The sequence below is a fragment of the Lutjanus erythropterus genome, chromosome 8, assembly GCF_056507025.1.
Source record: "Lutjanus erythropterus isolate fLutEry1 chromosome 8, fLutEry1.hap2, whole genome shotgun sequence".
Lineage (NCBI taxonomy): Eukaryota > Metazoa > Chordata > Actinopteri > Lutjaniformes > Lutjanidae > Lutjanus > Lutjanus erythropterus.
Window position 1 is genome coordinate 2,552,589 of NC_139324.1, and position 69,014 is coordinate 2,621,602.

The 69,014-nt window shown below is 39.4% G+C and overlaps 2 protein-coding genes across 2 annotated transcripts in view; both read left to right on the forward strand.

Annotated features, from left to right (window-relative positions):
- The first annotated feature begins 905 nt into the window (after positions 1-905).
- calcrla (calcitonin receptor-like a) lies at positions 906-47,810 on the forward strand. Its single transcript, XM_084724239.1, has 13 exons — positions 906-1,090; positions 30,391-30,499; positions 31,900-32,053; positions 32,311-32,421; positions 33,618-33,730; positions 36,222-36,313; positions 36,418-36,544; positions 36,813-36,966; positions 38,526-38,586; positions 39,315-39,381; positions 43,538-43,756; positions 45,712-45,753; positions 47,549-47,810. The coding sequence occupies exons 2-13, from the start codon at positions 30,425-30,427 to the stop codon at positions 47,768-47,770; spliced, it is 1,437 nt and encodes a 478-aa protein (XP_084580365.1). The 5' UTR covers positions 906-1,090; positions 30,391-30,424; the 3' UTR covers positions 47,771-47,810.
- An 18,181-nt stretch (positions 47,811-65,991) lies between these two features.
- LOC146322298 (zinc finger BED domain-containing protein 4-like) overlaps positions 65,992-69,014 on the forward strand; it is a 13,617-nt gene continuing 10,594 nt past the window's right edge. The window contains exons 1-2 of the mRNA XM_084725192.1: positions 65,992-66,648; positions 66,806-67,089. Coding sequence (XP_084581318.1) covers positions 65,992-66,648; positions 66,806-67,089 — 941 coding nt within the window. The remainder of the gene's footprint in view (positions 66,649-66,805; positions 67,090-69,014) is intronic.

Here is a 69,014-nt window from a genome sequence, read left to right on the forward strand (position 1 = left end):
GTGTAACAAAATGAAAATTATGTTACAAGATGAAAACAATGTTACCATACCTAACAAGATGAAAATTACATAAAAGACATTAGAAGACAAAAACAGTGTAACAAGACAAAAACAAGACAAAAGATCTAACAGGGTGTAACAGGGCATAACAGGATGAAAATGACTTAAAAAATGTAACATGAAAAAATGACGGAAACAAGAAGAAAATGGCGAAAAAGACGTAACAAGACAAAAATGATGTAACAAGACGTTACAAGATGAGAACAAGGTAACAAGATGAAAGTGTCATAAAAGGTGTAACAAGACGAAAAGTAAGTAAGAAGATGAAAACAACGTAACAAGACAAAAACAAAACAAAAAATATAACAGGATGTAACAGGACAAAAATTACCTATAAAATGTAACATGTTGAAAACATCAGAAACAACATGTAACAAGACAAAAATGGCGTAAAAGACGTAACAAGATGAAAACAACATAAGACAAAAACAAGACAAAAAATGTCATAGGCTGAAAATGACTTGAAAAATGTAACAAGACAAAAATGATGTAACAAGAAAAAAATAAGAGATGGAGGCTTGATTGTGGAGAAAAGGTGAGGTTCAGTTAGCTTTGTACACAAACTGCCAGTATACATGTCCACCAGAGAGCAACTTTTTATTTTTGTATTTTGTGTTCAAAGCCTGTACTTTTTTTTTCAGTTTTACCTTAAGTTAAATCAGTTCTTCTACTTTTACCGGAGTCATTTTTACATAAGTATCTGTACTTCTATTTGAGTACAGAACGCGTGCACTTTCGCCACCTCTGGTGTTAAGAGTGTGGGAGTTTTAGTGGCAAACCATCCTGCACACAGAGCCCAGCTCCGTGCAGCTCCTCAGCTGTGGTGATGTAACAGGAAGTAGTGGGTTGCCTTCCAACGTCAACCTGACAGCCGCTTCAGCTTTGCTCATTGAGAGCCGGAGGTCCGCTGTGTTTGCTTCTCCGACTGCGCCGAAGCCGAGGACACTCAAGAAGACACTTTGGGGATTGCCTCGCCAGCGAATCCAGATTCGAAACCCCCTGTGCTGCTGCTTTTGGATTTCACTCTCTGGTAGGAGGACTGAGATCTGTCCGCTGCGTTAACGTCCGTGTTCTGTGGCCAAACTGAGCTGCAGTAAATGTCGGTAGAATGAATGTAGGCTTGACAATGCATCTTGTTCATCGGTGTGTGTTTATCGAGGTCATTTCAACTGTATCTGCGTGGATTACAGAGTCGAGGCATGTGCATTAACAGAATACGCTGGGATGCCCTCAATCCATTAGAAACGAAGGGAACACCAGTACGAACATCCGCAACTGGGTCCAGTTAATCTGTATCGTCCTTCTGCCAGGACTGGATGTGGAAAATATGGATGTGATAGAAGAATATTGTGAGACAGCAGTCTTTGGTGGGTTTTGGATACCATTAGGCCGTCGCGCGTCAACGTTTTTGCTATATGATTATAAATATACCCAAATACATAGTTTTTTTTTGACTCACCTTTATCAGGTATACGGGTCTTTTTTCCCACTGTACATCGAGTGATGTACTGAGAGTTTACTCAGCTGTAGCCTGTTGTATACTCATGCTTTACGGTAATGCGTAAAAGCTCTTTAAACTGAATAAAACACATTACGCAGCATTTTCCAATCGCGCAGATTAGATTAACATTGTTGATAGGCTATACAAACTCCAAGGATCAATTGTAACTTCGGCTTTCATGCATATTTGATTATATAGCCGCGGATCGCTGTTATAAAATCCTCCAGATATCCATTCTATAGATGAAATAATCAGCAGTAAAGTGTACAAAGAGATGAACCACACAGTAATTGAGCTCCATTCAGCGCTGAGGCTTTGATGTAAGCGGTGGTCACTGGTTGCTAAATCATCTGCATGGTTACATAAGCAGCAGATTTGGACATGCTGGAAGTTTGTGGGCAGGGCAGTAAAAAGGGAAAAAAAAAAGAATGGTGATGGTGAATGATGATGGTGATGGTGGTGGTGATGGTGCGTGGGAGGAGGAGGACGTGATAACGGCGGTGGTCACCAGTTGGCAGAGGATACTGTGCTGAAGGAAGATGCTCCGGAGTCATTGTGTAGGGAGGTGGCAGAGCAGAAGCCAAAGCAGACGATTGGTCGTTTGTGGACTTTGTCTGTCAGCATGTCAAATTTGATCTAATCCTTCTACAAGCTGTGCTGCAGATTTCTCATGGGTTTTATTTTATTTTATTTTTATTTTGCAATGATGAAGTGTTCCCAGATAGCCTGTTGTATTACCTGCAGTTTAGTTTAAGCCTTTTGTAAAATGATCAAATGATTTTGTAAAAAAGTCAACAGGTTCTTTGTGCTGTTTTGCACATGCAGCTGTGCATTTAGAGGTAGAATCAGTAGGATTTGTTCTAACTCTTTGTAAATGCGCCAGAAAGATAGTTTATTGTTGTGTCTCATTCCCAGGACAGTTTTTGAACAGTAAAATGTCTCAAGCACAGCAAAAATAATGAGAAAGTAAGGAGAGGGAAGGGTCTCTGCAGATACAGCCACCACCACACACTTCTGCTGGGTCACAAGTGATGATTGAAAGGGATTATGTTCATATCAGTCTATACATTTTTTTGTAGGAAAATGTTGTTTATTATGCCTTTAATGTTTGTTCTGAATCGCTGCACTTTAAAAAAAAAAATCAGTTTTCTTTTCCCCCCTACCATATCTGCTTCTGCAACAAAATGAAGAACGACACATTGGTTAAGTTTGGGGAACTAAAACCAGTTGGATCAGAAAACGTTGTGTTTGTTGAGAAATGTTGGAAAACAAAACAGAAACTTTTTGGCCCTGAACACATGACAGTTTAAAGGCCCTGTAAATATGGTTTACAAATTTAAATTTTTCTTATATGAAAGTGATAGTCTTCAGCTCCCCGCGACCCTTTGAAAATAAGCTGTTACAGAAAATGGATGGATGGATGAAAGTGACAGTTCACCCAAATATACATATTTCCCCCTGGCTTAAAGTGTCATTTATCCATCTAGATAGTTGGACAATTCTTGAGTTATCAGCTGTTGGGATGTTTGCCTTCTCTTGAATATTATTAACTGGATTAACTGGCATTTGGCTTGTGGCACACAAAGCACCAATAAGATGCATTTTGTGAAAAACCAGCATCTCATTCCAAAAATCATCACCTTGTCACTCAGGATAATCCACAGACCTTGTTGTGAGCAGTTTCACATAGCAACTATTGCCTTTCTGCAGTGGAACTGACCAAAACTACTTTAGAATTGACTAGAATTTTATTGTAGACAGAAAATACTTCACTGTGGTCGATTTCTCTGAGATACCTCTGCAACCCACACCAAAAAAATCAGGTGAATAACATGTCAGCCCAGGGAAAAAAGTATGTATTTTTGATTTTGGGGTGAACTGTCCCTTTAAAACCTATCAAAACGTGACAGGTTAAAGTCCCTGTAAAAATGGTTTTCAAGCTTACATTTTTTCCTGGTAATATTAAAGGTGCATTGTTTGATTAAAATTTCACTGAGAGCAACCTGGCCACACAGCAGACGGCCTCACATCTGTCATTACATGTTCATTCAGATATTGTTAAATTTTGATTGGTGCAAGAAAGTCCATGGCATCATCTCACTCTTCAAACCAGTGACAAATCAACAGGAACACTGAGGTAGAAATCTCTCATGTGAAATAAGTACAAAACACACTTCGCAGATTGCTTTGTGTTGGAGTAGATCAGTAGTTGCATGTGTGAATGTGTTCTGAGCAGTGAGAAAAGTGTTTTTTCTTCTATTTGAAAAGTTTTTAGAGGCTTGAAGAGATAAACTTGGTCTTGTATCAGGAGGTAAATATCAGGAGAGAAGTGAAGGAGGGCAGCAGGGAGAAACAGCATGTAAAGCCAGAAAATGATAAGAATAAGATGATCTACACATTGCAATATCTGTCATAAAAATCTTTTGTGCGTATGATCACAATTGACATCCAAGGTTACTGTCTAAATTTTTCATTGTGTAGAGGAAACCATGAAATACCCTGTTTTTTTTATATCATTACAATGATGCACAAAATTACATTTAATAAGAACAAGTGGTAAAAACATTCTCCAGATTCAAATCTTAATGACTATATGTAATTTTATATTTATTACAGACTTTGATAGTTAAAATTAAAATTCAGAAAGATTGATTATTTTAATATTGAAGATTTAAAAATGTCTGTACTTGCGAAAACGCCCTTATCCTGCTCTAACAAATATTAGAGGTAGTCTGGACAAAGTAAACAGAATTTCCTGGTCGCCTCCCCAAGGAGGTGTTCCAGGCACGTCCAGCTGGGAGGAGGCCACGGGGCAGACTGAAGACTAGGTGGAGGGATTATATCTCTGCCCTGGCCTGGGAACGCCTCGGGATCCACCAGTCAGAGCTGGCTAATGTAGCCGGGGAAAGGGATGTCTGGGGTCTCCTGCTGGAACTGTTACCTCCACAACCCGATTTCAGATAAGTGGTTGAAGATGGATGGATGGATGGACAAATTAGTTTTATGTAGTTTTTTTAAATTTGAATCATCGCACAACCCACCAGATTTATCTTAAAACTACTCTGCACTTTTACTTTTCTCTATATGCTATATGCAAAGTGAGCCATATGGCAAAAACCATCTATGTAACTTAACAGTAATGGTATGTATATCACGAATGGTATGTATATCAAGAATTGTTCAGTAAATAACTATACTGTGCTGCTCTGTATCAGTCAAATCTAGAAGGGAGCCCTTGATCTGAAAAACCTGCGAGTTTACTACGTGTTGTTTCTTGATTGAGGCAGATAGATTTGTGAGATTGTGCGAAAATTCAGCCGTATTGCTGTATAGCCTGCCTTGAATATATAAGACACTGAGGCAGAGGTCTACACATTTGGCTTCAGAACCAAATGTGGCTCTTTTGCCAGTGGCTCCCTGTGACTTTTTCAAAAATGTATGTAGAAATAAATAGTTGTTTTTTTTAAAAACATTTTTCATTGTGGGTCTAAAGTGATTTTTACATTCTTCAAATGTAAAAATGTATACACCAAAAAAATAAGTTGCTAACTGTCAGTCTCCATAAGCTAACTCTGGATGCCAAATCCAAAAAAGAAAAGTCTCTGGAGAAAAGAGAGAAAATAATAATTGTGGCTCCAGACAGACTTTTTGGCTCATTTGAGTGTAAAGGCACTAAGGGATAACTCCCACAGTGTTAACTAAATCTGTGCTGGTGGGCAATACTTTGATACTTTTTCAATACCACATGTTTAAAATGACACAATATCCCTTAATTGTAGTATCCAAAGTACTAATGTTATAAAAAGAAATTATCTAAGTGCTCATTCAAGACCTCAGTTCAGCTCATTCTGTATTGTCCTGCCTGAAATTTGGCTTGCAACAGTGGACTGTGTGCACGTTGTTAATTTAAAAAAAAAAAAAAAGGGGGGGGGGGCTATTTTGTGTGCCAAGACTTTTTTTTTTTTGCTATAGTGTCAAAAGAGGTAGTGTTTTATATAAAAATAATATTGTATCTATATTTAAAATCCTGGTATTGTGACAGTTATTTTCAATTTTCGACAATTTCTTCATTCTGTATTACACTTGGTAGTAATTTGTAAGCTGTCACAAATGTTCAGAAAGACCAGAAACTAAGCCTGTTGAAACTGGGTTTTTACTTCACTGTCCATGTATGTCAGCTATCAGGACACTTTGGACCCTGAACACGTCCAAGCTGCCAGTTGGCAGCACTGTCAGATGAGTCTGTGAGGCCCTTTTTTCTCTGACATCTTCCAATGGCCCAGGCTTACGCTAAATACACGAGCTCATTGTGCAGTGGGAAATGTCATGCAACCCATCGGATTTGAGCCTCAAACTATCACGTTGAGTGTTTACTGCCTGAGTCCAGAAAACAGCTATTTAAATGTGGGCGAGACAAAGGTCTTGGCAGCAAAGCTCCCAAAGCCCTTGCGATCTCCATGGCATGGTGGATCTGTTCCCTAAAACACTGGCATTTAGAGGGTTGTGCCAGTGGAATCTCGTTCACACTGTAGTGGATTCTGTCATACAGTAGCTCTGTGGTTCAATTTAGAACCATGGCTTTGCAGCAAAGGGGTGATTTTCTTTCTGCCTTCCATTTAGAACAGCCTGTCCTCACCAGTAAAATGTGCATTTTAGTCAAAATTGGAAGCAGCTCGTTCTTACTGACAAGTCCATTTATTGTTAGGCAGCACCTCCGAGTGGATGCAGTAAACATCGCAAGAGAAGTATAAGGAGTGAGAAAGTCCACATTTAGAGGAGGTACAGTGGATGGATGGCTCAAACAAACACAGGACTTTTCACCCAGGAGACCCGGTTTGAATCTTGTGTAGAAAAAAAAGTAGTCATGGAGTTACTGCCACCAACTGTTGCTCTCACGTTGCATGCGAACGTGGTAAGCAGTCCGACTGCCCAAATCACGTAACCTTGCAGGGCAGCTGGATTTGATTGTAAAGGACGTTCACTTAGGAGACTGGGGTTTGAAATTAATTGTTGTCCTAACTCTATCCAAACTGATTTTGTGCCTAAACCTAAGCAAACTGCAACCATTTTACAGTGTAAATTGCGTGTTTTGTGAGTTATGTTGTCATGGAAGAGATGTCACTTCCTTCATGTGACGTATGTAACGTAGTTATTTTAACCCAAACCATGATCATTTCCTAACTCTAACCAAGTAGTTTTGTTGCCTAAACCTTGCCAAGTAGCTTTTGTGCCTAAATCTAACCTAACTGCGACCATTTTACAACATAAATTATGTGTGTTACGTGCGTTATGTTGTCACTTTTGTCACACAACATACTTAATACAGTTATTTTAACCCAAACCATGATCTCTTCCAAAACCTAACCTGTGCCTAAATCTAACCAAACTGCGACAGTTTTAACACGTAAACCACATGTGTAATGTCAAGTGAGTTATGTCATATAACCTACATAAGCAGTTAAGGTCCGGTAAACCTGCTGCTACCAGCACTCTCCACCAGTATTACATGTTCTTTGTGGGGATAAATGAAAATGATCTATTCTGGTGTTTAGGTGTGAGGATGTGTTGATGTAGGAGCAGTTGTTGTGACACTGTGGCAGCATTGGACTGATTATGTGTGTGTGTTTAACTGATCCACCGTCCTAGAAACACTGCTGGCAACCAACTCTGATGAGAGCAAAGGCCGCCCGATTCACAGTCACAAGAGTAATGACGGCTCTCATGAAACTTCACCCCTCATAAATCATCGAGGCGCACTGGGCTTCTGCAGCCTTCTTCTTATTGATTTACCTCCTTGTCCTGGTGTGGACGCTCTACAGGCACTCACATGTATTTATTAAGGGGTGTGAGCGCCAATTTCATACTCTTCCAGCTTTTGCTGTCCTTCAAACTCATTCAAGTCAAACCTTCATTGTGTTCCAGCTGGGATCAAATCAGCAAGTATACATTATATGTTTTTTCCTGTCTGCTAACCCCAGGCTGCAGTTATCATATTACACAAAAGCACAGTGATGCACATATGCACTGGTGTCAAAGTGCTCCCTTCAGGTTCTGGATACAGTTTCGGGGATGTGAGACCTTTTGAGGTAATTTTTCCGCTCATACATTATGGAGGGTCATTTTTCTTCCTCTCCAGTTTAATTTCAGCACACAAGGTGCCTGGTGTGGCCTGTCATAGGCTGATGTCTTCAGAGGCAGCATCTGGGGAGCTGTGCTAGAGGACAGTGAAAAGAGGCTGTGCAGTTTCTAAGGGTGTTCCATGTTTGTGTGAGCTAAACAAAGCGTCAGTGACACAGGCTTCCTGATTTACTGTGTGGGAGGGGGCCTCTGACATACGGAATAGAGGAAATGGTCCCTGGGAAGGTCTGCATGTCTGTCTGTTTGTCTTCCAAAGGTGAACCTGCAGTACCCCTTTTTAATTCCTCTAACACAATTACATCAAAACACTCAATTGCTATTGAAAGGCTCCCTTTCCAGCCAACATACACTGCTCTGGACCTCTCTGCCACTCAATGTTATCTGCTGCTATGAACAAATGTCTGCTGCAGACATTCTGTTGGATCCCCAATTAGCTAACGTACTCTACTGTGAAAATATGACTGTTACTATTGTCAAACTCAGGCTGCCGTAAGCTGTGCCAAAAACTCTCCATATTATTGCAGTTAATTGGTTTCCAAGGTTAATAAAAAATCCCACATTACTTTTAAGGACCACAGTGTATTATTGTCCATACTCTTAATCAGTTCTCTTAATCAGTCACTCAATTTTGCAATTGCAACACTTAACACAAACTCAACCAATTCCTGTGAATTCTGCATGACCAGCACATGACTGCAACTTTTCCACAAATTTGACGTCATCCAGTGTCGTCCTTCCACAAATCATAGCAGTCCCCCGCACAAATGTCATACATGTATGTCTCAACGAACTGACTCAATGATTTATTACTTACTGTTTTTTTATATTTTTATTTTTTATTCTGTCACGGGTACTGAAAAGATTATGAAAAGGTTATGTAGAACACTCCAAACAACATGTGGTTTTATTTTCCCTAAAACAAGTTGACTTTGATTTTTAATGAATTTTACTAATAATAAAAATAATAATCAATTGTATTCTCAAAAATCCCTAAAATCATGCAACATGCATCACATTTGAACAAAAAAAAAAAGGCCTGTGAAATCCCGGAGGGACTGCTTTATTCTGGTCATTAATTTTAAACTGAAGGTTATTTTTGCAGATATGTGATGTGTGTACATCATATCTTATTGAATTTGTCTTTACTTGTGTTGTTGTTATACTCATTACAATATAAAATTGTCCAAGAAGGAAGAAGGCCCTCTATTAAGTTTTTAAAGTTAAGTCCAGTGGTCAGACATTCATGTGGATCAAAAAGTTTGGGACAGAATCATTCTGATACAATTTTTTAGAAATAATTCGGTTATAGTAATTATCGATTATTTGGGGTCTTTTAGTACACCACAACATAGTGAAAAATGTTGGTAACTGTCGTCTTTGACTCAACTCCCATGACACTGTACTTTGCCTCGTGGTAACCTGTTGGCTTCCAGCTGGCTACCTGAAGCTGGTGCTGAATGAAATCATGACAGGAACAAGAAAGTCATCAAGGCAGAAACTGCGATAAATGCAACGTACAAATCACTGGAGGTTTTAGACATTGACATAGCAGCTTACATCATCAATTTTAGTATGGCTAGCTCCAGAGCATTTTATTTAATATCTATTACTGGCCGTAGTAAATAAAAGGGCTACATAAATCACACATCTTGGAAGTAAGCCGTATTGTTTCATGAAGTTTTACTGCCACCTACTAGACTGGGATAACAGAGCAATAGACTGTGTATAAAATACAAAGAACATAATTTTTTTTGTTTATTGTGAACATTATGAGCAGCTCCCGCTGTAAAAAGCAAAGTCGTAAAACAGTCTTTTGAGATAGACAACACAGCCAGTTAAAAATTTACATTTTAAATTGTTTTTGTGTTATATCAAAGGCACACAGTATAAGTGTGATGGGCTCTGGGTGCTGCCAAAATGTGGTTATGCAATGTTCCATGTAGATGGCCCCCTCTGGCTACCAAGTTTTGTCCTAATACCGTGAACCCTCGCCAATTCAACATTGCAGTTTTACAAACATTCCATTTTTTTGCACCCTTCAGTCCATCGTTCTACAAAAACAGTGAACTGTACTCATCACTGGCTAACTACCTACTGAGAAGTTGGGGCTACTAAAGTAAGCCTACTAAGCCTAATAAAACGGCTAACGCTATGTATAAAAAAGAAGAACAAAAGAAACACAAAAGCCAGACTATTAAAAAAAATGGCAACGAAATGAGTGAATGGAAGCAGTTGTTTATTTGGCTGGAATATGAAACATCTAAGGATATAATGTACTGTGGTGTGTTCTGCAGATTCCTCAACTAGCTGAGAGGCCTAGCTAGGTTTTCATCATAAACAATGCCTTTAGGTAACATCACATTGCAATTCATGGTAAAAGTGGACAACGCGCAGCGTTAGCTTCTGTTTCTGCATTGTTTTTACATTTGGACCACCGAAAATGTAATTTTGCCACCAAATTTAGGGGCTGGGTGGCCTGTGGGGCCAGTGCTTAAAAAATATTAGCATCTATCCTTGCACTCATAGCCTGCTAACGTGCTGCTTTCCGTACACAGCCTATGTTGAGACAGTGTAATAGCCAGACAACAACCTGCTCCACATGACAAGAGCCACAGACTTTGAACAACCCGTCTTAGCTTTCCTGCTAATGGCTCAGTCTTCAAACATGATCACAGGTCTTGTTCAGCTTGATTCTGCTAGCTGTTATGTCAGTTTGCAGGCTGGTTAGCTAATTTGCTGAATAGAAAATCTGTTTCCCTTAAATCATAGCTACCCACAATTCCAGTTTGCCTTGTTATATTGGTAATGAAAAAGCCTGCTGCTGAAGATGAGGCACTTGTACTATGGCAGCTAGTTTATGTTGGCACCGGTGGCTGCTATCAACATTTTTCCCAATTCAGATTTTTCCAGTCGTTCTTGTACAGTATTTTAAGATCTGTGTCCTCTGTTTTCATAGTAGCTCACTCATGTAAGCAGTTGAATGTTTTTGTCACACAAGCCCAGGGCACACAGGGAAACCTGAGCCTGTTAGTAATGACGTGAATAGCTCCCCTGGAGGTCAAGTCTAGGGCCCACACCAAGCACATGGAGGATATTCCTTGGCTTCCTTGGGGCCGTTTTTAAAAGTGCATTTGACCGAGGTCCAGGGTTATTTTTGTTGTGGCAATACCAGGAGGGAACCACTCACAGGACCCTGTGTTCACTGTTTGTGTGGTCTAACAAATGCCAAACGAGATGTAATCAGACTATGAGAATAATTTTAAAGTCCCTACCCTAAGGTGTTTGTGATGAATATGTTTTTGCAGCCTTTTAGCTGACAATTACAGCTCTTTAACTGACCCCTCCATGTTCATTTTTGTCTGTGATCAGTGCCTTTTTCAAAGTATGTGGCATTTCTTACTAAGGGACATACTTGCCAAACTTGAGACCTCAAAAATAGAGAGGATTTTGAAAGTGTGAGGTCTGGAGCTCCTCCCCCAGAAAAATGTAAGTTTCAAAGGCTTTTCTTTGAAAATAACACAATAATAAGTAACATGCACATTTTTTTTGCAAACAGATACCTGCAGATGACTTGTAATTGACTAATAAATATTAATTATTATCTGGAAAACACAATTGGATTGCAGTATTTAGCCTAACCCAGCAGTCCAATTTCAAATTTGATTATAATAACATGGAAAATAAATATTTTACAACTGTTTTTATAAGGCTGTATTACTTGGGCATTTTTTTTGTTCATCACTAAAAAAAAATCAGGAGAAATATGGGAGAATTGTGACCCCAGGAGGAAACCAAGAGAGGGCAAGGAAAAACGGGAGTCTCCCAGAAGAATCCAGAGTGTTGGCACACATGCCTTGGGAATTGGAGAATTCCTTTCACTGACACAGAATGTGAGTGCTGTTGGAAATGCTTGGATGGATAGAATGACACTGAACATAGAGAGGATTAGTGCGTGGTGCTTGCAGAGAGATCCCAAAGGGCGTTTTTCCGGGTTTATAGCCTAATGTTTCCACAGCCCGAAGAAAGACGGCTGATAATTGAGCTGAAGCATCGTCAATGAAATCCACTGATATAAAGAACCATTTCCCTGTAGCCACATAAAATCTGAAGGAGCATGCTAACACCCATTTAAACTCTCTGGGCAGTTTTTGGCCTGATAATCTCCTTGCAGCTGTATGCCAGTTTAATGACTAGTAATCCCTGCAAAAAAAAAAAACAACAAAAAAAACACACACCCGTGAAACTAAAATCTGTGAAAAGCAACAACCAGCCTTGAAGCCTAAATATCACAGAGGAAGGAAGAAAAACCCTGCTGAGAAAACTCAAGCTATTGTGTGAAGCTCTCAGCTTGTCAGTGCACTTAATGCACTTGACAAGGAAAAATCAAGTGACCTGTGAAAATGGGGCTCCTTGTAGTGGAAAGAATTGGCGGAATTAGCCACACTTTCCCATCAGACTGTAAGCACTGCCTCAGGTTAGGCAGTGGGCACATGCTCAGCAAGTTAGGCTATTTTAAACACAGCCTAGAAACCCTCTAGCTACATCAAAACATTTACCTTAACACCAAGGAGAATTACTAGCAGCTATGCAGGTGCAGCGCACGGAGGAGCCCGGTTTATTTTTAACCACTGTATTTTTATCTCGGTATTTGTGCTATTTTTTCCTTTGCGTAGACCACAGGCTTCTGGAATGGAATCCTTTTTCAATGGTAGGACCTCTAGTACTCCTGACCTCCTGTAAAAGTAACTGAAGACAGTCACAGTGTTTGATGTTTTAATGCTGATGGTGTGGTGTTGAAATGAAGGATGTTCATCACTGTTTGCTATCTCCTTTTGCAGATAGTTTGTTTTGGGGAATACACAAGATTTATACCACTGTCATGTCTGTATGGTAGTCTACTTACAACCAGGCAACAGTTAGCTTGGCATAGTATTAAGACAGGAAACAGGGAAACCTCTCTCTAGAGGTATAGTAACACAATTCATCTGCCAGCACCTCTAAAGCTCACTAATTGACATGTTATGTCTTGTTTATTTAATTTGGAGAAACAAAAGTGTAAGAACATCAAGTTGTCGCTTTATGAAGAGCTAGGCTACATGCTGGACTATTATAAATCAAAGTTATTTTGGTTTGTATGGATCACACAAATATTGCCGGGCTCAACAATAAGGATTACCCACTTGCCCGGTACAAGTAAAATGCCATGTTGGGAATAGCTTTGTGTTTTAGACGAACAAAATGAGACGTATTTCAGGCATCTCACCAAAACCTCATTCAAAAAACCCTGTTAACTTTGAGATGAGGGAACGTGCTCATTTCTGGGTTAAAGGATTCATCCCTGCAGCACTCTATTAGAGAGCTTTGGAGGTGTTGGTAGGGGGACTTTGTTAGCTTTGGTCAGAAGGTAGCAAGTTGTTTCCCCTGCTTCCAGTCTTTATGCTAAGCTACAATAACCAGCTGTTGGCTCCAGCTACATTTTTACAAATTTTCTTTTAAATTTTACAGTGTCATGATCATCAACTTTCTACAAGAAAGGGAATATTTCCCCAAATGTCAAACTATTTCTTTATTTCTTCTTTGAATTATTTGATTGAAAGTTGGAAGGTGATGGGAGAGAATGCAGAAATACAGACTGAATGAGCTCACAATTTTACTTTACAGGGCTCTTTTTGATTATCATTTTGGATGATGGAACAGTCATGATGCAACAATACTCGCAGCAGGTGTTAATTTAATCCTGTTTAGTTTGAGGACATATTTTCGTGATTGTGAAGCAGTCATCTGAATACAAAAAAACAGTGCCTCCGTCTCCACCAGTGAGCTGTGACTGGTGCCCACTGTTTCTCTTTGATAATGCTGTTGAGTTTGGCTGTTTTTCAGACCGTTCCCCTCGGTACACGAAATAGCTTTGTGACTCATGCACCTGCTGCAGAGTTCAGCCACTGAATATTTGGCATCATTGGGAATTTGTTAGCCTCTTCATAATGTTTTCAAAACTCGCATTAAACTGGCAGACCTTTTCTTTTTTTTAAGCTGACACATACTTGACTTTCAGCACAGCATGACTCACTTGTGTTACTGCCTTTTTATGGATGCTTGAAAGTGCAGTTTCATTATGTTTTTGCTCATCTTGTTCATACTGCATGTGGTAGTAAGGATGTGAAACCACCTCCTGTAGGATGCACATGAAACTTCTCATTTTCAGCAAAAGTACTGTTTAGAGAACCCTTTCACTCTGAGATGAGTTTTCAGTTTTACAATTTGAACAACAGCTTTTTCTCCTCTTTCACTGTTCCCCTGATTGCTGCAAAACTTGGCAGGAACTCCACATGGACTAAGCTCTCACTGTAAACTGCCAAAATATTTTAAACGTATTAACTTGCTGATATGAATTAATGAATATTAGTGAACTTCAAGAGACTTTATAACAGTTTAGCAGTAACATATGTAGATCCACCCAAATATGCCAAAATGTGACCTGTTAATGATAGTTTTAAATCTGCAGTCATGAATGTTGTTATGCTGTCAGTGGCTACAACTAATGACTATTTTCATGTCAATTAATCATCCAATTATTTTCTTGATTAATTGATTAATAGTTGTTTGGTCTATAAAATGTCAGAAAATTGTGAAACATGTTAATCAGTGCTTCCAAAGTCCAAGATAGCGTCCTCAAATCCTGTTTTGTCTACAACCCAAAGATAATCAGTTTACTGTCATAGAAGAGTAAAGAAGCAAAAAACATATTTTTAAGAAGCTGGTGTCAGAGAATTGTGGCTTATCTTCTTCATCAATTATTGATTAATCAATCAATCATCGCAGCTCTACTATGTGTTATGTTAAGGATATCACTGGTAGTGATAAACAAACTCTTCATTTCCCCTCAGGACGTTTTAGCTTCTTTCAGCTTCTTCCAATAACACTGGTCAGTTCTCGCCAAAAATGTCCCGGACACAACCAGTGAAGGAAACCAAAATCTGATTGGACTAAAGCCCTAGTAAGCTTGTCTGAGCTGGAAATACTTGACTGTAGTCAACACCACTGCGCTCTTGCGAGCATAGGTTGTAGATACTTTAAGCTGTCATCAATAACCAAAACTGGATATATTCATCAAAATGTGAGTGAGATCTGTGATTTCTTTTTTTCTGCTGTTAAACGGAGGGACCTCCCTGGCTCTCGCTGCCTGAGGCCGACGCTGTTGTCTCAGGGGAAGCATGCTCTAGAGTCAGGCTGGACAGCTGACCGGGTCATGACTTTTCCACATACACATTCAGTACTTTTTCTACCTACAATACCATTGTGGAAAACGACAGACACTGTGATTTTTTTTGTTGTCACATAATCACCATCAGCAAACAGCTGGACCGATTCGGGTGTCACTGCCCCAGATGGAGGCCGTGAAGTGCAACAAAGAAGCTGATGACTGATTAGGTTGCAACTTCTCCACATATAAATTCAGTAATTTTTCTCATATAAGTTGCCAAAAACACTACCTACTGCCACATCACTGCTGCTTGCTTTTATAACAGAACTGTGTGGGTTGTAGTGTGGGATATTTCTCTTTTATTTTGAAAGCCCAGCATTATCCAGTGAAGGATCTGTTGTTGTCAGACTCTGAATGTTGACCCAGGAAGCGAACAGGGAGAAATGTGGTTCATATTTGTTATAAAACTGACCTAAAGTTACTTTCTCTTCCTTTAGGGAGCCTGAGATTCATTACATCAGCTATTTACAGCAGTTTTAGTCATACTTTTGTTGTTTTGTCTGGTGTTTTTAGAAACAGGTTGAATCAAACTTGGTCTAAAGAGCCACACATGTGACATATTTGTCATCAAATTAAAGAGGAAATTGGGGTTTTTCAAGTGAAAACAACCTGTGATTGTCTATTTCTTTCTGTTTTGGGGTTTTTATTGGGTTTATTTGGGTCAAGTAGGAAAATTCTCATTAACTCAGTGAACTGCAGCAGCAATCTACAATTCTTTTGGGTCTGGAGTGTTAAAAAATAATGCAGACATTATTGATTGGTTTATAAAGGGACAGGAAATCTAATAGGCCCATCCACCAACCACATGTTTACTATGTGCCCCGCTATAAAAAGGGCACACGATGTTCTGAAGTGGCACTAAACGTCGGCACTGGAAGAAGATCATATGCGACAGAATCTTTCAATATTCATAAGTCCTTGGGATACTGGGCTGCATCATCTGTCCTTTAGCCATGCAGCCTCAAGGGCCTGAATGACCGTGAACGGTTGTACAGTGTATCCAACATCTGACATCATCAAACAATATTTAGCACCAGTGCGAGCCTGTCCTTTCTGATTTCCCCATGAGCTATTAGAATGCAGCCTTTTCCTCATTTTCAGCACTGTAATTGTAAGTAGATCCATGTGCTCGCCCCGAGAACGTTGGCATGCTGGCAACGAGGGCGTGAATGCAGTGACACGAATGCTTGGGCATCTGGGTCGTTGCCTGCGCCATGACCACCTCCCTCTCGCCACGTTAATGCAAAGAATATCGCGTGCATCAGTCGGAGGGGGGGTGGCTGGATCAAGAGTCAAGGAGGTCTTTTCATGCAACAAAGAGGACTCCTCCCTCACATCTGTGTGGGATTGTTATTGTTTTCCCTGACATCTGGTGGTGCCCTTGGCAACTTCGAGGCTCGCATGAGGTCTGCTCTCATGTCCGGGGCTTGGTAACATCAACGTCTGAGATGTTTCTGTCTATTTCAGACTTTTTTTTTTTTCAATCACATGGGAGAGATTATCTGTATGTATAGCTGAAGCTATGGGAAATGTTCACAAGCTATTTTTGTGCTTGTTGATTGAGAGAGGAAGCTATGAGAGGGACCATATCTTTTGCACAGTGATGGGTTTTTTCCTAGAATTTCCTGTTTCATAGACCCTGTTCTGTCCACTGTCTTCAATCATCAGCTCTCATTGTGCTCACGAAATGACAGAAAACAGTGGGAGACCTAGCTAACTGGAAGCTGAACCCATTCCTTCCTCCCTGTCCATGTCAAGACCTTCTTGTCAGAAACACTCATAAGAAGATATACAGGGAGAACTTTGCAGTTCTAGTTAAAGTTAGGACACACTAATAATTAGATTCAAAGCTGTCATCAAAGCAAAAGGTGGTTACTTTGAGGAATCTAAAATATTAATCAGTTTTAGGTTGATAGGTGCGTATAAAAAGACTGTGGGTTGAATAAAAAGTTAAAAAAAAGACTCTCACACTGTCTCCTGCATTTTAAATCGAAGATTTAATGACAACCAGAAGATAGTGTGAGAGTCTGTTTTGCTTTTTAAGAATCTTAAACATAAAACACATTTTGCCTTGTTTTCACATTTTTTGCTTACTGCATAATTTCCATATAATTCCATATTTCATAGTTTTGATGTCTTAAGTATTAATCAATGCCTGATTTCACAGCAGCTTTTCTAAAGAATTGGGATGCACGTTGCAATGAAAATTTCTTGCAATGAAATTGTGGAGCTGAGAGAAAATTGCAAAAAAAAAAAGTGGCGATTCTTTTTGTATAAGTCATTAAAAAATCAAACGCAACTTGTTTCAGGGAGAACAAAACTGCACTCTGTCCTGAGTGATCTAACTAACCTCACCAAAAAGGTTCAAAATCATGAAAACTCTGACAAAATATTCTTTATTTGTAAATGAAGAAGTGCACCTGGGGGCTATACCACAAAGAAGCAAAATCTTTTTCAAGCTCAAACTCAGTCAAAACAGCTAAATAATAAAAACAAAAGTTCACTGGGCATTGATAAATGTCAGTAACAATGACAGATTAAAAAAAAAACAAAAAAAACTTTTAGTCGGTTAATTGAGACATACATGTATGACATTTTGTGTGGGGGACTGCTGTGCTTGGAGGGAGCAACAATGATTGGTTAGACTTGCAGAGTTTGGACAAACTTGCAAGGTTGCACAGAATTAACGGATTGGTCGAATTTGCGTGAACTGCAACATTGCAACTTTCTGGAGGGACTGATTAATCTACAATGTAGAAAAATAATTAAAATGAAGAAAAAACATTTGTTTTACCTCGCTAAATTTTAAGGTATGCGTCAAACTGAGCTTGAGAGACTTGTTTGTAACAACTGACTGTTCAGTTCACCATGCATCTTCTATCATATGGACGTGGCTCAGTTTAAAAAAGTCAGACAATAAGCAGAACTCGATCCATAAACCATATCAGATGACAGTGGTTGTGAGGGACTGTAATACTTGAGGAAAAGTTTTGTATTTTTCTCTATTTATTCCAGTTTTGCACATCAAACATTCTTAAAATACGTGTGTACTCTGTGAAATATGTCACAGTAGTACAGTAGTAACTGCAGTGTGGTGTGCTTTGCCCCTTCAGAAGCATTTATATTAAAATTTTAAGAGAAACTAATATACCATGATATGTACCATTACTGTCACTGCTTCCATTATAGCGTTATATAAATTTGAGGTCATACCACCCAGCCTTAGTTTGTGCACAGTTGAGCTGGATGTAGGACGTTGTGTTGCTCATAATCTGCTGCACTAGCACCTGCCCTCCTCAAGCCGTTTCCCAACAAATGCTGTTTTCAAGGTAACGTAACCCCAGCTGATAAAGGCACGGACCTGTGGCACGTGTTGCACATGCTGCATGTAAAGTGAAACTGGGCTTGCTGGTGTCAAGTAAACACGTCATGATACAGAGTATGGATGGTGAGAAAGAGTGGACCGCTGTTGGTCACATTTGATCCATAAAGCAACCTGGGTTCATCCAAGGTCACAGAAGGTGGTCCTTCTGTTTCCAACATCAGGTTGGCGATGAATTTGATAACTAACACAAAGAAATCCACATGATGGGATGCAGCACACAAACTGTATGCAGAGAATGTTGAAATATCTCTGTGGGAGTGTGTTACACTGCCAGAGGGGTGGTGTGCATTCTTACATCAGCGCATTTTATCCAGTTACATACAAACAGTTTTTTTTTTTTTTGACTTGACTTGTCAAGTCACATCACAGCTTTCATGTTTTAAAGATATGTTCTGTTCATGCTTGGTCTCAGTTAGAATGTGACCCCCATAATCAAACCAAATATATTACCCCACCCCACCCCACCAACCCCTATTTCATAAACCAGCTGTAGACCTCAGGTGCTGGACAGCTAGACAACTTCACGTGAGCCCTGTTACTGTTTTTCTTACAGCCCAAACAATACTGGGTTTTGAGGCTGATAGTGATAATGATATCTGGGAGGTTTTTTTTTCATACATAAGTACTTAAAGGGATAGTTCAGCCAAAAATGAAAATTCAGTCATCATCTACTCATCCTCATGCTGATCGAAGGTTGAATCTCCCAAACAGTGGAAGTGAATGGTGACTAGTTTTCAATTGTAGAAAGGAAAAAAAAAAGCAGAATTAAAACATAAAATGCCTCCATATTGCTCGTCTAGTGTAAACCAAGTCTCCTAAAGTCCCAACATACCAAGCTGACTGAAAAAAAAATGTTATTCACACCATGTCTTTAGCCTGACTCTTCACTGTAGATCTTTAGCTTGGAGCCATGTTCACATGCACATGCGCACTGTCTGAATTGTGTGTGTGTGTTGTGACGGTGTGCAAACAACATGTCAGGACTTCAATAGACTTGGAATATGCCAGACAAGCAGTATGGAGGTATTTTATGTGGTTCTTCCCATCTGTTTCTTTTACATTTGAAAACTGGTCACCATTCACTTCCATTGTTTGGGAGATTCTGCAACGCTGTTTTCCTGTGAAACTCCAGCAGTATTTCGCTGCAACAAAATAAACCCAACCCTCAATCAGCATTAGGGTGAGTAGATAATAACTGAACTTTCTGAACTGAACTGATCTACTATCCCTTTAATCTTAAAAAGGAAAAGGATATTTTTACAGTTAAAAATCAGACTCAGTGCTCTCTGGTCAATTAATTATGTAATGGTGACATTTTTTTTAATTACTTAAAACTTTGTTTGGCCTGTGCTCTGCTTGTGCTGCAATTTCTTGTTAGTCATCAGTTGACATGCACTATACACCCATAACAATAAGGTAATATCATCCAATTACTGGTCTAGCTCTGTTATTTTTAATTGAAATTGAAATATTTGATCCTCTTTTGAAATTAAAAAGTGCAATAGGCTGTCTCCCCTCAGTAAACTAAGCTATTGTTGCCGCTAAGATGCGGTAGAAGACAAGAGAGCTATGCATCATTTATTAAAAAATAGTGAATAAAGTAAGGCTGTTTGTTGCCTTTTAAAAATGCATCACAAATAAACGAATAATCAATTTCCCAGCATAGTTTAGGATTAGGTTATGTAGTCAAATTAACCCAAACAAATGATATGACAATGATATGTTAGTTTTGAATAAGTTGGTAACTGATTAAAATATATATATAGTCCCACCACTCAGTTGAAATACCAGTATATAGGATTTTGTGACATCTAGTGGTGAGTTTTCAGATTGCAACAATCTCACCTCAATCTTCCCTTCCAAGCATGTAGGACAGGGGTCCCTAACTGGCGGAGCGTGGTCCGAGTCCGGACCCACACGCCGTCCTATACGGACCTTGACCTATACCAATAAATTATTAAGAGATTTTAAATTTTGACGGGACGCTTCTATTTTAACTGGCGCAACTTTTCTAGTCTTTCCAGCGCTGGTTTAGCTGATGAGGAAACGCACAGATCAACTGCAGAGAAGCTGCGTGTGGAGGAGACTGTTGTTAATGATGGAGTTTATTATAACAGTCGAAACTAACATGATGGTTAATGTCATCGACACCAACCAGATGCACTTATAAAATTAAACAACTGTATAAGTAGGCCTATACGTAAAACAGGAGAGTCTGTGTTTCTCTGTGAGAAACTTTCAGACCTTCTCACAGCAGAGTGAACAGGTGAGGGAGGAGAGGAGGGCAGACTGATCACTAATCAATCACTGATACCGTCGTCCTCTCGGACTGATTAAAAAATAAAAATGCCAAAATTGGTGACAAACCAAACCTGGGTGTCCACACAAATAAAGTCTTTGTGTGAAACACTGCAGAGTGTAACATCGTGCTGTTTACAGACAGTCTGCTGTCTGTAGTTTGACAGAGACAGAGAGGGTCGTGTCTAGAAGGGAACCCTAGACCTGAGAAAGATTGCGCGCGTTTGATTATTTTAGTAGAAACAACGAACACAAATTTCGCGAGAGTTGTGCAAAAAAAGTGTTACCTTCTAGACACGACCGAAAAAGGTGCGCGGCTCCAAAAATAGAAAGTCATGTCGTGGTGTCGATGTGTTTAATGTGGCGGGCCGCCATAAATAAAACACTATTCACTGATCCACAGAGAGTCACTGAAACACTGATCACTGACCTGCTGTGATGGAAAAAATACTCACATTCTTTACTTAGGTATTTTTACATTGTGGTATTATTGTTTGTACTTAATTACAGTTTAAATATTTTGCATGTTATTGTTTCCTTTTTTGAAAAGTCAACATTTTTATTGCTTTTGTTGTACTTTAATGGTATTCTTATTGGTATTTTTTGATGACTAAATACAGACCTGCAAACTCATAAGAGGAGAAAAAGGTGGCATGTTGGTAAACCAGTTCCCTGTCCTCTGGGGGTCTGGGAGCGTCTGTCCTGCTCCAGAAGAAAAATGTTGTGATTTTAACATGTGAACAAAACATTCTGGTGACTGTTTCAGATAAAAGAGTTAGTTCCATCTTCTGTTTGTGGTTTCTGCAGACATTACTACCTTTACTTTTACCTTTGTGCTAAAGTAAAGTAAATACAGTAAAAGTAAATCTACATTAAAAGTAAAGTTACTTTACTGAGTATTTTTACTTTAGTAATTTATAGTTGTTCATTTAATAGACCTGTCTTATTTTCTATTTTGTATATTACTATTGTTCTTAAATAAAGCAAAAGTAATGTAATAGAAAAAAATGCAGAACACGCAATATTTCTGATATGCACGTTGATACAACTACTACACTACTTCAGTATATATCACTCTCATAACACATAACACAACACTCTCATAACAATATATATATATATATATATATATACATACATATATATAGTTTTAGTAGTAACATTAGGTTGTATTTCAAGCCAAGGATGTCAAAAACACTTTTCCAACTCATACATGTTGGAAAGTTGATATTCTTGAAGGCAAACATGGTTTCATTCTAGTTTCTGCTTTAGTTTTTAAGATTTAAAAGATTGACTACTCACTATGACTATGATGTGAGGTGAAAAAATGTCATTTTAATGGAGTTTTGCCAACTCCATAAGATTTAACTTACATAAAAAAACTAGGGTTTTGGCCTGTTACAAGCCAAAAGTTTGATCTTTTAAAATGTATATTTCCCAGTTTAATTGAAGAGTAAAAATTAAACCCTGTCAACATCTGTTTTCCTCCCAAATCTCAAGAGTGAGTGAACACATAATCTATTTTCTTGTTAAATTATAGGACATATCTCGGTGGCATTGGTGGGACGTAACCTTAACAACATGAACAATAATGAGAGAGAGACAGGGCAACAATAGCACCTAGTTCACTCATTGATTATTGGTGCTTCTGCATGCAGGGACTTCATCGGTTCTCCTCTGTCTGATTAAGCCTGTGTCCTGCTATAGAACAGGCCAGTAATGATGTTACAGGCTCCCACCAGCCTAATAGACATCTGAATGCCACTGAGAGGAACTTGGGAGTGTGGGGCGCCAAACATCCTGCGAGGGCAGAAGGATGTTTACAGCACTGCGTGGCGTCTCTGCAGGGACAGTGGGAGTTAAGTGCAGGCTGAGCTCTGGCACCGGCCGAGAAGACAGCAGCTGTTATGCGCAGGCTGTTGTTCCAGGTACCTCTCTCCTTGCTGGCAGATGTAATAGGTGATGTCAGCTCTTGTGCAAAGTGTACATGACTAACCACTTCTGTGAAACCCTCTGAGGCACTACAGATAATAGTGGACCACCCACAGTTTGCACCGGTTTGTGGTTGGATGAAGTTGACCCGAAGAGACCAGTAATCAAGTGTTGTGCCTCTGTAGAGGCTGCTCTCTTACTTTGAGCTGAAATTAACAAGGAATAGTCATGGAGTACATGATTCTGTGAGTTATTTTCATGATTTTTTCATTTATTATATGGACTCACATTGGAGCTGGAGAAAAAAGTCATGGTTGACATTTTGATGACTCTAGCTGAGTTCTGATTTGATATGCAACCTGAGATATTTGTCTGCTGTTGTGGAAAATAGATGCATTTCCATCTAATTGTCAAGTGGATTTGAAAATGAACTTTTTAAATGTTGCAAAAAAAAAAAAAAAAAACAAAGAAAGAAAATGAAAATTAGGTGTGTTTCCATCAGCTGGTTTGGAGCAGTGTTGTCACAATGCCAAAACTTTGAGTTTGATTCCAGTGCCCAGTTTAGTATCATGATACTCAATACCAAAAGGATGCTTGGGACTGAAATGTTTCTAGGTCAATACTCCACACAGATCAGACACAGAACGTCCACTAAAGACATGAACGCTGTCGTTCACTGAATGAACACAGGAATCAGATGCACACCCTTTGAGCTGCGGGACTTCCTGTGTGAGCACACCAGGACTAACCCCTAAAAAGTAATGAATGTTGAGAAATTCTAATTCCAGACTGTTTTTCATGAAGATGTATTTTCAAAAAAATACTGAAATTTCAGTAAACTATGCCGCAATATTTTGGAGTGGATAAACTGAGCTACTCAAAGCGTGGTTTCATCAGAGTCTATGTCGCAGATGGATGTAAAAAAAAAAACAGGGTAGAAAAAGTAGAGATGAACCACTTGATTACTAACTGCCAGTAAACCTTGAAAAATGGAAAAAAAAGGTTTTCAGGATTTTTTTTCAGTTGGGCAATTGGAACTATTGTTTCATATTAGCTGGATTCATGACAGCTTATTCTTCTCTTGGAGCAGAAACAGCTGAACCATCATGTTCAATGTTCAATGTTTTTATGTCAGAATTCTGCATAAAAACTTATTTGCACTTTTTTTCTTGAATATTGCAGTTTCCATCAACCCTTTTTAATCCAAATAATATGTCAAGGACTTATCTTTCTGCAGCCAATGAGGAGGGAGCAGTGGAGGTATTCACTTTCTTTTTTGGCATTGGTTTCAAGAAGCTGTGAACAGTAAATGCTAATAAATAACGAACTTAGTATAAATAGGTATGAATAATTTAGTATTGCTTGTGTATTTTAACAGCGTCTGCTAACTTTCTTATTTCTGCCACAAAGTTATTTTTTTGCTTGTAGCTATAGTTATGGATCATAAGAGTAAATTTGAACCCATATGTTACAAGGCATATTTTTTATTATTTTATTTTATTTTTTTTTTCAGCTTTATTAAAAGGGAAATGTTTCATTCATGTTGGACCATTGACTGTATAAAGATGGACGACATGACAGCTCCCCAGTAATGAAACTAAAACATAATGATTGGACATGGGCCAAACTAAAAACAAAATCAGTACAGTCCAATAAAATTCTTCCCAAACATTTTTTTTTCAGTAATTTCAGGTAGTTCTCATAATGCTGATGTATGTCTGTGTTTATTTTTCTGATCAGTTTGGTTTTAATTAGTTTCATGGTGCCATAAAAAGGGAGTTTCACGTCATGATTTACAGCTGAGTCTTATTTGTGATTGAGTCAGTCGGGTGTGTGGGCGGGACCTCGATACACCAACCCCGATCTCCACACAGACTGGCTCCAAATTACGTCACGGCGTGGAGACTCCATCTTTTTGTACAGTCTCTGTGTTACACCACATAAATACAGTATGATTAAGGTTGAGCTGGGACATCCTGCTGCTTCCTGAACTAGAACTAAATGTTTCCAGTGAACATAAATTATTATTATAAATGAGCTACATGCTGTATGACAGTAGGAGACAGGGTTGGTTTGGGACACATAGAAGTGGAACCATATTCTCTGTGTAATACCCACCGTCACTGGTTAGCTATTTGAAATATGGTTTCTAAGGGAACTGAGAACTTTGTCTTGGCAGAAGGTATTTAAGACCAACTCTTCATTCTTTAATCACATTCATTAACTCAGGTCACCATTCAAAAAGAGCAGGTCTGATCATGCTCTTCTTTATCTTAGTTATTCATTGTCAACACCAATCACTATGTGGCTACAGCATGTGTTGTGGTGTCTGTCATTTACTGTGTTTCCGTCATAAACAAGGTATTTATGGCAGAACTGAATTAAATGGCATGCTGAAAATTCCTGTGACAAATAGATTCCATTCAGATAGGAAGGGGACAGGTTTGTTTCTTCACTGTCACCTTCAGGATTAGCTGAATGGTGCTGTATGACAATTAAAAATGAAGCAATAGCTAAAGAAAAATAGCTAGCTACACAAGCACCATTCAGGCAGCTATTGGGAAAGCATTCTGCTCTGTGTTGACATCTGACAAGATACCATAGATCCTCTGTATCTCTCTGCTAATGTATGAAATACAACCTTTGTTGAGGAACAGCAAGGGAACTTGGCAGAGTAGGGCGCTGTGTATGCATCTGTGTGCATTTTTGCGTGTTTGCACACATGCATGTGTGACAGAGCAGCTGATCTTTCTCTGGCTGTTTCTAATTTTCACATCACCATAATGTTTTACAATCCCACTTTCAGTAAGCCCCTCCTCTCCCCAGAGTAATGCAGATTTAACTCTGAGCAGACTCGAGGAGGCACTGGGCCAGTCCCCTCAGTGATAGAGCTACAGGGAGACTCTGACTGGGTCAGATCTCTCAGTGATGTACTGACGATGGCCCCCTGCTTTGCCTCCTTTTCCTCATTTGTCATTGTGCTGGAAGACAGCTTGTACCAAGTTTCTGTCAGTGGAAATGGTTTGTTTTGGCAACCAAACAATGAATATTCAAGCTTTTAGCTGCTGGAGCTAAAAGTACATGTAGTTATACATATAAACTACTCACATAAAGTAAGTTATATGAACATTTAGTAATTAAGTGTAAAAAGATTTACAAGCAATCAAGGATTGGCATATACTCTGTTAGGGGGTAGAAAGCATTGCCACAATTTCATTTTAGCCTATGGACATTTTCAGCTTCAACTTGCTGGAAACCAGAAAAAATACTTTTAAGAGATGAATTCATATGTTCTCAAAAACACAATTACTACAAGTTACAAGTTTAAAGACATCTGTTGGGGCTAATTCTCTAACATGACTCATGGAAATCTAGGGAGGAATGGAAACTGGTAGCAGTTGCAACACCAACACAGAAGTCATTGACCGCCAACCCACACAGAAAGTCTTAACTCAAAGTCAAACCGATCAGCCGAGCATTGATCAGATCCTGACAAATTTTCACAACATTCATTGAACACTCATGAACATCAATCAGTTTAAAGTGTTTAGTCTTCACCTCTTGTGTGCAAAATTATCCACTACTGTATTCAAACTCAGTTCTTCTCAGAATACTACCTGCTCTAGAGGCTGTTTTTTCTCTTGAGATATTGAGCATTTTCAACCCAAAGGGACTCAACCCAAACTTCTAAAAGTGGTTGTCAAGCAGACATCAGCTTTTGGTTGCTGAAACTGGAAATATGGTTGCCATTTTTAGTCACCTTATATTTTGGGTAATTAAAAGAGAAATCTGTAATATATTTATTATAATAAATCATGAAATGACCATAATGTGTCATCAGAGATCAAGGAAACATGTTCAGTTGAATTTACTCACTTCACTTGACGTTAGTACTGCAGCCACGGTATCTTCCTTTTAAATTTTCATTCCAACTGTGTCTGTTTCACATTAATTGGCGTTCAAATTAATGCTGAATGTTTGCTGAATGAGTAAGTGTCTGTTTATGAGTCATAAGAAATCATTAATAATCTTGTGTCATTTCAGTGCAGTGGGCTTTTGTGTTCAGGATAACAGGCTTAACTTTGCATTGACAGACAATTGACACTAACAACTTACAGTGGAGGACTTGTCATTACATGTTATTGTCAACTTACAACGTTGCGTGCATCCTGTGCTTCTGTCAAGCTCTTGCAGTCTGCCTGTCACAGCTGTGTCTGGGGAGGAAAAAATAAATAGAATAAACAACAATAATAACAATATATCACCTTGCCTCCAGTATTGTAATATATTGCAATATATTGAATTGATAACAGCAATATTAAAATCACTAACTAGACGCCGAAAGTATATTTTGTGAATGTTTTGATGTTTTTATGCATTAAAAAGTGGTTGCCACGATGGCAACCAAAGGCCAAGAATTGGTAGCCAATTTCTCATATTTGTTGCCAGTGGCAACCTAGTAAACACTGTGGAGAACTGCCCAGTCATGTAAGAAATGGCACAGTAACAGTTTTTCATGTTGATCTCTCATAAATTTTTCTAATTTTGTTTGTTGAGATTGTCTTTTAAGAACAGTACCTGCAGCAATAAATCACGTTGTGATGTGTGAGAATAAGATTATAGTGTGTCTTTTTTGGGTGTAAAGTGGTTAAAATGATGAGCTTTAAACCATACCATACATCTACTTGTTTCCCATATATGTTAGTTTATCATCAGTGATAGAAAATAAATATATGTGTTCCTAAAGTTAAAGGTTCCGTATCCCGTGGTGGCTTCCCTCTTAAATGCATTTGACTGTTTTCCCGCTGCAGTGTTGGTTTAGTTGTTCCATTCCACCAAATTTAATTAGGCTTGAGATGTTACAAATACAAGTAATGACCTACTTCCTTTAGGGTATGAAAGATGTTATTAAATTTCGCCTCTGAATGAGGTGTAATCCACTCCAGAATGCCATGTATCTTCATACATGTCATCCTGGGTTCAGGTTCTCCCACTTTCTCTCACATCCTTCCTCTCTCTTTTTGTTCCTCAGCTGTTTGGAGTGAAAATGCCTCTTACATAGTTTCACACTGAAAGCAATGCTGCTACGAGAGTCTGGCCTTCTGATCAGGTATTCTAACAATGCGAACAACCTGTTTCTGGCTACCTTGGATGCCAGTTTGGAACTCTCATCTGGTGCTGTGGTACATTCATGGCAAAAGTAACAAATCAAAAAGCAGGAAATACATTTCAAGTCTAAAGGTGTAAATGTGTAAACATACATGTTGGAACATAGTTGCTGAAAACATGAAAAGACTCAGACCTTTGTACTTCTGAACTGTGCAATTACACCGTTAAACTATTGAGGAGTTTTTGGCACAGACCTGAGACTTGGCTCGGTGACACACCAGAGCCATGGTCCCTCTAACACTGTGTAAGCCCCATGAACGACACCAGTCAACGGTCAGTTATGAATGCACCTTAAGCGACTCACAGTCAAAGTCAGCCCAGCAGTTCACTTCAGCTCACTTCAGTTCCAACAATCCAACACAGAAGAAAAAACAAAATATCGTCCTGTCACCATCCTCTGGCTCTGGTGGCTCAAACATGTCTGGACATGTCCAGTGAAGCTGCTAGACCGAGTGTCCTCCACTGAGACAGTGAAGAGCAGAGCAAACCGCAGAATATACTTCACAATTTTTTAATAATTTAAATTTGTCTGGGTGGTTAATAACATGTCTCTGTGGTGGAACAAACTCAGAACATGCATTTATTGTTGCTTCACTTGACATTTAAGATGTTACAGAGCACTGTGTGGTTCAAACACAAAGCAAAGGTTGCATACAAATGTCCTCTACACGGAGCTTCCGCATTCTGAAGAAAAAGAACTGGAGCAGTTGCAGACCTGTAACTCTTTGATAGTTGAGGCAGCTGCAGCAGGCACGTTTAAACTATCTAAAGCTCCCTGAGCGTTAGCACACCCACCATTTTGCAAGGCAGATTTGTACAACCTGGGGGATATGTTTCCATTTGAGTTTTGTCTCATTTACTATGCAGCAGCAGTGACATGAAATCCCAGTGGCCTGCAGCTTTGCCGCAAACAACTTTCTGGGATTCTGCTTTGATGAGACACCAGTATCACCTTTGAAAATGAAATGTGTAACACATCCACTAACCGATTTAAAAGCGCTGCTACGTTTCAGAATTTATGATAAAGTGCAAAGGAGATATGCCCCACAAAACCCCTAGCAGCACTGAGAGCATGGGATTTTTTAAGCATCAGCTGTGCTTACATGACTTTTGTCAGGGAGCTGGAACTTTCATAGATCAATTGGGTTTTGTTGAGTTGATTCCAACTGCTTATTACATCAGCTTTGTTGTTCTTGGATCACTCAAACTGACTTGCACATGTACATGTCAGTGATAGCATGCAAGTTTTCCTGTGAAGGGACAGACATATGTAAGTTACAATTGTTGAGTTGGGATTTTGACAGATCAGATCAAATTAGATCCACGTTGCCTGGGGGGGATCTGTGTTCAAACCCTGCCCCAATTATTAACATTTCACAGTTGTGTGAAACTGTAAGTGGTATCTGTCATTTTCTTTTTTCAGTTTAGACAACAGGTTTAGGTTTAGGCAACAAAACTACTTGGTTACATTTAGGGAAAGGTAATGGTTTGTCTCTGTAATAAAGAATAAATTTAAAAAAAATGAAGTCTGGAATATATTTGCTGTAATACATCATAAAATTACCATGATATATCATCAGAGATCAAGGAAACGGGTTAAGTTGAAATATCAAGGCTGAGCCGTAGGATCCCCCTTTGAAATTTCTATTCCAGGTCAGAATAAATTTTTTTGCATGCCCACTAAACATTAATTAGAGTTCAAATTAATGCTAAATGTTTGTGGAATGAGTAAGTGTCTTTTTAAGTGCTGTAATAAATCACTTATAATCTTGTAGAAGGAGTAGATATTTATAATGGTGAAATTTTGTAACATGTTAATATTGTCTGGCAGGCAGTGAGAAAGACACTCACTGAATTCTGTGTGCATTTTTCTAGAGCAGTGGGCTTTTGTTTTCAGGGTAATGGGCTTAACATTACATCAGTTATAAACATCTGATCAACTTTTAGTGCAGGACCCGTCGTCGCTTGTTTACGATGTTGCACATTTCCTGTGCACCTGCAGTGCTCCTGCAGCCTGCAAGGTATGGGTGGGAAAACTCACTTTCACCATAGATTGTATACTAAATAAGATTTCAAACTACTGTATTAAACATACAGTCTATGGCTCCAACTCGCTGTACTCATTTTTGCATGTGTAATTGATATATATTGCTCCTTTAAGATTTTTTTCTTCTTTGCCTTGCTCCTTGAAGTAGCAATTTGTTTTTTCCTTGTGTATTTCCAGCATGGCACAGTCACATACCATTTCAGATGTTGCCTCCAACAGTACAATACCTGGCAGTGTCCACTGCATGAGCTCAGTTGCATGCTTTTTTGTGACTTTCAAGATTGAGACGGTGATTGATGATTCCTTTCAAGCTGAAGGTTTTTGATCTTGCACACCTGTCAGTCATACTGATCAAAAGATCTGTGCATGTTGTTGGAAATAAGTCTTTATGTGTGGGCTGTTTATTCTAGGTTTCAATAATAACGCAACCTGTTCCCAGTTTAATTGACTGCGATGGTAAAGACAGTAGTAGCATTTCAGTAGATTAAAGCCACTGGGTGAAACATTTATCAACAGGGGGAGAGATAAGGCGTGCTTTATGAGCAGATTTTATTTCTCTTTGATGACAGGGCCTAATTGTTCATTCTCCATTACAGATCTGTAGCTGGTATATTAACAACCAGCTTTGACATGGCCAAAAGGACGATGGATAGCATCGCGCGGAGTGGGCTTGTGGCACTCATACTGCTGTGCAATTTAACCAAGGTAAGAAAGCCTGCATGCGATCAAGCAAACAAACACTAAACCCACAAACAAAATACAATTTTACATGTGTGGAAAAAATTTGATTTGTCTGTACATAGTACTAGAAACTACAAATTATGTATTTTATGTCAGTAGTGTGTTACGATCATAATTCCTGAGAATATGTTTACATGCACTGACACTTCCTCTAAACCCAGCTGGTCAGTAATCAGGTTTTTGATATATCGATATTGTATAATGCTCTGTGACACTTCTACAGAAGCTGAGAAGGGCTATGATCGCAATTATTTTTTCTATGTTGTTATCCCACGAGTTAATTATTTTGTTTCTCTGAACCAGTGTCTTTGAGACTGTACAGTAAAAAGACATACTATTTTATTTATATACAATCTACTGCAAGAACATGGACAAGTGAATATGGTTGGTATGAAAAAGGACTGGGAAAAAGAACTGGCAATAATGCTAGACACCGGTTGATCCACTTTAAAAATTTGCACATGTTGCATTATTCAGACATAAAGCTACATAAAATATTCTCAGAAATGTCACTAATTTGTGAAAAATGTAGCCCAGTGGATGCACATTTACATATTTATACAATCTGCTCTAAGATAGAGGAATTCCTGGTTGTAATATAATCTATTTTTAGTACAGTTTCACTTGACTGTTTAAGCACGGTCATTCTCATCTTCCATACACTGCACCCTGTAGAGCTTCTTTTTTGTGTATTCGTCAGTGTGTTGAGTTTATAATACAGTGAAAGTGTGTAGTAAAAGAGCACAAAATCTGTGCATGTATCTAAATGTTAGAATACTCTATTTAACTTTTCAGCTGTGACTTCATTTGACCTGTTTAGACTTATTTATGTCAGTTTATGTTAGAGATTTTTTTGAAGGAGTAAAGAGCTTCTTCAGGTTGGTATTTGCTGTGTAATAAATAAGCGGGACATATCTGGCTGTCAGTATTTCTGCAGATGTCATATTTTCCATGGAGCACAAATGGATTTAATGGAAGCTTGTGTATGTTAGACTCCCTTTCCTGGCATCCTAAGTAGGCTATAATGACTTGTCTCACTTTAATGCAGTCCCATAGAGTCTGGAGACACAGATGAAATTGGGTCCAGACACTTGCTTGCACGCAAACATGAAATGAAGCTCTGTGTTTGCTCCAAAAAAAACCCACTTTTTATCCATTCTACTTGTAAATAAATTAATTTGATTTGGAATACTACAAGGACGGGAACATTTAGAAAACATAATTTTCTTTGCTTAATTTGACTGGTTAGAAGTGTTCATGCCTGATTCTGTGAAACATTAGCCGGAACCTCTTTGGACAAAATAAGAGTATAATCAAGACAAGAACTGAACAGATGTATTCACCTTTCCTCTCCTTCTTTGCAGATTTTTGTGAAGGCAAGCCTGGAGGTCAATGAAACCCAGCAGCAGCATCCAAACAACGTCTACCATGACATGGGACTCACCAGAAACAAGATAGTGACAGCGCAGTTTGAGTGCTATCAAAAGATAATGAAGGACAACACCCACAGCAGAGAAGGTAGCTTGTTACGTTTCGTATTTCTGACATTTAGGCTTGCCTGGGCTAAATGGCAGTAAGAAGTTCTACACTTTCTGGCCTTACTGTATTCACTGTCGATAGGGTGACATCAGTTTGACTGGATAATTTGATACTTCTAACCCATCTGTGCAAAATATTAATAAGAAATATAGATATTTACATTTATTAATTACTAAATATTTGAAAATTCTTGCTTTCTTACACCATATCTCCTAATACCTTATCTGTGGTTTTAGAGCCCATGTGTAATCGCACTTGGGATGGCTGGCTGTGTTGGGACGACACCAAGTCAGGTGTTATTTCAGAGCAGCACTGCCCAGATTACTTCCAGGATTTTGATCCTTCAGGTAAGATCTGTGGTTTACAGCAGCTCTAAAGGTACATCTGCACCCAGCATTTTTTCTGTTTAACTTTAAAGTGGCACTCCAGTGATTTAGTATTGCACTTCCCTAGTGTTTGGGGGTGGGGCCTTCGTCTGGCTCACCAGATTTAAACTGTGGGTATAAGCCCACCATTGGCTGCCTATTTCAGGCAGCATCCACTGTCTGAATTTGACTGTTTTCAAAAACCCTTTTGTTATGGGACACAATAACTACCTCCTAGCTAGCAAGCTACACACTAAAAGTAGTAAATTACCACCTGGTCACTGATACTCCTTTCTCATACACACATACTGGCTTTGACTTGACTTGGTTTGACTCAGCTTGTCACCTGGGCACAGCAGGGATTTGCATCTCTATTACAAGAGGGCTATCTACTTGCAGGTGTGTCGTTTAACTGAAAACAAATTTAGCACAATTGGAGTGGTTGTAATATGGCAAATAAACAATTATTTCTTTCTTATCTAAATGCTTTTATTATGAAACAGCAAAATCAGGAAATGTTGGGCTTTCATCAACAGTAATAATGATGTTGGAGGGAAATTTCCTCCAGACACTATTTTGCAGGGGCACAGTGCCGTCGCTGCATCTGTGGTTAGCGCACCCTTCTCTTCATGATAACTGATCTTCATTTGTGAAATTGATGGAATGCCCCTTTAAAATTGGCATGGCATGAAAGCTCTTTCAGTTTATGATGCAGGCTTTATGGAAATGTATTAATTGTGTTTCCATGTATATGCATGAATATACAAACAGTGAATGAGTAAATTGCTGGGAAATTCTACAGTACATCCTTCAACAGGATGTACAGATACATAATTAGGTTTAATTCCTCTAATCACTGTGCTAAGTAGTTTGATTTGTATTAATGTGTTTGTTTGTTTCATGGACTTTCAGACATAATTTTAAGATCACGGTGCCACGGGGTAAACGATCGAATCTCTTGTTGAGCAGTCTGGCTGTGTGTCAACAGGAAGCTTTGTCTTCTTTTTATTTTGAGTAGCACTCAGCCTTTTGATTTTGTGCTTTACTTACTCAGCTCCCAGAATTTCCACCTACTTTGCTGAATATAACAGATACACGAGAAGAAGAAGAAGAAATTCCCCCTGTGATTCAGTTTGCAGAATTGAAAGTTTCTTTTTCTTTTTCTTTTTTACTTGCAGAGATGGTTACAAAGATTTGCACCGACAGCGGTCATTGGTTCCTGCATCCGGAGAGCAACCGGACATGGACCAACTACACCCGCTGCAATGAACACACCAATGAAGGCAGAGTCGTAGGTCATTTTGTAAAATGGAATCAAATACATAAAGACTACAAAGAACTGACTTAAGGGTAACACTGACCTTTTAATAGTCATCTGGGCAGTTATTTTCAGTGTCAAGAGGAGAGTAAACAGTCACTAATGTGCATATCACATGCATCATTTTGCAGTAGACAGATATGTCTTATAAATAAATTACACAATTATACACAGATGTCATGCTCATGTTGGTTAAAATGGACTGAAATGTTTCTGTAGTGGGGTTAAAACGTGCAGTTGGCTTTTAGGGTGGCCCAAGAGGAAAACAAAACATTAACAGCCATAAAATACACATTTATAAGTTACTGACACAACAAACCATATATTTAACATATATATGAAAGGTATGTATTTCATTAGAAAAGTACATCACTGCAATAGTCAAATTTGCATGATGAGTAACACTTTACAATAAGGGTCAATTAATGAACAATAGCTAATGATTAATAAGCATTAACTCACAGTTAATTAATAGTTAACTAATGTTACTAATGTGTAGCTAGTGTCTAGAAATCGTTTACTAATGGTGATTTTGTTAACTCTGGTAATAATTCAGTCATTATCTATAGTTTATAAAGATGCTATTAACAGCTATTACTGTAATAAGCTTGAAATAACTTTAATTGATGCTATAATAAGCGACAAGAGATATTGGTTAACAGATATGTAATGCTTATTATGGTTTTAACTAATATTAATAGCGTCTTATTAACTATTAACTAATGTATGACTTAAAGCCATAGTTAACATGAACACCATTAGTAAATGACTACTAGACACATTAGTTAACTGCTAATTAACTGTGATTTAATGCTTACTAAGCATTAACAAATGTTATTTAATGCACCCTTATTATAAAGTGTTATTGCTCAGGACAAAGTTAAGTTTGTCACTAATTTATTACAAACTTGCACTCTCCACTGAAACACTAGAGGGCTTTTAATTTGAAACAGATACAGGAAGTGTTGCATTTGTATTAACACTGTAAAGCAGTAACTTTAACAGGGCAAATAGGGGCGGATCAGTTTGAAGCTTCACAGTAAGATGTTGAAGTGAGAGCCCACATTTCCCATCATGCCTTGACTGAGTAGTTAAAAAGTTTGCTGTTTAAAAGTTGTAAAATGGAAGTGTTACTTTTTGTTAGAGTTTGCTCTAATGTGTTTGCTCAGAACAGGGTGGTTTATGTTAGTAGCCTAATTGTCATTTTTGTGCTGGTGTATACAGCCTTCAGTTCTGCAAAAACTTTCAACCTATATTCAGTTGAATACAGTACAAAGACATGATATTTAATGTTCAAAAACAAACTTTTTTTGTTTGTTTTTTTAAATATACACTCATGCTGAATTTGATGCCTGCAACACACTCAAAAAAAGTTGGAACAGTAGCATGTTTGGTGTGATACATCACGCATATGTTACTCCAAAACCTGCCTTTCAGCATTAATGAAGCCTTCGCAGATGTGACAGTTACCCATGATGCCATGGGCAGTAACGTACCCCTATATTATCCCTATATCATCACAGATGCTGGCTTTTGAAATTAGTGCTTATAACAATCTGGATGGTCCTTTTCCTTCTTTAGCCCAGAGGACATGACGTCCATCATTTGTGAAAACAGTTTGAAATGTGGACTCATCAGACTACAGAACGCTTTTCCATTTTGCGTTAGTCCAACTTAGATGAGCTCAGTTCCAGAGAAGTCTGCAGTGTTTCTGGATGTTGTTGATATATGGCTTTGGCTGTGGTATGGTAGAGTCTTAACTTGCATTTGTAGACGCACCAACAAACTGTTTTAATTGACAACAGTTTTCCAAAGCGTTCTTGAGCCCATTTAGTTTCCTTTATACAACTGATACAAGCATCGGTTTCAGAATCAGTGTATATTTACAAGAAAACTAAAAAGCTTATCAGTTTGAACAGTAAATATAAAATTCAAATTTTATTTACAACATCCTGACTTTTTTGGAATTTGGGTTTCAGTTTTAAATGTTAGTGAGGTTGCTGTCACATATCATGACCTCAGCTGTGTTTTCGAGTTCTTGTTCCCTGTGGCATTAAAGGGTCGACGTCACCAAGTGCTGCTGTCTGTCTCTCATTCTGTGCTATCTGTCACAATGTGACCAAATATATTAGTCTTACCAAACAGAGGGAATTAGAAAAAATGCTGCCTCTAATGTAATTCTGCTACAAATAAATGTTGCATGTTACATTCCACTGTTGAGGTAAATAAAAGCCCTGGTTACTATTTGAGGAAATTCAGTATACATTTTTTTCTGGCAACTGTTAACACTATTTAACATTTGATTACACTTAAAATAGACTTTCACAAGATTTCAATGTCATCTTCCCATAGATTAAGGATGTAGTGTAGGAGTAAAAGATTAAGCATTATTAGATTATCTTGGAAAATGAGCAGTCATTAGGAGATCCAGATAATCTTATTTGTGTCTGTTCTTTCCTCCCAGACTGCAATGAATCTTTTTTATTTAGCTCTCATTGGACACGGGCTGTCACTGACCTCCCTCTTCATCTCCCTTGGAATATTCTTCCACTTCAAGTAAGTCAATAAGCTTCATTTAAACATGTGTTACAGACAGATAGTTCTTATAACTGCTGGGATTAATAGCGCCTTGATGTAATGCTGCCTGTCTCTTCTTGCAGGAGTTTAAGTTGCCAAAGGATCACGCTCCACAAAAACCTCTTCTTTTCTTTTGTTCTGAACTCTGTGATCACCATCATTTGGTTGACAGCAGTGGCAAACAACCAGGAGCTGGTGCAGAGGAATCCAGTGAGTTAATATATTTGTTTATAGTTTTGAATTATTAATAATTCTTTTTACATTCCTTCCTAATTTCAGTGGTTAAAGATAAATCAGAATAAGAGCTGCTCTAAAAGCTGCACTCTAGGGGATGGGGGGCTTTAATTAATTTTTCATCTCTAAAATAGCTAGATTAATCCACTTGTTTCACATATCTGTGAAAGTACTGTGCAGGGAAATAACAGAGGCAGAGGAAAACATGTAACATTCATTACGTGTGTGTGTTTTTCTCCCTCAGACCAGCTGTAAAGTGTCCCAGTTCATTCATCTGTACCTGTTTGGCTGCAATTACTTCTGGATGTTGTGTGAGGGGATCTACCTGCACACTCTCATCGTGGTGGCTGTGTTTGCTGAGAAGCAGCACCTAATGTGGTACTACCTGTTAGGCTGGGGTAAGTCAGGATGATGTATGGTGTCAGCGGCAGTCGCTCTCTCTGCTATCGATCATTTCTTTAATCAGCTGATGTTTGACTCAGTCTCTTGGTTCTAGTTTATTAAAGAGACAGTTCACCCCATAAACAAAAATACATATTTTTCCCCTGGCCTGTAGAACTATTTATGCATCTAGATTTTTTTGGTGATTTTTTTTTTTTGGTTAAGTTGCAGAGTTTTTAAGCCCGTCTTGTTACCATGGGGAGCAGAGCATTCAGCTGCTCTGCTCCCCAGCTCTGGAACTCACTCCCACCTGACCTCTGTAACACAGACTCACTACCACATTTCAAATCCAAACTCAAAACCCATCTGTTTAAACTGGCTTACTCCCTCTGATCACAATTGCATTGTCTAATTTTAAACTGTATTTTTGTATTTTATTGTCTTTTTAATATTGTGTGTGCTTTTATATTGATGATGTAAGGAGACCTTGAGTGTCAAGAAAGGCGCCCATAAATAAAATGCATTATTATTATTATTATTATATCAGCTGTAGAGTTAAGGGCTGCAACTAACGACTGTTTCAATACTCAATCTGTCATGGATTATTGAAATGATTAATGGACTAATTGCCTTAAAAATACAACTGAATTTTTCACCCAAAGTTGTGAGAGACAATAGACACAGAGGGGGTTGTGTCTAGAAGGGAACCCCAGACCCGCAAAAGATCACAAGAGTAATCAGTACAAATCTCACAAGAGTTTTACAAATCAAAGGTTCCCTTCATTCATTGAAGTTCCGGTACATTCTAAAGTATATCCACTAGATTCTAATGCAGAAATGTATTGTAGAGAAGGCAGAAAACTCTATGACTTGCACCAAGAAAATATTTATAGATCAATAGCACAGCATCACAAAAGGACCCGCGATACAATATTATCATAATGCTTAAGTCACAATGGAATGTTATTGTGATTTTAAACATTATTATTAGTATTGCAATGACTTAATTTGTGTTATATTGTGATTTATTACCTGTTGTCAACTCCTCTTTTAACTAATAAGATAAATTTTTCAGTCTGTTCATCTTTTTTTAATAATTTTATTGCAGCAAAAGCAGAAAAAGACTTCCAGTGGACTGAAAAAGCAATTAAGTTCATTATTCTAGTACTAAAAAGTTGAAATTGTACATGCATGTTAGTAATTTGTGCAAGAAAAGATCAATACTTATCGTCCATGTATCAATACAATATTGCCATGCAATGTATCGCAATACTATACTGAATCCATTTTTATTACCCGAGCTGTCCACGATAAACACCAGTCAAGATCACATACGTATGTTTTGGTTCTCCTTGGTTTAGGTAATCTTGTTAAACTTTTGCCTTGTTCACGACTTGATTGTCCACCTGCTTTCCTCATTGAACTTTGTTGAAGCAATGTCACGGTGTTGTAATACTCCAAAAATTATAAGTACAGCATTAGTGGGGAAAAAAACAGTTGTATTCAAGCAGAATTGTATTAATCTGACTGCCAGACTTAACCTGCAACTGTAATCATTTATTTTGCTTGTTTGCAGGCTTTCCTCTAATTCCAGCTTCCATACATGCCATTGCTCGAAGCTACTACTACAACGACAAGTAAGCATTCAAGTGCATGTTCTCTTACATTTAATATTAGATTATTCCATATAGATTAAGGTAGCGAGATATATTTAATGGCAGCCAAACAAGAATAATAAGAATAGCGGTGGATAATATGAAAAAACAATGTGTTTAGAATGTGGGATGCAGCTGATTGTGTAATGTATTGTGTAAATGTGGTAAAGATTATTTTCTGTCTGTGTATCTGCATCTTGCAAAGTTCAACACAGCCTTCAGCTTTCACCGATAGCTTCTAGAGGTGAAACCATTTGTCCATTAATAGATTAGTTGTTAACTATTAAATTAACTGGCAATGATTTAGATAACTGATCAATTGTTTTGGCTCACTTTTTAAGAAAAAAAATATCCAAACTCTGTAATTTCAGCTTCTCCAGTATGAATATTTTTGGATTTCTTTAGTCCTCTTTGAATGAATATCTTTGTTGTGGACAAAACACAGTATTTAAGGACATCATCTTGGGCTGTGAAAATCTGTGATCAACATTTTACAAACCAAACAACTATTTGATTAATCAAAAAAATGATCGACAGGTGAATCAATTATGGAAATCATTTCTATTTGTAGCCCTGCTTCTTTTATCCTCCGCCACATGAAGTTGTTCATGCTAATTCATTTCCTAGGAAACCCATTGATCTGCATCATAACTCAGCTGTCATGTGATGCATTGACAGTCCTCTCTGTTGTCTTCTCTTCTCTGCTGTAGCTGTTGGATTAGCTCGAAAACGTCGCTACTCTACATCATCCACGGTCCCATCTGTGCTGCTCTTTTGGTGAGAAGTTCCAGTCTTTTTCCTGACACCAATCAATCACAGCAAAGTAAATCACAATTATGTCTATTTACTGAACAGATTTGTTCCATATTTCTCTTGGTTGAGTGGTTTTGTTGCGCAAAAGTGTCTGCTTTTGCCTTCCTCCATTCAGAGTGGACACTGTGGGGGACCTGAAAACAGGACACAGTCTCATAGCATGCATATTTGTGTTTATCTTGTGAAATCAATGCATCTGCCCCTCTGAGGATCCACCCACTGGTCCCCAGGCCCATGTTGTATTCTAGGAATTCACCTAATCTGCGCAGCCGGGCATGCTTCAGAGAAAACTGCTCCCATAAGATTCTTGCAGGACTAAATGTTCAGCACTTAGACAACCTTTTACAATAATTTGTTCAAGTTTCAGGTCCAAAAAAACGTCTTGCTCGTGATGAATTTTTTTTTGTTTAAACCTTCCTCAGATTTGCTTCATTTCAAAATAGTAAGAGTTTCTGTCAGCATACTAAAATCATCAGAGCAAACATTTAGGATCTATAGTATGTGTAGTTGTTTGTGAACAAACCACTACATTGTTTGCTTTTGGTTCAAAAGCATTCTTTTTAACTGAGCTTCAGAGTAAAACCTAAAATCAGGTTTAGATTGAATCTTTCTTAATTTTAAGGTTTAAATTTAAAAGTTTGGTGCAGCATAATTTAAAGTTAAACCATAATTTTATTGGGTTTTAAAACTAATCCTTGTTGGTGCAGCCCAGCCTTATAGGGCCCTATCTTACGCTGATCGAAAGCTCAAGTGGAAAGCGCAAGGCGCAATGATATTTTGCCCTGCCCCGCCACCAGCGCCACCAGCGCAAAGCAGGATACACCTATCAGATGTGTCCAAGTGCCTTCATTAATTCACAGGCGAGTTTAGGCTGAACATGCAATAAATCAATCAGAAAGTCAGCTCTCATCACCTTTGAGAGAGAGGTGCGCCAGCAGCGCAAGCGGAGGCAGCATGATGGTGGATTTACCAGGAGGAAACAAAGAGAAAAGATTTTCAAAGTGAGGAGACAGATCTCCTGGTTCGAGGAGTGAAAACGTGATATATGGAGACAGCAGGACGTCTCCAAAACAGCTTCACGTGTAAATAAGTTATTTTACATTAACGCCTACAAAAAACAATACAATAAATGAACCGCAAATGTCATGCAGATATGTAACTGGTTATATTTTAACCTGAAGCACGTTGAAAGTATGTTGTATTTTATCATTAATTATTAGCATCATGATCATCATTAACTCTGCTGGCTGAGGAGCGGGGAGAGAGATGGTGCAGCGAAGAGGGGAGGCGAACAGATCCAGTCCAGCCGCGAAGCTTCCTGGTTTTCGCTGGCCCTCCTGAGCCAGGTGGAGCAGATATGTGGCTGTCTGTGCTCCTCCTTCTTCTCCTCTCCCACCTAATCATCATCTCCTCCTCCCATCCTCGCTCCTCTGTCCTGCTGCGAAATAATCAGAGAGAGTTTCTTAAGTTTGAGGTGCGCAAAATTACGCACAGATATATCCAACTAGCTATGATAGAAGCACACATAACATTTTCTCTCAGGTTGGGTCGGACTCGTTCAGTCAAATATAGTGTCTTGTATATTTTATATGTTATAGATCATAATTGTTTAAACATTGTTTTTCTGGATCATAACAAACACGCAGACATAAACACTACAGCTGCTCCAGCTGTCATGCTGACTCATCTGATAAAGACTATCAGACAGCTGTGATCCTGTTTGCAGGTCTGCTGAGATTTATTGGGCTTTATAATTATAATAATAGTACTGTTGTACTTATTAGTGAGATTAACTTCAAAGACACACGTGTGCACGACTTTTAAACATAAATGAAAGGTGTTTGGTGATTGTAGAGATGAGTGTGCGCACCTCAGCCAAAGGCAAGACACACACATACCTGCACTATTAACTTCAATATTTACACTTTATTGCTGGTGGATATGTTCAAAGGACACTTCACTAATCGACACTCCTGTGGAGAATAAAGACTAATGTAAATTAAGGTGTTTGGTGATTGTGGAGCCATTGCGCTGCCAGCGCAAGTGATTTTGCTATCCTACGCCAGCGCAAGTACCATTTTTGCCATGTGGGTAAGATAGCAAACACACTTGCGCTGGGTCTGTGCCGCTGTGGGCGGGAGGTCTAAGCATGAAGGCAAAATGAAGGCGTGGCCGGGCGCGTTTGCTATCTTGTGCTCAGCGCATTGGAGTAAAACGCGCTTGCGCTTTAGACCAGCCAAAACCTGGTCGAAGCGCAAAGTCTGTGGTCTTTCAGCACAAGATAGCACCCGGTGGGCTTGGCCGAAACACACACACATCTTTACAATCACAAAACACAGTCATTTATGGTCATTCTCTTCCTCCCACGTGAGTGTGGATTAGTTAAGTGTTATTCAAACATATTTTTTTATCAGCACTAAAATGAAAATATTGAAATTAAAAGCGTTCGCGTGTCTCGCGCTTGGCTGAGGCGCACACACCTCCACAATCACAGAACACTTTTCATCAATGTTAAACAGTCGTGTGCGCATGTGTCATTAAAGATAAACTCACTAAAGAGGAAAATAATTATAATTTTAAAGCCTAGTAAATCTAAATAGGCCTGCGAAGGGAGCACGGCCGCGATCACACCTGTCTGATCATCTTTATCAGATGACAGCTGGAGCAGCTGTAGTGTTTGTGTCTGCATGTTTGTTATGATCCAGAAAAACAAGGATTGAACAGTTATGATCTATAACATACAAAATATACAAGACACTATATTTGACCACAGGACTCCAGCCCAACAGAGAAAAAAGTTATGTGTGCTTCTATCAGAGCTGGTTGGATAGATCTGTGCGTAATTTTGCGCACTCCAAACTTCAGAACAGAACAACTTGTTTCGCAGCGGGACAGAGGAGCGAGGATGGGAGGAGGAGATGATTAGGTGGGAGAGGAGAAGAAGAAGGAGGAGCACGAACAGCCGCGTATCTGCTCCTCCACCTGGCTCAGGTGTGCCAGCAGAACCAGGAAGCTTCGCGGCTGGACTGGATCTGTTCGCCTCTACTCTCTACTGCACCATCTCTCTCCCCTCTCCTCAGCCAGTAAAATTAATAATGATGATGATGCTAATAATTAATTATAAAATTCAACACAGTTTCAATGTGCTTCGGTGTAAAACATTACCAGTTACATATCTGCATGACATTTGCAGTTCATATTTATTGTATTGGTTTTTGCAGGCGTTACTGTAAAGTAAACTATTTCAGCGTGAAGCTGTTTTGGAGACGTCCTGCTGTCTCCATATATTGCGTGCTCTTGCACATTCTCTTCTCGAACCAGGAGATCTGTCTCCTTGCTTTGAAAATCTTTTCTCTTTGTTTCCTCCTGGTAAATCTGCCGTCATGCTGCCTCCGCTTGCGCTGCTGGGCACCTGCCTCTTAAAAGGTGATGAGAGCTGACTTTCTGATTGGTTTATTGCATGTTCGGCCTAAACTCACCTGTGAATTAATGAAGGCACTTGGGCACATCTGATAGGTGTATCCTGCTTTGCGCTGGTGGTGCAAAGGGCGGGGCAGAGCAAAATATCACTCCTGCCCCTGGCACAAGACGGCAAAGGTGGATTTGGACACGCCTTGAATAAATTAAATCCATTGCGCCTCCCGCTTGCTTTCGATCAGCACAAGACACGACCCTAAAGCACAAGCAGGTTTTACCCCAATGCGCTGAGCACAAGATAGCAAACGCGCCCGGCCACACCTTCGTTTTGCCTTCATGCTTAGACCTCCCGCCCACAGCGGCACAGACCCAGCGCAGCGTAAGATAGCAAAATCACTTGCGCTGGCAGCGCAATGGCTTTGCGCCGGGCGTAAGATAGGGCCCTTAGTGTTTATAAGCCCTGTCATAAAGATTTCTGACCTATAACCATCATAAAATACCATCCTGTTTTTTCTACCTTTGGCTTTAACTGTCTGCTCAAGGCATGTCTGTGGTAAGGTACTATTCACTGGAATTTATATTTTAAGGTTTTAAGAGGGTGAATTTACAGCTCATCCAACAAAGTCTTTAACCAGCTCACAGCAGCTAATAGCCAGAAGATTATGCTGATTTATTGATGTCCTCTCTGCTGCTGTCCCCGTAGGTCAATTTGTTCTTTCTCCTTAACATTGTGCGGGTGCTCATCACCAAGCTGAAGGTGACCCATCAAGCAGAGTCTAGTCTCTACATGAAAGCCGTGAGAGCCACCCTCATCCTGGTGCCTCTTCTGGGAATCCAGTATGTCCTGCTTCCCTACAAGCCAGAGGGACGCGTCTCCTCTGAAATATACGACTACATCATGCACATACTGATGCACTACCAGGTGAGACCTCGCTCAGCGGTCAGTGTGTAACTTTGAGTTGCGAGGTGTTTTGTCAGCACCTAAACTGCCTCATGTGATTTCACACGTGTTTTAGTTGTGGTGTGGTGGTTGTTAGCAACTTCCATTAAAAGAAAAAACATAAACAGCTGTATGTTATGTCATGTCCAGGGTTTATTTATGGAATGGTATTCAAAGTTTACAGTCGGTTGCACTGCTGTCTTCCTGTTGCGTCCTGTTGTTCTTGTGACATATAAATCATATTTTATGAATCTTGATGACAAGTTAGTGGCTCTCTCCTCCAATGCCGGTGACAGTTATTTTACTAAAATGGACTGTTGCCGGGACCTAAACCTCATTATTTTCCCAGCTTTCAGTCAAGAGCCAACCATTCCCACCGGCCTCTGACTGACTGTTGTAGTGCAGGCAAGAACAGCAGGAAGGAAGGCATGCATTATGTGAGCTGAAAAGGGCTGAAATCAGTCGGATGTTAGCGAGGCGTTATCTGCTCATCCTGAGCCGTCCCAGCATTGGCAGTGCAGGAAGAACGTCTTGAGCAACAGGCAGAATCAGCTCACAGAATCTTCAATGTCTCTGTCTTAATGGGTGACCCATTGTGCTCTTTACCAGCTCTACATTTTTATTCTGGGACAAGAGTAGCTTTGCTTGATTCCCTGTTTAAAACATTCCTTATTTTATACTGGTCCTCAGACTTGGGAGTATTACTTTAAAAAATGTGTTCTAATACAGTTACTAATTACCTGTTAACTCAGTAACATAATCCAAGTATCACAATATTAAAATAATGTAACTTGATTACTTTCCATTACTTTTTTCCTCAATAGAAATATGGTGGAATTGTTTAGCCTAATGTACTGTTTGTAGGGCTGCAACTACATATTATTTTTATTGTCGATTAATCAGTTGATTTTTTTAAATTAATCTATTAGGCTAGTTTTAGTGAAAAATTTTGATCAGAGCTCAAGATGACATCCTCAAAGGTCTTGTTTTGTTCACAGTTCAGAAATGTTCAGTTTACTGTTAGAGAGGAGACTGTCAGAGAATTGGGACTTTTTTATCTTAACAAATGAAAGTGATTGATCATCACCTCAAACTGCAAACAAGCTCAATTATGACTCTTTCTGTTATCAGTGTTTGATCCGTGGAGGTTTGACTTTCCAAGAACAGAGAAAGTAATTTAAAAATCGGTATCGTCATCACAATGTAAGTCTATGGGCTGAGCAGGAACTCACAGGTCGGGGCACGGGGGCTAACAGTACTGCGCATATTCAGTGGGCCGTGAATCCCGAAGGTAAACCCAAAAGCTAAAACTTTTTTAGGTGTATGTGCCAGGGGAGCAACTCTAATTGAACTGAATGGTGCCATTTTTGCATGCTGTATCTAGTTCATTAAAATTCATCTATGGCTCAATGACATATGACAGCTAAGCTACAGCTAACTTTATAAATCTATTTATTGATTTTGGGGAAACTTGATAATATTTTATGGGGAAACTAACCCTGGTTCCTGATGGACAGATAGCTGTACTTGTTGCTAAAGTAACTGCTGCTAAATGTAGCTGCCATTAGCTAGCTAGCTCAGTTAGTCATCCTGTCAACTCATTCTGCACAAAATGGAAGCTGTGAGAAACAAGGGAGTGTTAACTGAGCTAACAAGCTAGCAGCAACTAAGTTACAAGTAAAGATATCTGTCCATCCAGACACTTAGTAAATCACAGAGAGATCAGGCAGAGCAGTCGGAGGACATTGGAGGGAAAACCAGAAAATATCTTCTGGTCTAAAGCCTGAGCTTAACTTTTACACGTTTGCCCCATTATTTGAAACTTTGGCCATTTTTATTCTGAACATCAGACTACACACAACTGATTGTTGATGTTTAAGACCAGTCTTAGGAGTATTTCATCTCTCTTTTCATGTTTTTTCTTTTTTTTATTTCAGGGTCTGCTGGTGGCCACCATTTTCTGCTTCTTCAATGGAGAAGTAAGTTGGGGTTATGCGCTTTTGCTTTGTTAAGCCCTGCATGCACACATACAAACACTCAGCCACACTTCCCCTTTCTGATCAGGGACAATTTCCTCTGCGTGACCCTTGGAGGAGGATGGTGAACTCAGGGATGGTCTTGACAGGCTAAGTCCTCCAGGGTTTTGCTTGGGATTAAAGATTATTTACCGTTGGCAAGGAGCCATGGCTTGCACATTGATTGCTAACAATTACTCTGGTTATTGAACTGCATACAAACTAGGCTGTTTTGCCTGAAGTCTTACAAGAGCCACTGACTCTCTCTCCCTCTCTCTCTCTCTCTCTCTCTCTCTCTCTCTCTCTCTCTCACTCTTTATGCTCTGAAAAAGGGTTAATGCATGGTGGAGCTTTACTGTAATCTGATATAATTAGATTCAAAGTTTGTATGGAACCTCTTATCATAATCCAGAGCTCATTAAAGGCTCAAAGAAACTGTGACATTGTTATTCCTATACATGGGAACATAGGCACATACAGTGTGTGTATAAAGGTCTTTGATCAAGACACGTGATCAAACCTGCAAGACGACAGGAGTCCAAAGGCTTCACGTTTATCCAAATTGTTTTTTTAAATGCATGCAAGTTTTCTTCTTTTCTCACAAAAATGTGCTTTTTTTAAAACATTAAATCAAGCGCAGACGATTTAAAAAGAGAACAAACACATTACTGTTAATGACAGAGTAGATAATGTTTTGAGAAACAGCTTTATTTCCTTTCTTAATGAGAGTAAAATGAGAAAATATTCAGTCTCATCCATGCAAAAGGTACAGGTATCAAGCCTAGCTTAGCATAAAGACTGGAAACATGGGGAAACAGCTAGTGTACTGGCACTCTCCAAAGTGAAACAGTATGCCTAACAGTTACGGTTGGGTATTTGTACTCAATACGTTTAAGATGTCGACAAAAAAATCACAGTCCTAAGTAGTATCAAAATTTCCCCAGTCAAACGAAATGATGCACTTGATCCTTTTTCAGTCCCTCCAGGATTTCACAGGCTTTTTATGGGATTGTTGTAGCGTAAAATTCCTGATTTCACAGCAGCTCTTTCGGGTGTTTTTTGCAATGAAATTACAAGAGCAGGTAAAAATTGCAAAAGAAAAAAAAAGTTGTTTTTTGTAGAATTTGTTAAAATTTAAAGACAACTTGTTCAGGTGAGAATAAAACCACATTCTATTCTGAGTGTTTTAAGTAACCTCATCAAAAAGACCAAGGATTACAAAAAATCTGTGTCCAAATATCCTTAGTAATAATGATAAACTTTCTCAAAATAATGACTTACTTATCTACTTATCTACAAGTAATGGCTTGGTACCTCAAAGTAATGACTTAGCTTTGAAAATAATGACTTTGAATCGCAAAATAATGACTACTAAACAACGTAGTGTCTCAAAATAACAACTTAGTGTCTCAAAATAACAACTAGTTTTCAAAATAACAACTTAGTATCTCAAAATAACAACTTAGTTTTCAAAATAACAACTTAATATCTCATAATAACAACTTAGTTTTCAAAATAACAACCTAGTATCTCAAAAAATGACTTAATATCTCCAAATAATGACTTAGTTTTGAAAATAATGACTTTTTATCTCAAAATGATGACTTAGTTTTGCAAAATAATGGTGTAGTATCTCAAATAATGAAGAACTCAAAATAGTTTTTCATTTGCGATAGTAAGTCAATATTTTGAGATATTAACTTGAGTTTGAACATTAACATGTAAAACGTGGTTTCTTTTTTTTTTTTTTTTTGATTAGGTCCAAGCAGTTCTGAGGAGGCACTGGAACCAGTACAATATCCAGTTTGGCAGCAGCGTAGGAAACCACTCAGACGCCCTGCGCTCAGCCTCCTACACAGCCTCCTCCATCACAGAGGTACAGGGCTGCTACAGCATTGACAGCCACACAGAACACATGAACGGCAAGGGCTGCCATGATGCAGAGGGCTCCATCTTTAAGTCTGACAGCCCCTTCGCCTGACAGCAACACCCTCTCTAAGCCCTGATCACCCCATCCCCCCCCATTGAAAAAAAAAAACTGCAGCATGTTTGGAGCTTCACGACAACCAGGGAAACTGGCCTCTTCCTTTAGATACAATGTCTGAAGCAATGAGTGAGTTAAAGAATTTTAAACCCCGGCTGCCACCCACCTGAAGGAAATTGTCACCCGTCTGTCACATGGACACAGGCCCTTTAACAGTACTGTACGGTGAGCTCAATACAGCTATTCCTGCGCTGTGTTTTGTCTACAATTTGCAACTGAACTGCTTCACTTGGACAAAGATGCATCTGATAATCACAGTATGGTTGCGATCTATCTGCCTGACAAAATTGTTTTTAAAATGGATGAATATTAACTGCTTGACTGTCCTTTTTGGGGTCATGTTGTGCACAAAAAGCCTTTGGTTACACTGTAAATTCTTTTGACATGGTTAGTGCCAAACCAAGAAATTCTTGCCTGACTCATTTATTTTTTATATTCAGTACAGAATCAGAGAGAAGATAGGACATCTAACAGGTGCATAATAATATATTAAATATCTTATATATCTTCACATGTTAAACTTAATTTATCTGAACATATTCTTGTTTATTATATGGAAATGAAATAAATACCATACAGTATTTATTAAAGTTGACATGCTACATTTTTTTTAAAGTTAGCCAATTAAAAACCACTATGACTTGTTGCCAGCTTCACATTAACTTTCAGTATATTTCTTGTTTGTTTCAGTGTTTGTTTGCAGTTAATTTGTGCTGATGATTTACAGAATCAGACCGTTTGCAGGCCTCATGTTTAGAGGAAGTTTGAGCGTGTTTAAGTGATCCTTACTGACATGTGCATCCTTTATACAACATGGTAGGTTGTAATGTAACTTGTCAACACAGTATCATCACCGATAAGCCATCATGAAATCACATGCACTCACAGCAGCTACTCCTTACACTCGAATGTAACAGGCCAGGCTCTGGACATACAGTTTGCATCACATTCCCATTCTCTGCTGTCTTTGGCCTTGCTCTTCTCAGATTACTCAGATATAACCAATATGTAAGCATTTCCAGGTGTTCAGACCGAAACCAGCACTGTGTTGAAAATGCAGGGGGCTCTGTTGGCGTGGGAAACGGTGAGAAAATGAAATGTGATCCAGGAAGGCCAGTCTGAGTGATACAGCCATGGCCTTTAAAAGATTGTTTTGGATATTCCAAGTTCATAATGGCATAATGGTCGGGTGATGATTCAGTTATTGTGATATATTGCAATACTTTAAGCAAGGCGATATATTACTTTTTTAAATTGAATTTTAGGAAAACTGTTATTTATATAAACCACATCAGCATATGCATAAAATCAGAGTTAAAAAAGTTTGCTTTTTTATGCAGTCAGAAGAGTGACACAACACTGCTATTTGGGGTTTAAACTAGAGATGCACCAATTTCAATTTCTGATTTTTTGAAGGGTCTGACCTACCGATTCCAATTTTGGCCAATTCCGATTTTCAGTCTAAGAACATTTTTACAACTTTTCTTGTAAGAATTAAATTGGATGTTCATAATAAGACACTGACTATTAAATGCTCATTAAATACTATTTAAATTTCCTCTAAAGTCCTCCAGGTTACAGCCAGGCCTTATTATAGTTTTATATTAAGATTATGAATCAGGTGAACGTGAGCCTGCGGGATTTCGCGGGACGCGATTTCAGGTGATCTCCTGTGGAAGCAGATGTAAACAAACCAGAGACAGACACGGTGCAACAGTTCGCTGCAGAAAAACTTTGCTGTGAGAAAAACAGACACAGAAGTTAAACAAGTCTGTATGAGAAAATGTTTGAGGAGACACATCAACACAGGTTGTTTATTCTTCAGCCAGAACAGGAGGTGAGATTTTGACTGTCCCTCTGTGAACAGCAGTCTGCTGCTGGCTAACATTAGCCTGAAGAGCTACAAAGTTTACGGCTGTTCTGTGACATTGTCAGCTGCTCTGTCTCGTTGTAGACTGTCTGTCTTCTCTTTATCCTGTTCTTGGAATCTGCGCGCATGACGTGACCATCGTGCAGAACACGTGTGTGACAATGACCAGCACAGAATCGGATTTGTGATGCTGACCGGCTGGTCACTGGTCAGGGCCTGTCACGTGAAAATAATTAGTGCAAGTCTAGTTTAAACACAACGAAAAAAGAACCACTGACGCAAATCTTTGCCTTTATTAGGAAATCACAGTGTTTTGGGAAACAATCTATATTTTCTTACACCCATTAGGTAAACAGGCTATTCCGATATTCCAAAACAGGCCTCATTCCAAATGTAGCATTTTTCGATTAAGTCGTGGGATATGCCAATATTATTCATGTTTTAGGAGCATTCTTTGGATATGTCTACATATGTGTGGACGTTTTTACCGCAGATTGTGACACATGGCCTCTGGCTTTATTGCGGTCAGCTCTGTGTGTTGTAAACAAACCAACTAGTCAAAACTTTGCCAGGCTGGGGCAGAGACACGTGAACACTAGAAAATCTCCCATTTCTGGTCATAAGACGAAACATATCTACGTTTAAATATTGAATAGGCTCAAAAAAAAAAAAAAAAAATGGGACGTTGTTACATTAAAAGAGTGTGGACAGGTGCACATAAATGGGAAGATAAGTGGAATATTCATTTTCATCAGCCATGTAAACAGCTTAGTAAAACTATTGTCTTTTTTGGAGTAAAGGGGGGAAATTAATATTTTGCGCATTGAGTCTGTTTTAGAAATGGGACACAAAATCCACAGTCCACGTCCAGTACAAAAATACATTGCAAACCTCAGCCAAATCAAATATTTAGCCAAATCAAATGAGTATGTTTTATTGCTGGTGTTTGTTTTTTTTTTTTTTTTGAGAAAACACAAAGGAAGTATTTCGCAATAGGGCTGTACAGCAACCAATACTCTTTCAACATAGATGTATGCAGCCCAGTCTCTTAAATCTGCATTGAGATAACATGACTTTACACTTCCATAGCCATGTGAAATTTGTCATGGTAACAAACACATGGTTAACATGAAATCACTTTGGTCTGATTAGCTTTAGGCAACACCAGTTGTGGTTTGGGGTTAAATAAGAAAGTTAAGATGTTTCATTTGTGAAGTTAGTTAAATACGTTACATCCAATAAACAGAGGTACATTAAAACAAGTCTATGTTGACTTTTGGTTTCACGACATGAACCTGTCCTGTGTTTGCATGCACTTTCTTTCAATTTTTCTTGGCATTTTCTCTCCACATAAGTTAATAGGAAGGATTGGTGCATCATCTGCACCCAAAATTGGACTTTGGTGAATGGATATGGTGTAAAGTTGTGTTATGTTTATACAGGTTAAAAAGACTGGACTGGTATTAAACTTCAAAAAAATCCAAACCAGACCTATGAAAAGTGATCATTTTTGTAGATGATGATGAGTTGTATAATAGATGTCGTTAAAAAGAAATGTGCACCTGCACGCATTTGATTGGTAACTGCAGTGCGTTCCCAGATTATACTGGACTGCACTGCAGCACAATTTGAGCCAGGTTTAATCCCTCGTTTGTTTGTTTGTTTTTCTTTTTGCCGGAGCCTGTTTACTGAAATAAATGAGGGATCTGAGTTTTTTCATGCAGGGCTAATGTCAGTCTGAACACAGCCTTATTCAGAAGTACATGTGCTGATATTGTCATGTCTCACAGGAAGCAGTGCAAAAAAATACTGAAAAAAAACAAAAAAACAAAAACATTTAGCTAAAGCAGGCTGTATGTAGACCTGGTCACAAAATCATTGCACTTATTTACTGTCTTTTCATCCACCCAAACCCAGAACCTTCATTTACTTTTCTTTGTTTGAGAACAATTTAACGCATTTTCCACAATGCTGGGAACATAAGACACTAATAGCTGATGTAAATATTTTTGTAAATTTAGCATTTTTGAAAAGAGGATAAGTTGAATGTGTGAGTGAGTGTGTGAGCGCATGATTTATATATACAATATTTATGAGTACATTATATTCAGAAGCATTCAACCATGAAGCAGCCATCTTAGGTGACGTTGATAAAGGAGTTGTTTCTTCTACTTCTGTGTTTTAAAAGGGGAGGGGTGGGAAAAGGGCTGGGGTTACTGGTTAGTGTGGTTCCTTCTGTGGAAGTTATCCATGCCATATTAGCAAAATGGACCTGGAACAATTAGTGTAAGTCTGACTTGTGAAGACTCACCATCAACCTTCTAAAGGCCATGTTTTCTATACCATTTCAATGAGAAAGTTTCAAAAACATTGTTTGTTTGGTGTTTTTGAATCAGGTCTGGATGTATACAGAAAAGTACTAAGGAAAAATTTGCTTGAGTTCGGAGTTTTAAGTCAGAGTTCTGACTTTAAACTAAGTATTCTGACACTCTGACACAGAATTGTCTTTTTTTCCCTTAGAATTCTGACTTGAAACTCAGAATTATGTTTTGTTTATTTTTTTTCTCCAGAATTCTGACTTGAAAATCAAAATTCTAGCTTTTTTTTGTTAGAATTCCAACTTGAAACTTGGAATTGTTTTTTTTTCTCAGAATTCTGACTATTTTTCCCAGAATTCTGAGTTTAAATTCATAATTCCAACTTGAAACTCAGAATTATGTTTTTATGTTTGTTTGTTTGTTTTCTCAGAATTCTGACTTTAAACTCAAATAAAAATTTTGTCTCTCTTCATGAAGTATGACATGGATAACCTGTTGGTTTCAGAAGTACCACCCCTCATATTGCTTGATATTAATTTTCAATGATAAGTTTGGAATGTCAATTTACTCATCAGTCTTTAAGACAACTGTGATGACTTTGGCACACACAAGATGAAAGGTGACATATTTTTTATGAAACTTGTATTATTTTCAGCTGTGAAAAAGTATTGTGGGCTGCTGATGTTGGAGGTAGAGGGTTGATTTCAGACAGCAACATATTCATAGTACTCTAAGCAACAGGTATCATGTGACATTTCATCAGTTTGTACTTTTTTATGTCAGATCTGCAGGACAGTGTCTCTGTTTAATCATAAACTATACAGCCTAGATTCATGGCTGTCACAGCACTGATTTAACGCAAGTGATTAATGTCAATTAATGTCAATGACAGCATAATGAAATCTTCATAAACCAAGTCATTTTACTGTGTAGTGATGCATCATAATAATTTATGATACAGTAATTTCATTACAACTGTGGAAACGCCTTTTGGCAAATGTAGTAACTTTTATGTACCATTTAAGTTGTGTATTATGTGTGAAATATTTTCATATGACTCCAAAAGGTTTGTGAAGTCCCCAGTGACATGTTGTTAGGTATGACAAAAGCATTATGGACAATGTCTGTAGTTTTTGTTGATACTGTACTGTATTTAACTTTGGTAGTCTTGATACATTGACTCCACACTGCTGTTTGAATGTAACTGGTTGTGTTTATTCTCTGGATGTGAAAATCTTATCTATATATGTATACATATATATATATATATATATATATATATATACATATATACATATATATATATATATATATATATATATATATGTATATATATATATATATATATATATATATATATGTATGTATATATATATATACAGTATATATATATATATATATATATACAGTATATATATATTTACGTACAATGTCTCTTTTTTATTAATTAATCAAAATATTTGACAATGTTGCTTTCTTGTGTGTATCTGCATACTAATACAGGACAGCACAGCACCAGCCGTCAACTCTAATTTGATTTTATTTTTGTCTTAATTATGAAACTACTGCACAACATTTCTGCGCGCACACCGTCACTCATTTTGGTTTGTTTTTTTGTTTTTTTTAAAGATTAATTTTTGTGCTTTTTGCCTGTATTTTGGATAGGTACAGCTAAAGATATGACAGGAAAGCGGGTAGAGAGAGGGGGAATGACATGCAGCAAATGGGTCACAGGTGGGAATTGAACCAGCGACCACTGCAGAGGACCAACAGCCTCAGTACATGGGGCGAACACTCTACCAACTGAGATATGGGAGCTCCCTGTTTTGGTTTGTTTTTACTCTAGACTTTGTGTGAAGGTTTGTCCAGCCCAAGTATGTGGTTTCTTTCTTTATTTTTTTGATTGGGTCCAAGCAGTTCTGAGGAGCAGTACAATATCCAGTTTGGCAGCAGTGTATGTCGCTAGTGGTTTGTGTTTAAAGGGACAGTTCACCTCAAAATCAAAAATACAGATTTTTCCTCTAACCTGTAGTTGCTATTTACCCATTTAGATACACTTTAAAAAGTGTATTTCAGTAGTAGTTGAAGTAATGTAATGTTTTGTATGGGACCCATTCAGCTTAATGCATTAGTGATGGTAGTCTACTTTTGTGGATTATTACAATTATTATAACAACATTATTACAACTTGAAATGACACCCTGTTTCTGTGAGTTGCCAAGTTCAAGGATTCAAGGATTCAAGGATTCAAGGTACTTTATTGTCATACCAGCTCACCTTTACAGTTTATGGTACGAAATTGGTACTCGGGTCCAGGATTGAGCCATAAATAATTAAAAACAAAGTATTTAAAGAGCGCAAATAAGGCAAGAGAAGAATATACACAAGACAATATACGGTAAGGCAAATATACAAGTAAGACTAATAGATACAAGGATAAAGAGGCTGAGATCAGCACTGCTAATGCTAGGTCTAAGAGAAACACGCATGAGCAAGTATTTTAAGAGCACATGTTTAGTAAAGTGAGTTAGTGCGGTAAAGTGTGTGTGGTGCAGGTATGTGGTGGGGAGGGATGGAGAGAGTTGGGGGGGGTGGGGTCTATAGAGCATGGCTCGAGTTCAGCAGTCTGACAGCTTCGGGAAAGAAGCTGTTCCTGAGCCTGGTGGTTCTGCTCTGGATGCTCCTCAGCCGCCTGCCTGAGGGGAGGGGCTGGAACAGTTGGTGGGCGGGGTGGGTGGGGTCCTTCATGATGCGAAGGGCCCTCCCCCTGCATCGTGATGTATAGAGGTCCAGGGTGGTAGGAAGGCTGCTCCCCACTGTCCTCTGTGCTGCCTTCACCACCCTCTGCAGGTTCTTCCTCTCGGCAGCGGTGCAGCTGCCATGCCACACAGTGATGCAGGTGCAGAGGACGCTCTCCACCGCACAGTGGTAGAAGCTCCTCAGGACTGAGTTACCAAGTCCAGCTCTCCGCAGCTTCCTGAGGAAGTAGAGACGCTGGTGGGCCTTCCTGACCAGACAGGAGGTATTGGTTCTCCAGGTGAGGTCGTTAGATATATGCACACCCAGGTACCTGAAGCTGGAGACCACCTCCACAGCTGCTCCTCCGATGTACAGGGGAGCGGGGGGGTGCTTGTCCTTCCTGAAGTCCACCACCATCTCCTTGGTCTTCTTGACGTTGATGCAGAGGTTGTTTTCTCTGCACCACTGCACCAGGTGTTCCACCTCCTCTCTGTATTTGGACTCATCGTTGTTCGTGATGCGTCCCACCACTGCTGTGTCGTCCGCGAACTTCACTATATGACAGCTGGGGTGTCTCGCCGAGCAGTCATACGTCAGCAGAGTGAACAGGAGGGGGCTCAGCACACAGCCCTGGGGCGAGCCAGTGCTGAGGGTGATGGAGGAGGAGACGGTGTTGTGGATCCTGACAGTCTGGGGTCTGTCAGTCAGGAAGTCCAGGACCCAGTTCCCCAGTGTGGGACTCAATCCCAGAGAGGTGAGCTTCTGCACCAGGGTTTGTGGGATGATGGTGTTGAATGCTGAGGAGAAGTCCAAGAAGAGCAGGCGGGCGTAGGAGTTCTTGCTCTCCAGATGGGTTAGGGCTGTGTGGACCACCGATGAGATGGCATCGTCAGTGGAGCGGTTTTTCCGGTATGCGTACTGATGGGGGTCCACAGTGACGTCGATGGCGTTCTTGATGTGGGGCATGACCAGCCTCTCGAAGCACTTCATGACGACCGGGGTGAGAGCTATGGGTCGGTAGTCGTTTAGGCCTGTCACTGTGGGGCACTTGGGGACAGGGACAATTGTGGCAGTTTTTAGGCAGGTGGGGACGGATGCCAGTGACAGTGAGGTGTTGAAGATGTCCGCCAACACCTCGGACAGCTGGTGTGCACAGTCTCTCAGTACCCGCCCTGAGATGTTGTCGGGGCCTGCAGCTTTGCGGGGATTGATTCCCTGAAGGGTCTTCCTCACGTCTGCAGTGGTCACACTGAGGGGTGTGTCACCGGGTGGTGGTATAAGTCTGGTGCTGGGGGGGGTGTCAGGGTCCTCAAAGCGGGCGTAGAACCTGTTGAGTGCGTCTGGCAAGGAGGGGTCCCTGGGGCACTGTGCGTCCTTGGTGTTGTAATCCGTGATGCACTTGATGCCCTGCCACATGCGCCGGGGGTCGTTTGTGGTGAAGTGACCCTGGATTTTCTTTGCGTATGTGGCTTTGGCCCTTGCAATGCCTGCAGTCAGTTCTTTCCTCGCCTCTCTGAGCGCTGGTGCCTCACCTGCCCTGAACGCAGCGTCCCTGGCTTTCAGCAGAGCTCTGACCTCAGCATTCAGCCAGGGTTTCTGGTTCGGGTAGCAGGTTAGTGTCTTGGTGGTGGTGACATCATCAGTGCACTTAGAGATGAATCCGAGGACGGAGGAGGTGTATTCCTCCAGGTCCAGCTCTCCCTCACACGTGGCTGCGTCCCTGAAGATCTGCCAGTCTGTGCACTGAAAACAGTCCTGGAGCACAGAGGCTGAGTCCCTTGGCCACACAGTGACTGTCTTCTTGGTTGGCCTGGACCGTCTCAACAGGGGGCGGTATGTTGGCGCCAGCAGGATGGAGATGTGGTCGGAGAGGCCAAGGTGGGGGCGAGGAAGGGCTCTGTATGCACCGCGGATGTTACTGTACACGCAGTCCAGAGTGTTGTTTCCACGTGTGGGGATGGTGACGTGCTGGTAGAAACTGGGCAGAGTGTCCGTCAGTTTCACGTGATTGAAGTCCCCTGCAATCACGTAAAACGCCTCCGGGTGCCTCGTCTGCAGCGAGCTAATGGTGTCGTGTAGCTCCTGTAGTGCTTCGTTAGCATTAGCATTAGCACCCGGCGGGATGTAAACAATGGTGACGAACACCGCGGTAAACTCCCGTGGCAGATAGTACGGCCGACATCTTACAGTCATCAGTTCAATCGCCTCGGAGCAGTGGCTTTTTACCAGTCCGCAGTTCGTGCTCCAGCGCTCGTTCACGTAGATACAGAGTCCTCCTCCCCGTGTTTTGCCCGAACGGTAGTCGCGGTCCGCTCGGAAGAGCTGTAGTCCATCGATCTGGTAGGCTGAGTCCGGCATGTTGTTGTTAAGCCAGGTTTCCGTGAGGCAAAGAACAGCACAGTTCCTCATCTCCGTAAAAGCACTCAGCCTCAGACGTAACAGGTCCACCTTGTTGTCCAGAGAACGGACGTTGGCCAGAAAGAGAGTTGGAATCGGCGGTCTGTTAGCCTTTAGCCGGGCTAGCATGCCCGCCCGCTTTCCTCTCTTTTGTTTACGGGCACATCGTCTCCTTTTGCCCGCGTCTCCACGTACTCTGCTGCGCCACACCGTTGACCTCAGGAGCCGGTGCCTTCCGAGTACGGATTTCAGCTTTGGTGAGATTGTGATCGCCGAACTTCCTCTGATGGCTAACAGTTCGGTTGTGCTGTACTTCACCTGCGAGTTTTGCACTAAACTAGTGCCAAAGACGGCCTCAGAGGTTTTTAAAGTAAGGCTTGGTCCCGGGAGCTCGAGAAGCCGCTGCACCGCTGTGCGCCGCCATCTTGGATGTGACATCATTAAACATCATGTGTTGGAGACATTTGGAGATATAGAGATGTCTGCCTTCACTCCAGTACAATGGAACTAGATGGCACGTGACTTTTGGACGCCATTAGTGTTTATGTTCTGTGTTGTCATGAGCATGAGTCTCTCATCCATGAGTAGATGCACATTTCCTTCTGCACAGTGATACAGCTGGCAGGTATAGGTCAGTAGAGAGAAAATAATTTCTGCATGACACTGCTTGCAACAAGGACTGGATTATTTTAAAGAGCCAGGTCATAATTTCTAGAAAGAGACATTACGGTTGAGTTTTTCTTTATAAAACAGTTTCTTGTTGTTGTTTTTTGTGCTATAAAGGGACAACAAGTAGCAATTGCAAAAATGAGTACAGCAGTCCAAATAGCAAGTTTGAACCATAGACGATATATTAAATAGGTTGTAATTCCTCCTAATATTCAACATATCCTAGCAATTTGTTTCCACCTGCCGCCTCCTCCCCAGACTTGGGAAAGCTCTAGCAGGCTGCAGGTACACTGCAAGAGCACAGAATGAGTGCAACATTGTTAACTGACACTAATAAGCTCTCTGCTGTAAGTTGATCAGCTGTCAATTGCCTGTCAATATAAAGTTAAGCCTGTTATCCTGAAAACAAAAGCCCACTGCTCTGAAAATACACACTCTGGACTGAGTTAAGTGACTGCCTGTCTCACTGCCTGCCAGACTCCATTAACATTTTGCTCAATTTAACCGTTATAAACATCTACTCCTTCTAAAACATTATTAACAATTTGTTGCGACTCATAAACACACACTTACTCATTCTACAAACATTTGGCACTAATTTGAACTCTTGAGTTTACCTGGAATGGACAAACTAAACAGTTATTCCAGCCCAGAATAGAAATTTCAAAGGAGAACACTGTGGCTGAATCATTGATGTCAGAGAAACAAGTATTTCAACTTAACAACTTCAACTTAACCTTGATCTCTGATGACACATCATGGTCATTTTATGATTTATTACAGCAAATATATTACAGATTTCTCCATTGAGCATCACAACCTGGTGCCATTATGATAAAGACGTCTCTAAAACTCAGCAGTTCACACCAAACACAATCTAGGCGAATAAGTAGCACAACAGAGTAGATGAAAAACATGTTTGTTTGTTTTTTTTTTATTTTTTATTTTTATTTTACGGTGGTTATTACAGTTCCTGTCCTTTCTCAACCTCGCAAGCAAATCCATTAACAGAACGTTGAAGACACCACGATACACATTTAATATCGTTCATGTTTGTCTCACCGACTGTTTACAATCTGAGTTTAGCGACGTCTGCCAAATCATTAAGAACACAATGTAACTGCTTTGTGTAGCTGCTTAAACACCTCTGTGGCTCCGAGGTCGGGCGTTGTAATGAGAAACATCTGCTGCACTGGCAAAGAGTCCCAACACTAACTGTCAGAAGGAGCAAACACGCTTTCTGTTTACGTCAAAGAGGTCCCCAATCCTCGATGTAGTGAGTATGAGAAAAATCAATTTTAAAAAAATATGGGATTACAGGGAATTATAACCTGAGCTGCACAGTCAAATTTATAGTGAGGAGCAACGTTAAGTAGTACAGCCCATTTTAAGTGTACAGATATGGCGTATGGCTAGACACCTGGTAAAATCTAAAAAGGCAGTTTTCAGAAATTTGAAAGGTGAAATAAATGATTGCATTGGAAAAACAAGAGCAGCTGTCCAACACTTTTTCGACTAGAACAGGTGTGTATTTTTTCCCTTACATATTTAACCTCTATTTCTAAGTTACATATTTATATATAAAGTAAATATTTTTCACTCGATACTGCACAGTTACCTTAAAGAGTTTTAATCAGCAGGATTTGTCCGAGCTGTTCATGAACAGAAAGACACCACCACGCACGTCCAGTGGGTCATAAGTGATGATTGAAAGCGATTAAGTTTATTAGAGTATATAGATTACTTTTTTTAGGAAAATGCATATAATGTCTCTAAAAAGGTCACTGCACAAGTTGTGGAATATACCAATCAAGGCTCATGTCAACATCATATCCATCACAGAATGACCAGAATGATAGGATTTCTTCATCACACGAGAGCAAATATCTAATCTGAACATGCCATGACATTTGTTTAAGAGTAATGTACCTCTGGTGCTCATTTATTGCCCTATTTGACAAACTCCTCTCATATTGACCTTTTAAGTAGGAGCTGAACTAGACTAATATCCTGCCACAGCATGTGATTAATAAGGAAAAGTTACTTTTGCTTTCTAGTAAAACAAACACAAAACAGTTTTGACTCTTTAATATTCAGCAGGTGATTTCTGAATGCTTGATAGATTAGGTATTTGGCAGTCAAAGTACACATAATACTCCCTCACCTGAAGACATCACATACACCAGACATGGGCAAAATGTGGCCCGGGGGCCAGATGTGTCCCACTGAAAGATTTCCTATGGTCCCCAAGGTCATCATGGAAATACCAAAAATTAAAAATCTAGAAAAGACAATCAGCACAGTGCTTATTGGTAATGAACTGTGTCTTTTATATTAAACTTTATTCACTCAGTGCTGTACATTCATGTTTTTTGTTGTTCTTCTTCAACTTTTGCTGCTACTGTCATTGTAACCTGTATGCTGTCTGCATGGTCCACAGTAAAACATCAAGGCATGGACATTGGCAACAAAAAATTCAACCACACATTCATCACATGGCAATTAAGAAAGGATGACCAACAGCAGAAGTGTCCTAGAACACTTTTAACCATTCCATTATTAGAGATCTGACCATTAATAGGACATCATATTTGTGTCTAACCCATGGCAGCCTGATCAACTTCTCATGTGTCCCACCATGAAAAATAATTGCCCACCCCTGACAGACAAACTGTTGAGGATTAAAAATCATAACAAAGACTTATCTCTAGTGTAATCCTCTTAGGGTCAAATATTGCTGCGTGTTCGTCATGTCATCTACATTTAAAAAGCACAACAACATGTGGCTTAATATTTAAAATAACAGGCCGAATGATACTAGATTTTTGGGTCCAATGGCAACACCAATATAAGAATATATTCCTGTGATTGGCCAATATATTGGTCGGCCCCATTTTAATACATCAATAATTAAAGTTTCAATAATAAATCAAATGTGATCCTGAAATGATACATTATTAATACAGTTTTCAAATGGTCCTCATGGAATATTCAGTGATGAGACATTATTTATTAAATTATGAGACACATTGGTGCAGGACTGCTAGATTCTGCACCTGTAGCATATTTTGTCATTGCAGGTGTTACCAGCACACTCGATCTGCGAGCTTCACAAACTCTGCCTTGGCATATGTGCACATTCACAGAGAAATCCTAATGATTTGTTGTGACTGTCTTCTCTTCCAGTATCTGCCTTAAAACAAAGGAGTCCACCAGCAACTGGGACAGCAGAGCTCTTATTTAATGCTGTGTCTCCGCAAGAATGCGCTCATGCTGTCATTTCACAAGCTGCTCTCAGATGAGTTCAAAAGTTCACCCTCAACTCTCTAACAACTGCAGTTTGCAGAAGAACGTAAGGCTAAAGACACGTTTCCACCAGCAGCCCCCTCTGTATCCCATTCTGTCCAATTATAACTCCTTGTACTGGTCATTTACTGCCGCTCCACTGCCTCCCACCAGCCTCAGCTGACATGTGGAATTTCTTATGACCCTTACCTAGATTTTCAGCATGTGGCAGCCTTGGTAATTAAATCATAATATTCAACAGTTACCTTGGCAAAAGCTGTAAAACATGAGGCACACGTTTCCTTTAGTCCTACGTGAACAGACATCTTGTTTCCTTTTCTCTGCTGCTGGTGGCTTGTCTTTCTCTTATGTGACCTGAATAAAATGAGGCTGCACACCACTGGCTGGTAAATAGAGAGGAGAGTCAGCTTTAGGGCACCGTCACCTGCACTTAGCCTCAAAAGCAGTGATACATTTGTACACTGTGCAAAACATGGGGGCTATTGTTCTCTAATTTACACATTTTGACTGGAGTGAGAAAGTTTTTTTTTTTCCTGCAGAGATATAGGTATATTCTAGATAAAGATTAGAGCATCAGATAATTAATGCCATAAAACATTGCAACATGTGCCACATGAGACTTAAACAACAGCTGTTCTGCAATTTTGTTGACCAGCCAACCAACCAAAAGACAGGGTGCAGTGAAACACTGCATTAATAATAATAATAATAATAATAATAACTTTATATAGCACCTTTCATTGAAAACATGCAGCTCAAACTCCTTTACATTTTATATAAAAAAAATGGAATAACAGCGGGAAATGCAATAAGAAAATTTAAATGAAAAAAATTAGGCAATAAAATAAAGACACAAAATGCCATCTATAGGCTTAGCAGATGATATTAAGCTTGATTGCAGTTGCATCTTGGGAAATTTGAGTAATTAACATAATGAGTCAATTAACTGCCAGAAATTAGAAGTAGATATTTTGCTTTTAGTTGACTTAAGAAGGTGATCAAGTCCATGTGATGTGAAGACTTTGTTTGCTTGTTTTATACTATTATTTGTTTTTTGTTTGTTTTTCTATTATGTTACTGCTATAACTTAAACAGACTCTCAGATGTATATCACTTTTGATAAAGCATCTGTTGAATGAGATTGTAAGCATAGTAACAACATACTAGTAAATAACGTCTCAAATAAGCCTTTTTTCCTCAGCTTTTTTACGTTAAATATGGTGTTAGTAATGATAAATATGTTAATAAAGGCATGGTAATGGGGCTGGAGATATTTTCTTATATTGTATATGCACTATACATGTCATTAACATTAAAATAAACATACTCTGGCCAGCCGACTTTCTCTGGAAAGACTGTTTTAGTTTTTCCTTCTTTATTTTACCTCATAATGAAATAATTACACTAATTACACTAGTTACACTAATTGCCCAACATGCATCTCTGAGCAAAATGAATTTCATGCACCTGGCTAATTGATGACATTTCATTTCCCAAAAGTTTATAGGAAACACTGTTACTGGGTCCATGAAATTTCCAGTAGACTCTAGGAAGTCCTCAGAGCTACTGCAAGGGGTCCTCTAAGCTGTTGTTTGATAATTTCTTGAATAGTTTGTTGTTGTTGTTGCGTCTTTTTTTCCCCAAAAATTACAAATTAACATGAATCCAACATACCAAAGACAAATCAGCCTATTTGTAAAAAAAAAAGAAAAAGAAAAAAAATAGCATGCCTCAGCCTCCTTTGGTAGACCACATAAGAGGGTGTGCCTAAGCAGATATCCAACATACACACTAAGACAGCCTGTGTTTGTGTTTCGACATTACTCTACCACTGTGAAGCCTGGACCTTGTATCATCACCATTGTTGCTGGAGAACTTTCATATCAAATTTCTCCGGCTAATCATGCACCACATGTGGAAATACTGTCAGGGGTTGGTAGTGAGAGCATGCTGGCCACATTTCTTCACACCTACTGGTTGGCCATACCATCAGGATGCCAGAGGATTGGCTTCTACGCCAGCTCCTGTACGATCAGCTGCACCATGGCTGATGATGTGCAGGAGGCCAAAAGCAGAGATATGATGACCAGCTCAAAATAATACCCAAGAGCTGTGGGATACAGCACACAAAGCTTGCAAGCTCTGCTTCGGAACATCTTCTTTAGAGGCAACTGTGCCAAGATGGACTCCAGGGCTTTGAGGAGGAGAGCACTGTGGCAACGGAAAGGAGATGTTTAAGTACAAAGATGGTTATTGCAGCCAAAGCTAAACCTGACTACATATGCCCTACCTGTAATAGATTATGTGGCTCTCATATTGGATTTAACGGTCACACCAAAACTCAGCAAAGGAAATGGAAGTAGACGCAAGGAAGTAAGCAAGCATCCAAAGAGCACAGACACAAGAAATAACTCTCAGCTGGCTTGCCCCAGTTGATAATGAGTAACACCGCTTCCACTTCCGATACAAGAGCTACTTATTCATAACTAACAATTTTCTTGAATCAGTCTTGTTTCTATATAGTTCAAGGGAACTTCACTTTCTTCTAACTCCCAGAAGTTCCCTTTTGTCCTTGCAAACCAGATCCTTTCTGAGAATGTTCCTATAAGAAAGGCTGCCGTGGATCATGTAAAAGGTGAATCAGTCTCTCATCCTCCCTTTGTCTGCTTTGATGAGGGGAAGCAGAATTGTCAAAGATGCCACATCGATTTTAACCAGATAAAATAGTTTGGAGGGCTGTGAAATGCCACTGAAACCAAGCCAGGGCAGCGATTTTTCAAGCAAGCGACACGTCACTCAGCCTGTTCGCTGATGCACAGAGCAGGTTGAGACATCTTCATTTTGGAGAGGTGAGGCAATCAGCTGTTCACTACTTTGCATCGCCTCCAGTTAGGACATGCTGTGAGCTTTGACAGCTGTGCTCTTTAATGTTGCTATGGCTACAAGTTGGGTGGCAGATGAACTGTGTGTCTTAAGGGGGTTTTAATGCATACCTACAAGCCAATCAGAAAAGAATATTCATCCAGACTATGGTATAAATATATGTAGATGAATGTATACATTATTTTATTTTATTTTATTCCTGTTTAATATATTATCATATTCTGGTATGTTGTGTGCTGTGTGTAACATGAAGAAACTACAATTCTAAATTAATTGTACAAGCCTGTGTTATGCGATGATTAATGACCGTGATTCCTTGATTCCATGTTGTGTCTAACTGAACTTGACTGAAATCTTCAATGAATCAAGCAACTGAGAATTCACTTCAGCAACTGGCTCAGAGAAAGAGTAGGAATGGCATTCCAGACATAGAAAAGGAACAATTTTTCAACTGCCAGTGCCTCATTAAACCAAAATACACTGCAGGCACATGAGAGGCTGCATTCCTTACAGTGTTACAGGGTCACAGTATTACTGCATGAGCTTCCCATTGAGAAAAAAAAAAGTCAACCCCCACTTCCTTGCTCAGGAGTACAATGTAAGACAGGTTTATTCATTTCAACACAACAATGTAGGCTCAACCCTTCGCTGCACCACACCGAACAAGCTCCACAGGATGAAAAGGCGCCAATGTGTGTGCTTGTCGCTGTCTAATCAGCCCCATCTGGCACCCCTCCATGACAGCAGAGGAAATGGGGATGAAGGGAGGTCTTTAACTTAGTGAAAACATTTACCCTGTCTTGTACTGATAACTGCTGTTGTGTATATGTAGGAGAACAGCCAACTTCACTGGAAAGACACTGAGCAAGACTGTTTACGTTCAGGAGAATCTCGGAAATTACTATCAAAATGTCAGACAGGCGGGATTTAAAAGAATGTAGCCTGAGTTAAGAGCATATCTGAGGCTTTAACCGGATTATCTTGTCCTACACTGTAAAAATTAAAAAGTTGGGAAAACTCAAAATTTTAAGACAACATACTGCAATACAGTGTTGGGAAAGTTCATTTTCTACATGAACTAGTTCAAAGTTCAGTTCACAAATTTTTAAATGAACTAGTTCAGTTCATAGTTCATAATTCAAAATTTTTGAACTAAGTTCACAGTTCCAAAAATGAACTAGTTCATAGTTCTTTTTTTTTCAATATGTTGCTGCGAGCTATTATTTTTCAAAATTATTGCCACAGCCCATATAGAACCACAGACAGCAATTATTTTATCAGTTTTAATGTTGGAGTATCTTTTGATTTTTTATTCGCTTGCACCTACCTTGAAAGGGTACCTGGGTGCTCGAGTTCAATGTGCCGTTTCAGGTTTGCTGTTGATGTAACTCGGGTGTCAAACTCAATCACAGAAGGGGCCAAAATGTAATACAGTCTAAGTCGGGCCAAACAGGATTAACATTTATTAAACTGTCTAAAACTGACTATGTTTTATTAAGAAATATGAATTTGAACAGCCAGACTGCAACAACGTTTTCCTCAATAAAATAAATAAGATTTAATTTTTTTTTTTTTTTCAACAATAACAAAGGAAAACGAGAATATTTCAGCTCAGAATATTTAAGCTCACATATCCAGGTGGGGTTTACATTTGAAAATGCTTTCTTTTTGTCTGCACACAAGATATCACACACTTTAATCATGCAAACCCTCAATGGCACTGCATTATATGCTCATATAATAATATTACAAACCCATCAGTTCATCAGGTAAAGATGATCATATTGACCTGCTCAATTTAACATTAAGGCCAAAACACACTGAGATCTTCAATAGAAAAGTCAACTGTAGCTTCTATGGTTCACTGCAGGCTTCAGATTTAAAATGTAACACCACAGAACCAGCAGTATTTTAGGAAAAGGTTAAACTGCACACTGACACACTGAGGAGATGAAGAGGACAGACAGAGTCTGAACATGCCTGTGAAAAAGCTCCAACAAGATGTCCCCACCAGGTGGAATTCTACCTATTATATGATGCAGAGCCTGGTGGAGCAGAAGAGGGCTTTAAGTGCATATGCTGCTGATTATGAACTCCCAGCAACACTGACAGCAACTCAATGGGGAATTCTGGAGAAGATGACCACCCTACTGGAACCCTTTGAACAGCTAACCAAGGCCATCAGCTCTGCGGAGGCCACAGCTGCAGATATCATCCCTGGTGTGGTATCCCTGACACGGCTGCTCGCCAAGATGGATGAATCAGACAAAGGTGTGCAAACAGCCAAACATGCTCTATTGGAAGCTGTCAGTAAACGCTTTAATGGTGTGCAAAGTGAACCTCTTTATGCAATTGCAACCATGGTTGATGCTCGTTACAAAGACCATTATTTTGACCGGGATAACAAGGAGGGAGCACGGAATATGCTGCTGAAGATTGTGGATGAAATGGCCAGTGTGGGCAATGATCAGCAAGAAAAGGCTGCTGGTGCCAGTGCAGATGACCCGGGCCAGGAGGACCAGGACCCCCCACCTAAAAGGGCCCGAACTGGGAGCCTGCAGGACATGTACCAAGAAATCCTCGCAGAGAATGATGTCACCAAACAAGCAACTACAGGCGAAACAGCATCACAGGTGAGTAAATAATAAACTTTATTAGCAAACTTATTTCATTTGCAGAGTGCTTCACATGAAAATGTACATAAAGTGAATAAAATAAACATTCAGCTGTCAGTGCTTTGAAGAAAAGTAAGTAAAATTATTTTTGTTTTTGTTTTTACTTTTTCTTTAGGTGTATGCATACCTGGGAGAACCCACCATCCTCAAGACAGCATGCCCTTTGAAGTACTGGAGGTCCACCCAGGTCCGCTTTCCTGCGCTTGCCCGAGTTGCACGCAAGTACCTCACTGCACCCTGTACCAGCGTACACAGCGAACGGCTGTTCAGCGGCATCTCCGGTGTCATCGATGAGAAGAGAAATCGCATACATTTCGACAATGCTGAGATGCTTATTTTCATTCAGAAAAATCTACCTCACGCATATGGACAAGGGAAAAAATTAGACCAGTCATATAGGTGAGTCAGCATCAGTCTTTGAGCCTCATTTGTTGCACTTTAAAGGAGCGTTATGTTTACTTGTCTGGACTGAAGCTGTTTTTATTTTTTGTGCCTTTCTTGTTTGTACTTGCACATTTTTGTTACTCATACGAAAGAGCAGGGTTGACTGAGCCCAGATTTTAATGATTGTGTTAGCAAAGTTATGGCCTGTTATGAAGGCCAGTCGGACTTTTAGCCTTGTTCACTGGAAGGAGGACTTTGTTTACTACTCTGGAAGGTCTGGACTGAAACTTTGTCCCTTCCTTGTTCTTATTGCACACAACTTTAATGTTGCATCTTTTTGTTGTTGCTCATGTGGAGCAGTGCTGATTGTGCCCAGCTTATAATTTCAATGATTGTATTAGCCCAAGTAATGGGCTTATATTTATTTTGCACTTTACCTCATGCCTAAAGTATTGTTTGTAGCTCAAAGAAATGTGCAGTTTTTAAAATTGTACAGTATAGTTGCCACATTGTGAATTAATTCAATTAAGGTGATTGAGTTTTAGTTAAAGAAACAGTTCATGAAGCAGCCTACAAATGCAGGCTAATTTAACACTGGAAAAAGAAGAGTAGCCTGTCTGTTATTTTAGTTGGCTCTACATGCTGCTATGCTGCACATAGTTGTACAGGTACAATGTTTTACAATTTGTGAAGAAGTCAAATTTGCCCTATTTGTAGGGAGCATTGTCAAGATTATCTCAGGGAGAGTGTGATCCAAACTGTTGTTTGAGACAATTTAAAAATAAATAAATATGGCGCTTTTTCCATAACTCAAGTTCAAGTAGTTTTCTTATTTTGCAAAGACAATGTTTACTTTTGGAAAGCCTTGTTGCATTTGAGAATGCATCCAGTGGGGCATCACAATAAAATTAGGCATGTGTTAATTCCACGACAGGAAATATGTGATGTTACCTAAAATTAGTTTTGAGGAAAAATAGCCCACATATATCGGTATCAGTAGATATCGGAATCGGAAATTGAGAGTTGGACAATATCGGCATATCAGATATCGGCAAAAAAGCCAATATCGGACATCCCTACTTACAACTAATCAGAGCAACGAAATGTGTGGCCCGATGCATGAACTGTTTTCAAGCAGGACACAACATGGCATCCTCTCCGCCATCTTTCTCAAGTTACAGCTAAACAGTACACTAAAATAGTTTTTGAAAACATTTGAGGCAAGGAATAGGAAATGTAGTAACAGAATGCTGATCCATGTTTGATCAGCACTACAGCTTTACAGTGCAAGTCTCAGGAGCTTGGTGCGTTTCATTGGATTGACCTTCTGACTGGACACAATTGGAAAAAACCTACAACGAGTTTTTCAAATCTGGACCAGTGACACTCCTCTGTCAATCGTCATACAGAACCTGCCCATCATCAATTAAATGTTTATGATTGGCCCAACCAGATCCAAGGCTGGTGGAATTAAGTCTAAATTTAACTGAGGCCAGACGTATCTGCAGAGCAAATGAAAACATAAGTTTGGCAGATTTGTTTTGGATCCATTACTTTAAGACCTTGGATTACTTGTGTTTATGAATAAAAATGTTGACACAGCTAAATAGAACTAGCCTGCCATTTTCCAGACTAATTTGCAGATGTTAATTAGTCTGGAACCTCAGTTCATTGTCAGTTTCCCATGGGTGATATTCACCCACGCAGACCAGAATGCCTCTAGATAGATCTGCAACCAGTTAGAGCAACAAAATGTGACCAAGAACCAATCGGAGCAACAAACCATGACCTACAACTATGAAATTCATGACATAATGGGGCTTGGTCCATTTTCAACCAGGAAACAACAGAAAAAAACAATACAGTGACAGAATCTTGATTGATATTTGATCAGCACCATAGCTTTAAAGTTTTACCTGCATTTCTGAAGCCATTTCGCT

Bases quoted from the DNA above. Each gene is read 5' to 3' on its own strand.
- calcrla (XM_084724239.1), top strand. From the start codon at position 30,425: ATGGCCAAAAGGACGATGGATAGCATCGCGCGGAGTGGGCTTGTGGCA. The intron at 38,587-39,314 runs GTAAGCATTCAA...TCTCTGCTGTAG, and splicing joins AGCTACTACTACAACGACAA to CTGTTGGATTAGCTCGAAAA. The intron at 45,754-47,548 runs GTAAGTTGGGGT...TTTTTTGATTAG, and splicing joins TCTGCTTCTTCAATGGAGAA to GTCCAAGCAGTTCTGAGGAG.